Genomic DNA, 66,057 nt, shown 5'->3' with positions numbered 1-66,057 from the left:
AAAATCCAATTCATCTCACAAAATTATAGGATTCCCTGATTGAAAACTTAGATCAGGTGAGATGACTAAGGATCAAAATGAAATTCAAATCAAATTAATTAAAATTAAAATTCAAATTAAATTAAAACTTCGAATTAAAATTCAAATTAAATTTCGAATTAAATAAATTTCAAATTAAGTTAATTAAATTAAATTTCAAATTAAATTAAATTTCAAATTAAATTAATCAAATTAAATTTTAAACTGAATTAGTTAAGTTAAATTTTGAACTAATCAAATTTCGAATTAAATAACTAAAATGAATTACGATTAATTTTTTAAAACCAAATTAACCTCAAAAACTATTTTAAAAAATTTATTTTTAAAACTTTAAAAAACTATTTTAAAAATTATTTTAAAACCAAATTAACCTGAAAAACTATTTTTAAGACTAACCTTAATCCTACTCATTGTAGGAAACCAAGTAGATTTTGGACAGTGGTTGCTCCAAACACATGACTGGAGATCACACCAAGTTCACTCAACTCACCTACAAAAGCTTAGGAACAGTTGCCTTTGGAAACAACGGCAAACTCAAGGTGATCGGAATAGGTAATATTGAACTAAAAATAGATTTTATAATTACAAATGTTCTACTTGTCAAGAATTTTAAATACAATCTCCTGAGTATAAGTCAATTGTGCGATACTAGGTATAAGGTTAAATTTCTATCCGCAGAGTGTTTAATCAAACATCTAGATAATCCTACTATAAGCCTAAAAGGTTTTAGAAAAGACAACATCTATGCTATCAACTTAACCACCTCTTCAATTAAGTGTTATTTAACACAAAAAGAAGAGACTTGGTTATGGCATAGGAGAATGTCTCACACCAACTTTAGAAATATAAGCAAATTAAATGGACTAGTGAGAGGCTTACCGAAATTACCCAACCTAGATTCAACCATATGTAATGCTTGTCAACAAGGTAAACAAACAAAATCCACTCACAAACCAATCAATCAACCACAAACCTACTCGATATTAGAACTTCTACATTTAGACCTTTTTGACTCCCATGGGGTCAAATCCATAAATGGAAACTTATACTGCTTAGTAATAATAGATGACTATTCTAGGTTTATTTGGGTTAAATTCTTAAAACATAAAGACGAAACTTTTGAAATTTTTGCAAACTTTTGCAAACAAATTGAAAACGAAAAAGAGATTAAAATTAAAAGAATTAGGAGTGACAATGGGGGAGAATTTAAAAATCATAATTTCAACAAGTTCTGTCCTGAGAATGGCTACCATCACGAATTTTTGTGTCCTAAAACCCCCCAACAAAATGGAATTGTAGAAAGAAAAAATAGAACTTTACTAGAAGCCTCTAGAACTATGTTAAATGAATATAACCTACCTAAATATTTTTGGACAGAAGCTGTAAGTACAACCTGCTATGTGCAAAATAGAACAATACTAAATAAAAGGCACAATAAAACTTTCTTTGAAATATTTTATAACAAACAACCCAACATAAAATATTTTAAAGTATTTGGGTGTCCAGCCTACATCTTAAATACTAGAGAACACTTAGGAAAATTTACCTCTAAAGTAGAAAATGGAATTTTTGTAGGATATTCTCTAAACAGTAGGGGTTACAGAATATATAATAAAATTACACTAAAAATTGAGGAAACCACAAATGTAAAATTTGAAGAAACCCAAGAACAAACTCAACTTCAACTTGTTGAAAATAATTCTGAAGAAACCAATCAATCCCTAGATCATGAAGAAGATGAACCCACTCAAGCAAATCAACCTCCTAGAACTATAAGAATCAACCCTAACCATCCAACTGATCAAATAATTGGTGACCCAGACCTAAGGGTTCAGACCAGATCATCCTTTAGGAACCTAAGTCAAATTTCCCTGATTTCAAAAATTGAACCCAAAACTATAGCTGAATCCCTACTTGATCCAGATTGGATCATCGCTATGCAAGAGGAACTAGCTCAATTTGAGCGTAATGAAGTTTGGGATTTGGTACCACCACCTAAAGATAAGAAAATAATAGAAACAAAATGGGTATTTAGAAACAAATTAAGTGAATCTGGGGAAATTACTAGGAATAAAGCTAGGCTAGTTGCCAAAGGGTTCAGTCAAGTTGAAGGACTTGACTATGATGAAACCTATGCCCCAGTAGCCAGATTAGAATCCATTAGAATGTTACTAAGTTATGCAGCCCATAAGGGATTCAAACTATATCAAATGGATGTTAAATCAGCCTTTCTCAATTGACTAATAAAAGAAGAAGTTTATGTAGGTCAGCCTCCTGGATTTGAAAATCTAGAACATCCTGATTATGTTTTTAAATTAAAGAAAGCATTATATGGACTTAAACAAGCACCTAGGGCATGATATGAAAGCCTGACATCTTACTTAACATCCAAAGGATTCAACCAAGGTCAAATTGACCCAACCTTGTTTGTTAAATTATTAAAAAATGACATATTTATAGCACAAATATATGTAGATGATATAATATTTGGTTCAACTAACTCAGACTTTTTAGAAGAATTTATCAACCTAATGGAACAAGAATTTGAAATGAGTTTAGTAGGAAAATTGACATATTTTCTAGGATTACAAGTTAAACAAACAAATGAAGGAAATTACATTTATCAACATAAATACACTAAAGAATTACTTAAAAAATTCGGAATGGAAAATACAAAAGAAATAAAAACACCCATGGCAGTAAACACAATCTTAGACAATGACCCAAATGGAAAACCAATAGATCTAAAATATTATAGAAGTGCAATAGGCAGTCTACTCTACTTAACTGCAAGCCAACCTGATATCTTATTTGCAGTTAGTATGTGTGCAAGATACCAAACTTGTGCTAAAGAATCCCATTTGACTCAAGTCAAAAGGATTTTTAGATATCTTAAGGGAACAACAAACGTAGGAATTTGGTATCCTAGGACTAGTGACTTTGAATTAATAGGATATTCTGATTCAGATTATGCTGGATGCAAATTAGACCGCAAAAGCACAAGTGGTGGATGTCAACTACTAGGCCCATCACTTGTTAGCTGGTTTAGTAGAAAGCAGCATTGTGTTGCACTATCTACAACTGAGTCAGAATATATAGCCATAGGAGAATGTGTAGCCCAATTATTATGGATGATGCACACCTTAAAAGATTTCAATTTAAAAATCACAAATGTAAAAGTTTTAATTGACAATATTAGCTCAATAAATTTAACAAAAAATCCAGTGCATCATTCAAGAACTAAACACATTGAAATCAGGCACCACTTTATCAGGGATCATGTTACTAAGGGTGACATTGAGCTCAAATACGTTGAGTCCAAGTCAAACTTAGCTGACATATTCACTAAACCACTCCCTGAAAATGAATTTAGCCATTTACGTAGAAAACTAGGAATGTGCTTAATAGACTAGGAGTTTCAAATTTCAAAAATATTTTCAAAAATGGTTATTCTCAAACTATAGGTTAAAACATATTCTGTTTTCAAAACTTTCCTATTTTTAGATTTTTAAATAAATTTTTAGCCTTAGACTAGTTTAAAATCCGTAGAGCACATGTACCCATAGGACTAGTTTTGAGCATCTCACCAAAACCCTAGGCTTACCTTGTTTGTGTTTGACGAACATAGAAAGGGGTGAGATGCATAGGCCACTTGCCTAAGACTTAAGATGCTTATTTCAGTGCATCGATATAAGTCTGGGCGTTAAATACAAAATATACATTAATCAAATTAAGGTTGAACTTAACTTGACTAACCAAGTGAAAGCTGCTATCTTATGATAAGTCAGTCAGTAACAAACTGGTTAGACATTTGATTTAATGTCAGATTCAGGGGGAGATATAAGACTACTTCAGTTTTTCAAATTGAGTTTTAAACTTATTTTTTCATCAAAAGTTTAAACTCAACTTATTTTTGAAAATTTCTGAAAAAGAATTTTACAAAATTATTTTGAAAACTCCTTTGTTTTAAAAAATTATTCTACTTTGAATATTTTTAGCAAATACTTTTTATGTTCGTATTGAAAAATGTTTTCTTAAAAAAATTTTTTTAAACCTATTTTTGAAGACTAACTCTTATAAAACTAAGTTGTTTCTAAGAATTGGATTTTACTTTTTATTGAAAATTGATTTTGAAAATTAGATTTAACTTAGTTTTGAAAAGTGAATTTAAAAATCTAGTTCTTAAAATTTGATTTTACTTAATTTTGACAATTTGATTTAAATTAGTTGTAAAAATTGCTTTGATATTGAAAATTGTGAAAATTAGATTTTTTTTAAAACTTAAGTTTACAAAATCACTTTTCCTTAATTTTGAAAATTGAATCTTTTTGTTGAAAAATAAATTTCAAAGTTTTAAAACTGATTGTTTCCTTAAATCTAAAACTTAGTTTTAGAATTTTGAATTTGTAAACTTATGTTTGAAAAAGCGTTTCAAAGTTAAAACTTGTTTTGAAAATTTAAACTTGATATTGAAATTTAGAACTTATACAATTATGTTTGAATATCAGACTATCTAAAATTAGCTATTTTTCTAAACAGCTAATGCTTTAAACAAGTTTTCAAAAGTTTAACACCCCCAGATTAACTTGACATTATTTCTTACTTTGTCTGAAGTCTATGTTGATACTTACTTAATCCATACTTATTTTTTTGATGAATGCCAAAGGAGGAGGGTTAGGTGGTTAAGTTAGCTAAACCAATTTGACCAACTTGAAAATACAAACTAACTTTAAAACCACATAAATGCATGTTGTTTCTTGCATATATTTTCACTAACTTAACCAGGTTGTCATTCCATCAAAAAGGGAGAGATTGTTGGTGCGGTTAGCACTAACGATTTAACCCAGGTTTTGATGAATGACAAATCATGTTAAGTTAGTCTGTTGTTGTCTAAACACTCTGATCGAGTGTGCAGGAGAAGTCCAGCTAGGTCGACGGGCTGACCGGATAGCTGGCGAGAAGTCCAAACGGGTCGACGGGCTGACCGGACTCTTGGCGAGAAGTCTAGCTAGGTCGACGGGCTGACCGGATAGCTGGCGAGAAGTCCAGACGGGTCGACGGGCTGACCGGACGTCTGACAGGTAAGTGAGGTAAGTCACTGGAAGGGAGTGACTGTGAGGACGCGTTCCCGGGAAGGGAACATTAGGCGTCGATCCGGCTTAGATCCATTTCGGATATCTAAGTCGAGATCGGTCTCGGAAAGATGGAATCTAAGTCATACTTCTTATACTGAACTCATAAACTGTGCTAACACTTTATTTTGCAGGATCTATTTGTCTCGGACTAACCTTGTTTTGCAGGAAAGCTGTTCGCTGGAAAAAGGTGGTCCGGGCGCCCGAGAGGCACCCGGGCGCCCTGGAGGCAAAAATTATCCTGATCGCGCGTCGCCACTTGGAGCTCGCTAGTTGGACTTGCCACATCTCACCAGGGCGCCCGGAAGGGATCCAGGGCGCCCCGAGCTTCATATAAAAGATGGGGCAAAGGCAGAGCTGAAGACACAACTATCAACTGAGAATCTACTGCTTGCTCTGCTGCTCTACGCTCCTACGACGCCGCGAGGCTATTCCGACAATGCGCTTTCTTAAGTCTAATTCTTCTCCTCTTGTCGGTATTTTAATTCTGTCAATTCTTGTACTTAATTATTTTATAATTATCATTCGAATTGATAGTGATTGTCCAACGAAAGTACTCACGGAGTACGGGCCTTCGAGTAGGAGTCGTCACAGGCTCCGAACGAAGTAAAAATTACTGTGTCTGTTCTTTTAAATTCCGCTGCGCTTAACTCTTTTCAACGTTGTTTTTCGAATCGATATTCACCCCCCCTCTATCGACGTTTCACGATCCAACAGAAAGTCCTGGTGAGGAGTCAGGTAATTGGAAAGTCCAAGTGTGATATTGGCAAAGGATGTAAGTCCAAGCATGTGGTCTTGGCAAGATAAGTCCTAGTGTAACTTGGCAAGGAGAATCCGACAACTAGGATGAGGCAGAAGGAAGCTCCTTAAGGTAAGGCGTGAAGGATGGGGAGATATCCGAGAGACGCGAGGCTGATGGAGGAGGCTAGAAGACTAGTTCGAGGTTGGTCGAGTGTGGCTAAATACTAGGCATGGAGACCAAACAGGTCACGGTTGACCGGGAGCTGGGTTGGAGACTTTGGACTTTAGATTGAGTCAAGTCCAGGATGGTCAATTGATTGGGAAATCGATTGAACCAGGGTCCAATCGATCAGCCGATCGATTGGAGTGTGTTGCGAAGGAAGAAATGACCCAATCGATTGGTCGATCGATTGGGAGCATGAGTCGCGAGCACAGAGGCCTTCCCAATCGATCGGGCAATCGATTGGGAATCTCCAATTGATCGGTCGATTGATTGGAGCTGGGAGTTCTCGCGCGATCGTGAGAACACAGAAAGCATCTGAATCGATCGACCGATCAATTTAGACTGTCCCAATCGATTGCCCAATTGATTGGGATTCGACCGTTGTGCAGAATGCAGGTGATGGACGGCTGCGATGGAGCAGTGCTGACATAGCAATCGATTGAGGTTGATTTCAATCGATTGGAGGCACTGTATATAGCCTGGGCAGAGCGTTTTCTTCGCAAGATCTTTGCGATTTCTTCCTACGAGCTTATAGCGATCTTCATAGCGATTTCTTCAGCACTCACGCCAGTTCTTGAAGGCACTTGGGGAGCATCTCCAAGGTTCAAGAGGCAACAACAAGTAGCAAGAAGAAAGGTGTATTCACTTGTATTCTTAGAGTTTTCCTTATATTTGTGTTTGTGTTGTGTGTGAGTTTGTACGAGGCTTCTCTGCCTCCGGCTGCGACTGAGAAGCAGGTTTTCATAGTGGAGGAGCGTGTCGTGTGTGGATCCTTGGATTAGTCACCTCTTCTTGAGGTGGATACCAAGTAAATCTATTTGTTAGCGTTGTGTGAGTCTTGTATTTAATTTCTGCTGCATATCATCATCAAGACGCAACCGACAAACGCGCGATGAGACACTATTCACCCCCCCTCTAGCGGGCACTTCGGTCCCAACATGGCCGACCTCCAACAACTACTCTATCTCCGCCTAGATGATCAAATTTTACTACGCGCTGAAGTTCCTCTTTCTTTGCTTCACGACCGAGCGTCCGGTCGGACATGAAGCTCATGTTGAGCCACACTTGGGGAGATACCGAGAAGCTCGTGTATCAACTAGGTGAACACATTATGATTACTTCTGAAACATGCAACCAGCTCTGCCTTCTTCCTGTCCTCCAGGTTGGCAGCAATAAAGGTGATTGCTTCCGTCCGGCTTGGGTGGATTTGAACCTTCTCCTTTTCCTCGTATACCAGTGTTGGAGGTTTTTTAATGATTGCATTCACCTCCAGGCGTGGATTCTTCTGAGTGCTTCTCACTTCGAACTTGACCATCTCGACGTAGCATCACCAGCGCCCAGTTGATCGCCTTTGACTTTGTTCGCTCAGTCATCCACCGGGAACTTGATCTTTTGCCAGTATGTAGACACCATCGTCCAGAATTCGTTGAGGGTCGGTCGACCTAAGATGACATTGTAGGCCGACGATGCGTCCACCATGATAAAGTTTGTGGTCCTGGTTCTCCTCAGTGGCTCTTCCCCGAGCGAGATACCTAGTCGGCCTTGTCCGAGTGGTAGTACTTCGTTGCTCGTGAAACCATAAAGAGAGGTCGTCATGGGAAGCAACTCATTTCGATCGATTTGTAATTGATCGAACGCCTTTTTGAAGATGTTGTTTACCGAACTCCCTGTATCAACAAAAGTTCGATGAATAGTGTAATTTGCAATTATCGCCTGGATGTTCAGCGCGTTGTCGTGAGGGATCTCTACTCCCTCCAAATCGCTGGGGCCGAAATTGATCTCAGGCCCTTCTGCCTTCTCCCTGCTACATCCCACGACGTGGATCTCCAGTCGCCGAGTGTACGACTTCCTGGCTCTGTTGGAGTCGTCGCTGATCAGCCCACCGACGATCATGCCTATTTCTCTTCAGGCGACGTTGCTTCTATTTTCTTCTTCCCGAGCGGAGGGTCTATTTTGCTCAGCTGGGGCTAGGGAGGGATCAACGTTATCCCTCATCTGGTGCTGATGGTGCCGCTCGGGCACCCTTCTTTCGTCCTTTCGTCACCCGGTAGATCGTTGTCTATGTCGCCAATCGGGAGTTGGAGATTGGCGGCGGTATCGTCTCGACGTCGATCGACTATCAATCGGAGTCAGATCATAGTAGTCACGTGTGTTGTGCGTCGCCGATTGGTGAAAGAAGCAGAACATTGACGTCTATACCTTGACTCTTGTCATCTTCTGCTGACTGGAGGCCACATGCTGCACGGCTTGTGCCCTGACCTCCTGGTGTGGCCGCGCCTCACTCCGCTCTTGGCCCTTTGGGCGGTTAGTGGTTGCTTGATGGTCACAGCTCAAGCTCCGGAGTGGGCTCGACTGACGTCTCCTTCTTCCTCGTTGCATGGAGTTCTTCCACATTTATGTATTCATTGGCCTTCCTGAGTAGGTGGTCGAAGTTCCTGGGCGGCTTCCTAATGAGCGACCGGAAGAATTCTCCTTCGACGAGCCCTTGAGTGAAGGCGTTCATCATTGTCTCAGATGAGACCGAGGGGATATTCATGGCTACTTGGTTAAAGCGTCCGATGTACACTCGGAGCGCTTCCTTAGACCTCTGCTTTAGGGTAAAGAGGCTGACGTTTGTCTTCTGATAGTGTCGACTGCTGGCAAAATAGTGTTGGATGTAGCTCGGAAGTCCTTGAAGCTGCGTATGGATCCATTCGACAGTCTTCGGAACCAGCACTGCGCCGAGCTGAAGAGAGTAGTGAGAAAGACTCATCACTTCACCCCATCTGTGTACTGGTACAGCGTTGTCGCGTCATCAAACTTATCCAGATGATCATCTGGATCGGTCGTTCCATTGTATTCCCCGATCGCCAGTGGGGCATAGTGCTTGGGTAGAGGGTCACACAAGATCACTTGAGAGAACTGCAGATTGATCTGCTCGGGCGAAGCGTGACTTCTAGACACCTTTCCTTTTTGCGCATCCCAAACGGGACTGTCATCCAAAGATGACCCCCTTTCCTGGTTCGCCTGAACTATTTCTGAGGGGGTTTGGAACAAAGCGCGATGAAAGGGGATGGGCACGGGCGGGGCTTTCCCCTGTGTGTCGGTTGGAATTCTATTCTGCCCCATAGGGAAACTGGTTCCAGTTGACCTTCCAATCCCGCTCGTCCTCCTGCTGCCGACATCGTCGGATGTTGTACTAACCGATCGACTAGTGCCTGTCGTTGTTGCTGCTCGAACATCTTCGCCGCTCGGGCTTGCACGAGCATGTCGAGCTCCTCTTTGGTGAGCGTCACGGTGGCGAGTCGTCCAGCGTCCTCCATCTTCTCAACTCGGATGCAGGTTAAGTTCCCACAGACGACGCTAAATATGATCCCATCCGAAAGTCGATGAGATGAGAAACTGGGGATGTGGCTCTCTTGCTGACCGCTTGTAGACTCCGCTCCGACTTGCAATACAAATGACGTCAGTGCCGAGCCAGGGAAGGGGTCCCGGCGTTGGTCCTCCGACGCTCAAGTCAGTCACCGACGATGAAGTAGAAGGCGGAGCAACAACAAGAATGAACAGTGTAGTTAGAACAGTGTCTATCGCGTATTACATACCTCCGCTGATACTTAGACCTCCCTTTATATAGAGTTACTATAGCGCGCGTGCACACTCCCCAAGGCAAGCACGCTTTCTAAAGTCTCCCCTGAAAAGACTTGTCAATAAAGTGTCATTGACATAGTAACTTAACAGGCCGAGTATATCTCTGAAGTGACAGTGGAAGCTTCTGCCGTACGATCTTATGGTTGACCATGCCGGTGTCAGCGGCACTAACTCCCAAAAGGATGTCGATGGATAACACAAGGGGTTTGCTGTTAGGTAGAGCGGAATAGTCGCTCGGTCGGGACTTCGTTGTTCCTGTGTACTACCCGCTCAGCTAGGACTTCGTTGCGTGTGTCGCGTCCGCTCAGCCGGAACTCCACTATGCTTGTGTCATGCCCGCTCGGGTGGAATGCCACTATGCCTGTGTCACATCCGTTCGGTCGGAGTCCCGCTCTGCCAATGTCGAGTCCTGCTGTCTGCTTGAGCAGGGTAGCTGCTCGACCCGACTTCTGTACATCGTCTCCTCCTCCGTCTAGCGTCCAATACTCCATTGAACGTCGGTCAGTTGACACCTCCCCATGTCAAAGGTGGGATCGGACCGGAACCCTCCCCCCTCGGTCGGGGCATGATCGCCAGATCGGCCGAAGATATCTGAGCGTTGACTTGATCACCTGACCACCCGATGATATCTCAGTGTTAACCACCTTTACTTTGATCTTCACCATGACAACTATCCTCCACGGGATGAAACCCTTTTTTATCACCGCATCAAATATGGATACCATTTTTTATTTATTCGACATGCTTTTTCCTAGCCGAGGCTTCTTTAATTACTTCTTTTCAAAGATAATACTAAATTTTATTAGCAATTATCTCTTTTGTTGCAATAACCTATTTATTTTATAGGTGAAAAACATAAAAAGACATTCGTTTTTATTGAAATCCTTAAAAGAAGCTGTTTTTTTTTATTCTCATCCTCTCTCAATTTTTTTTTTCAAAATATTCTTATTTTTTTATGATATTAGAGCTTATGAGATTATAATTACTATTCTATTACAATTACATGGTTACAACTGTTATTGTTTTATAATTGGTATAATATAATATGAATTGATAAAAACAAATTGTGGAGCCGCTATGATTTATAGTTATTATAATATAATATATAATTGTATAACAATTATGGGATGCTACATTATAATATTGGATAGTATTGATTAAAATAAATTATCTATATTATAGGAGTTATCAGAGTGCTCATGTAATAACAATTATGAATGGTTATAATATAGTATTATTAATATTGATAGAATTAAAACACTGTCGGCGTTATTTTGAATTAAAATACTGTCGACGTTATTTTGATAATAAATAAAAAAGATATTTTTAACTATTCAAATAAAAAGGTTATTAGCAACCAAATAATATATTTTAAAGTTATGGAATTCTCAAAATACGTATTATTTTTTATTTTAACTCTCCTGCCAATCATCATGTGCTGCATTAAAATAAATAAATAAAATCACTGTAGTGTTGATTTCAAAAAATAACATTACTTTAATGTTAAATTTCAAAAATCAACATCTATGATGTTGATTTTAGATTTTATATAGTATTTTTAATTTGTAACATTACAATGATATTATTCTTTGAAATTTAGTACCATAATAATAATATTATTTGAATTTAATATCATAATAGTGGGTGGTAAGGATAAAATAATAAATAAATGTAATCTCTGAGAAATCTAAAATTTAAATATTAAAAATTTCACAACTTTGAATAGGTCATTTGGTCAGGATAATTAAAAGAAAACTCCTTTTCATTCAAATCATTAAAAACACTTATTTATTTATTTATTATCGAAACAAGGCTATAATATAGATATTTAAATTCTATCAATAAGCCCAATATCCTATAATTTCATGTCTATTTAGAAGATAAATCTCAAGATCGAACCATTGCAGTTTAATTTTTACCCTAATTTTATGATTAAAAAAAACAGCTTTGCAATAACTTAGGAAATATTAAGGTTTTTGTAAATTAATAAAGAAAAAAAATTAAAACTTAAAAATACATGGCAGAGTTTATGTGAAATGAGCTCTTAATCGACTTTATATATTTATATATATTATTGATTTACAAAGAACAGCAATCGAATATATCAACATTTCAATTTATTAAACCAGGAACAGGAAGGAGGCAAGAGAAAGACCACGCCCAAAAACGCGACCTTTTTTTTTCCCTTCAAGACGTGATCGCTTCTTCCTTCATCCATCTCTTGTGAATCGAAGGTGAAACACCAGTAGAAGGGGATTGACAGAGCAAAGCAGATCAAAGGGGCACCTATCTACTGTAAAGCTTCGTTTTTTGGGGGTCTTGGTTGTCCATGGAGACCGGATCTCCGCTTCCTGATCCATTCGATGAATTCTTCACCCAAATCCAGGGCCGCGACTCCGACACTTACGATTACGGCGACGACGAGCCGGTCTCTCCCGCCGCCTCTAACTACTCCTCCTGTGAAGATGAAGGCTCCGAGCTCGACCGCTACTGCAGCGCCAATTCGGCCCTCGGCAGCGCCAGTCTCTGTAGCTCTGTCGGAAACTATGGCGATCTTCTCGATTTCGTGGAGGTCGATCGGTCGTTGGATAAAGGAGGCACTGCGTCGCCGAGAGAAAGGGGATCGTCCCAGTTAAATCATCCATTACCCTTGGCTGATCGAATGGAATCGTTTTCTAGAAACAGAAACCCGTCTCGGTTCCATACCCAGAATGTGGAAGTTGAGGGCCATCAAGAAGCAGTGTCGAGGAGCGAGAAAGTGGTGGACTTTTTAGCTCAGGACGCTATCTCCCTGAGGTACGGTGATGGATGTTCTGATCAAAGTTCTTTGCTTTGTATGACAGCCAGCACCGAAGAGGTGGGTTTGCTGGGAAATCTGGGATCTTCCTCTCATGTTGAAGACAAGATCATGGCAGATGCAGATGAGGGGTTCTCTTTTAGATATGCAAACTCCGATGATGAGGAATCAATGCTTGAATATGGTACAGATTTTGACAACACAACTGGTCGGCGTGAAAAGAGGATCACACAGTGCGTTGGCGAGATGCAATATCACCACACAAGTCCACTCCTTATGAATCCATCTGTGGCTTTTGGTTCCAATGATTTGGATGAGTTTCTGCATGAAAATGGTGGGCTCGGCCAAGATTGTTTCTTGATTAACCGAGATAAAATGGTTGGTCAGCAACTCGTGCTTCCAAAAAGTGAGAAAAATGTTCCATCACTGGCCATCAAACATGTGATCGAATCAATTGATATCATGGAGGAGACTGGTCAAGGTGTATCAGATGTCAACCTTAATTTTCGAGACTCTGATCAACTTAACAAGAATGGGAGAATTTGTCCCATCAACAACCCTCTAAATGAATATGAAGCTTCACAGAAAGGAAAACCTGTACAACTAGAATATGTTGTAGAAGATCAAGTCAATTCTTGTTACAAAGGTGTGAGAGATATCTGTTCCATGAATGACGGAAGCATTGCAGATATTGATGTTGGTGATCCTGCAAAAGAGCATATATCTTCTAAGTCAGCTCCTTCTAACCATATTACTGCCATGGATATTTGTTCATTTACAGCTGACCCATCTCAAAGCAAACAGTGTGTAGCTCAAGAACATGATAATGCAAAGTTTTCCAAACCAATTCCTCTTAATGACCAGAATTCAATTTTCCAGATAGAGTTAAATAGCACTTCCAAAATTGTGGATAGGAAAGAAGAGGATATCATAACAAATGAGGTCAGAAAATGTTTTTTTATATAAATTATTCAAATGAACAAAATCATTCTCCATTTGAGTTAACTTTGTCATTGTATTGCACTCTGTATTAGGTTACCTGGATGCTTTCTTTTAAAAATGCATATTTATGGTTTTTAGTATTTATTGAACCATAGTTAAATTTAATTATTCTAGAATGAGTAAAATGTGTATACAATGTTTACTTGGTCAGTTTGATCCTAAATGTGATCTACCCTTAGAAGATCACTATGGACTTACTGTACCTCTGGAGCTCAGTGATGTTTTACCATATTTTATCCTTTATCCAACTTCTCTAGGCTGTCAAAGCATCTAAATAATTTGATTCTGCCTTTTCCACTGCTCTTTTATCCAACCATCTTTAACTTCTCATTAGTGCCTGTTACTCTTCTTATATGTTGTTTCCAGATCATAGAACATTCTGAACTGAAGTTCCTAGTTTCACACTCTTTTATTGCATTTGCATATAGTGCCAATCTTTCAGTTATAAATTTCACTTGGTGTAGGCCTCAAAACTAGTGGTTGCAAGATTTGACAAATATTATATTACTTATGAGGGTTCTCAGAAAATATTATAGGCTGTTCTGGGTTGGTTTCTGGCTTTCTGCACAAGCAGTTTATAATTCTCCCTAGCTGTTGTTTTATGTCCACTTGTTCAGGATATTGCATTTTAGTCTCGGTTGTTTGTTCAAATATTTAAAGTAATAGCTGCAGGAACCGTACCTTGATTGACAACGATATACTACTAACAAATCTTGTTGATGTTGATAGCATGGTTGTAGTAATACAGTAGTAAGTATACTATGACCAAGAAATCCAATGGAACAACTTTCAGTCATTGGGAAAATTTATAATTCATGTTCTTTAACATTTTTTTTTCTAGAAAAATGTGAAAAGTTTCATTTCCTCCCTGGAGTGTACCACTGTTGCAAAATATCCCCATACAACTTTCATTTCTCGAAACTTTGTGTTTGTAGAGAGGGGGAGGGGGGTCAGTGGGTTGGGTTTGGATATTTGAACTGCTAAAGCTATCAGAAAATACGTATACTCAGCACTTAAACAAAGACTCAAAGAGTTGTACGTAAATTCTTAGTCAGCCAATGTTCTAGTTTTCCTTGAAACTTATATTGCAATAATTAGCGAGGAAGGCAACCTACTTTCTCCATTTAACAAATATCTGTCAAGTTTGCTATTATTAGTATATTATGCTTACAACACTTACTCTAATTAACTAGTAAGGTCAACATTATTTCAGTACTTAATAGTACTAATTAGTGTATCCTCCAAAACAAGCAAAACTCCATCTTTTTTAGTTAGATTTGTTTTTAAACATTGGGCCTCTAATTAACAATCAAACTGATTGGGATTTATATCTAACCCAAAATTAGATTGCATTTAAATCAACTTAAATTCTAAAGTAGTTTGCAATCCTAGAATTCCACTGAAAGGCAGTCCCTTTTGCATTAAACCACATGGTTAACAGAAAATGCCTGCTTAGTATTATTATTATTTAGTTTATGTTGGGATATAGATAGGTTCTGATCATTATCAATCAGTACATACCATCCAATTTTGATCAGTCAGGAAAATTGTTCTCTAGTTTGTCTATATTGTTGATCCAACTTCTTGATGTTATTTAAAATATGATCATTTCCCTAGTGATTTGACTTCTTTTAACAATAGGAAAAGTTTTGTGGCTTAAGCCTTGAGAGTATTACTTAATGGAACTTGAACTTTTACCAAATTTAAATATGCAATTCAGTTGTTTACATGATTAATAAATAATAATCTTCTGAAACATTAATTATTATTATACTTTGTCCCATTTTTTATAATGAAAAACAGGTTGCTAGTGATGTATATGATGAAATGGTTCTGGAAATGGAGGAAATTTTACTAGATACTGGGAAATCCAGTGGAACTAGGTCTATGGCCAGTGATGGGTATGCTTGCTATCAATCCCATCATATAAGGGACGGTAGTTCCACAGCATCTACCTCTGGAACAGATGACGTTTATCCATCTTCACAACGCACACTTAATTGGGTCGCAGTCATTGGAGCAAAACAGAGAAAAGGTGATGTTTCTTTTGGTGAAAGATTGGTTGGAGTCAAGGAGTATACTGTGTATATTTTGAAAGTATGGAGTGCTAATGATCAATGGGAGGTTGAAAGACGCTACCGTGACTTCTTTGCACTTTACCAGCAGTTAAGGGTGCTTTTTTCTGACCATGGTTTGAGTCTTCCTACTCAATGGACATTTGTTGAGAGAGAATCAATGAAAATATTTGGAAATGCTTCACCAATTGTTGTCAGCAAGAGAAGTGATCTTATTCAGGACTGTTTGCGCTCCATTCTTAGTTCTGCATACCCTTTTGGATTTCCCAACCCTTTGTTCTACTTTTTATCCCCAGGCAAGCTAACTCACAAGACTAGCTCGCTAAAATCTATAGTTCCACGGTCCCTACAAAAACTTGGGGAGGATTGGAATTCCAAGTCTTCAACTTATGATGATTCTCCAGAGGATATTACTGAATTAGGGAAGACAATACGCCTTGTGGTAGACTTAAAGCCTCAAAAGTCTATGCAACAGCTGTTGGAATTACAACATTATACTTGTGCAGGATGCCACAAACATTTGGATTATGGAAGAACATTGTTGAGGGAACTTGTTCAAACACTAGGATGGAACAAACCAAGATTTTGTGAATACACTGGCCAGTTATTTTGTGCTTCATGCCATGCAAATGATACTTCAGTTTTGCCTGCAAAAGTCTTGCATCGCTGGGATTTTTCTCTTTACCCAGTTTCTCAGTTAGCAAAAGCCTATTTGGAATCCATTTATGACAAGGTAATGTGTGAACTTATGGATGTATGTATATCAGGTTGCAAATGACTGATGTTTGTAACATATGCTTTTTATAGCATGTAGATAAGTTCCTTTGTTCTCAAAATTTACCCTCGTTCACCATATTTTGATAGTTTATCTAGGAATGTTCCTTTCTATGTTAGTTCCTGTAACACGTATAAAGGTAGTCATATTATCTACTTGAACTTGAGTATGCTTTGAGTACAAATGCATTAAATGTTAGTAATTGTCATTTTTGTTCACTATGTATATAGGTATATGTGTATATATATATCTGTGTCATGTGAATAATCCACAAGTGGTATGTAGTTGGAAAAGGATCATGAGCATCTTAGAAAGCACATGTACTATTATTATACTAGAACCAAATTTGAGAGCAAGTAAACCAAAAATGTTAATATTCAGTTATTTTGGTGATATCCCATGTTATCCTAAAGATTGAGTTGAAAAAAGTGAGACATTGATATTTTAAATAAGACACACTTTTTACAGTAAATTTGAAAACTGTTTGAGTTTAAGTGCAACCAAATTTTAGTTATCATCTGTTTTTGATGCTTAAATCTGTTCTTTATGTTGGTGATATATAGTTCAAAGAGTGATAATGAACATTTTAGATGCATTGATGGAGTACATTTTCATGTAGATCTACTTCATATTTGTATTCACATCTTTGTGCATTATATTGAGTGCTTATATTGGGGCACAGATTCTTAACAATGGGGTGCTCTTGGTATTCTGAAAATACGGGAATCTTTATATATTTTGATTACTAGGTGAAGTTCTGGCTAAATTGTTTTTAAGCTCTGTAGTGTATAGAAGCTTATGCATAGTCTAGTAACTCTAGTTTCCCTAAAGTTATACACTAGCAGTGTTTAGTATTTTGAAGCCATTGTGTTTAATCAATTGTCGTGATTTCCAGAAAAGATTCTTAGTGATGCAGATTTTAATTTCTAATACATGTTACATTTTCCCCCAGCCCATGCTGTGTGTGAGTGCGATGAACCCCTTTCTATTTTCCAAGGTGCCAGCTTTACTTCATGTTATGGGTATCAGGAAGAAAATAGCTGCAATGTTTCCTTATATCCGCTGCCCTTTCCGAATCTCCATCCACAGAGGCCTTGGTTCTCGTAGACATCTTCTTGAAAGCAATGATTTTTTTGCACTTCGTGATCTTGTTGATCTATCCAAAGGGGCATTTGCAGGCAAGTCGTTTATGAATTTATATTCATCTGAAATGAATTTTTTCATGTATATTGAAAGCAATGCCTGTGTATAGACAATTATCATGATGCCTCATGCATAGTGCCCAGAATGGTGAGCCATCTTAGGATATGGAAGAATTTTTCCAAAAACATTGAATGTTTAAGTGTGTCTTGTAAGAATTGTGATACATCAATAATGAACTAAAGGATGCATCGACAATAGAATCTAGCTATCATCAATCTCTGAAGTAATAATGAAACCGAAACAATAGCTAACGAAGAGCTGACTTGAATCCATCGTAAGGCTATTGCTTCTTTACTTGTCACCGGAAATCCTACAAGCACAGAATAATCTTCTACAGGAGTGGGTGGTGGCAATCCGTATATCCTTCTCAATGGGAAAGAAAGGAGGTCAACGAAAAAGCTCAAGAACATACCTTAATCCATGAGCATCTTCCCTTTTATGCCAAACTCATCCTATAGGGATTATTCACCTTAAAGTTAATCCATCATTAACAACCCATTAATGTTTATGAACTGAGTTATTGGATCTACATATTGAATCCACATCCATTTAATCCAAATCCCCTTTATATGCAAGTAAGCATTAGATAACTTAATTGGGGTTTAGTTTCCTTAATGACAATTAGGTGTGTGTGTTAATCTAGTGCAAGTCCACCTTATGGAGATTAAGCCCACCCATGTGGACTTAATTGAATTTAGTCCATCCATGTGGAATTAATCCTATAATCTCCCACTCAGGCTATACCTAATTCCTTATACACCACACAACCCCTTAGTTGAGTTCAACATGCAAAACTTTATGTGTTAAATACCCCTTTAATCAATTTGGTCCATTAAATCAATTAGTATAGACTAAAGAAGTCATAGCTACTGTAACTGTAACAAGACCCAACAGTACTAATATCATTAATGACATATATCAAATGTGGATGTGTAAGTACAAGCATGACACGAAATGTGATCTATAGGTGTTCATTAGTCCTCTTTATAACCCAAACCGGGTTCAAATTATATTTACCAAAACTTTATGCTAAACCGCAGTGGTAAATCATGATTCAACTTAATGACTCACATCATATTTATAACAATCAAATGCAAAACCGCAACAGTAAATATGATATCCATATGTAAAGTTAAAGTCATGGACACATATAGAAAATCTGCAATATATACATTGAGCCGAAATATGTGTTCATGAATATAGAGCATTATACAAAATACATATTTCTACATAATTGGTACTTCATCGAAAGGAAGAATCTCCATGTTCAACACATGCTGATGAAACACCTTGGGTGACAAACCCTTGGTGAGTGGATCCGCTAACATGGAATTTATCCTTATATGCTCTATCATTATTTGACCATTCTGAACTATTTCTTTAATCGTCTGAAACTTTATGTCGATATGTTTAGCCTTTGACGAACTGCGGTCGTTCTTGGAATACAATTCTGCACTTTTATTATTGCAGTTTTATTATTGCAGCTTTATTATCACAGTTAATCCTCAATGACCTGTCAATACTCCCCTAATGATTTGTAAACCTGTAACAAGGTTCCGCATCCATGTCCTGTGATTGGAAGCTTTATATCATGCTATAAACTTTGCCTTCATAGTGGAAGTGGCTATGAGTGTCTGTTTGATACTTTTCCATGATACAACCCCTCACACCATTGTGAAGACATAACCTGAGGTGGATCTCCTGCTATCTAAGCATCCGGTAAAATCGGAGTCTAAATATCTAATGATCTTCAGATGACCTGATCTTCGATATGTGAGCATGTAATCCTTCGTTCTTTGCAAATATCACATAACTCTCTTTACAACTTTCCAACACTCTGGTCTAGGATTACTCAGATATCTCCCCAACATCCCTACAATGTACGCAAGATCCGGACACGTACATACTTGAGCATACATCAAACTCCCTACTGCAGATACATAGGGGAATTGCTGCATTTCCTTAATCTCAAGTTCATGACGTGGATATTGTTTCAAGCTAAGTCTATCACCATTTGGCACTAAAGTGCCGTCGGAAGCACAATTCTTCATGCCATATTAAATGAGTACCTTTTCTATATAGGCCTTTTGTATAGTCCAAGTGTGTATCTTAAACGATCACGTACAATCTGTATGCCTTAGACAAAGGATACATCACCAAGATCCTTTATTTCAAATTCAGCGGATAGAAGTGACTTGGTTTCTAGCAGCAGACTCTTATCATTGCTTGCAAACAATATATCATCCACATAGAGAACAAGTATGATAAACGTGCTCCCACTGAATTTGATATATAAACATCGATCAATTGGATTCTCCTTAAAAATCGTATGAAGAAACCACTTGATCAAACTTCTGGTACCATTGACTAGATGCCTGCTTTAAACCATAAATAGACTTAGTTTACATACTAGGTGCTTTGAATCTCTCGACTCAAAGTTCTTCGGTTGCACCATGTATATAGTTTCCTCAATGTTTCCATTGAGAAAAGCAGTCTTAATGTTCATTTGGTGTATCTCTAGATCATAATGAACTACAAGTGTTATGATTACCTTAAGGGAGTCTTTCGTGTAAACCCACAAAAAAAGCCTCCTTGTAATCAATGCCCTTTTTTTGAGTGAATCCCTTGGCGACCAAGCGTGCCTTATATTTTTCGACATTGTCACGTGAATCCTGTTTGATTTTAAATATCTATTTACAACCAATAAGTTTCACACCTTTATGCAATTCAATAAGTTTCCATACGTCGTTGTCCGCCATAGACTTCATTTCTTCCTTCATGACTTCGATCCATTTTTCTGGATGAGAGCATTGTTTGACTTCTTGGAAGGATGTGAGATAATCTTCCAACCCAATGTCAAATTCATGCTTTTAGAGATATACATAATCACGAGACATTGTGGATCTCCTTTCTCTAATGGATCTCCTTAGTGACACTTGATCTTGAGGTGATTGGGAGTCATTCTCAGTTATAAGAGGAAATACCTCAATTTGAGATGACATACCTTCCAATTGAATTGGAGGTGACATGGGAATATCGTTGTCAACTACCCCTTTCGATTATATAGTTTCAACTGTATGTGGAATGATAATCATTTCACTATTAGCTACATCAGTAGTTACCATATTAGGATCATCAATGTTCTACTCAAATGATATTTCCCTAATTTTATCACTCCTACCATTCTCAATAAATTTGACATTTCCCGTCTTGAAAAAGGATATACTCAAGAGGTTGAAAAACTTGAAACTTCTTGAGTTTTCAAAGTATCATTTGAGTCCAATTTCCTTTTATTAGGCCTATAAGACCTAGCTTCAATTGGACAACCCCAGACATGTAGATGTCTACGACTAGGCACTCTACCTATTTACAACTCGTATGGGGTTTTTGTTATCGCCTTAATAGAAACTCTATTGAGTAGGTAAACCGCAGTCTTGAGTGTCTTACCCCACAAGGATTCTGGTAGAGAAGAAAATGCAATCATACTTCTCACATATCCTTAAGGGTCCAGTTTCATTACTCTGCTACACCATTTATTTGAGGTGCCCCAGGCATGCTCTATTGCGCCACGATACCACACTCAGCAATGTAATTCGCAAATGGTGTAGGATGTTCATCTGATGCGTCAGATCTACCATAGTATTCACTACCACAGTATGAACTTACGACCTTATCTTCTTAATAATTTGATTTTCAATTTCGGCTTTGAAGGTTTTGAACATGTACATGGATTGCGACTTCTTATGAATAAGATACAAGTATCCATATCGGGAATAGTCATCTATAAAGCTATAGAGTATGTTTGACTATTCCAAGAAGCCTTAGGGAACAATCCACATATATCCGTATGTATAAGCTCTAAGACACCATTACTCCGCCTTGAACCCTTATTACTTTTGTTAGGCATTTTCCCTTTGATACACTCAATGCAAATTCCAAAATTTGACATATCGAGGGAATTAAGAATTTCTAATGACATTAACCTTTCTAGGTGTTGTTTAGAGATATGCCTTAAACGCCTATGCCACAACATGGATGAATTCTCATTTGTGACACCACGCTTCACACCTATACTGTGCATCACAATATTATCTGTATAGGTTATAGTGTCTAATCTGTATAGTTTGTTAATCAAGAACTCGTACCAAACAAGATAGAATTTCGAAAAATACTAAACTTTCCATTTCTAAATGAACAAGTGTATTCAGATTTGTCCAAACATGAAATAGAAATCAAGTTCCGCTTAAAGGACGACACTACAAATGTATTTTTCAAATTCAAAAGTACATTTTTCCCCAAACAAACTTTAAAGACACCTATTGCCTCTACTTTTTCCTTCTTGCCAGTTCTCGTATATATGAATATTTCAGCATCAATTGACATTCGGCTCCTGAGGCAACCCTGCATAGTTATACTTATGTAAGTAGTTGCACCAATATCTATCCACCAAGTGTTAGTAGGTACAATAGCCAGGTTAACTTCTCAACTGACAAAGTTGAGAAGTATACCTTTCTTGATACGTCAGTTGACGTATATGGGCAATCCTTCTTCAAATGACCTTTCTTTTTACAAAAGAAATAAGTTAGGTCCAGATCTTGTTGCTTTTGCACCTTATGTCGAAGCCCTGTGAAAGTTGTTTACCCTTACTCTTACCATTACCCTTTTTCTTCTAGTTTGAATATTGAGATGAGGATGCATAGTGAGCACTATGAGATGTGTCACCCCTCAATTTCTCTTCTTCTTATACACGCTGAGCTATGATCTCATTTAGTGTATATTTCTCCTTTTGAGTATTATAGATAATCTTAAAAGGAGTGAACTGTATTAGGATAAGGTTCACAAGGGCACTTTCAGATATGTACAGCTTTATTGTTTTAGGCCTTGTAACCAAGTTGGACATCTCCATGATGTACTCCCTAATGTTATCCTTCCCGTTGTATCGCATGGACACTAACTTCGTAAGAAGTGTAGTAGTCTCGATCTTTTCGTTTGAGGTGAATTAGTCCGCTAATTCCTTAAGGAAGGTTTTGGCATCCTCATTCTCAATTATTGAACCCCTAAGTGATTCTGGAATAGACATCCTCATGATCATCAGACTTATGCGATTTGATCGCTATCACTTGTCAAAGATTATCTTTTTATCCGCAGTGGAATCATTAGTTAAAGGTGTAGGGCGATCATGCCTAAATACAAAGTCTAGATCCATGCAGCTTAATAAAATTGTAATATGCTCTTTCCATTATTGTGCTAGTAAGCACAGGGATATTGTTCAGATTAGGGATGTTGTTCAGATTAGCAGACATTGAGAGTACCACATAAACAAAAGAAAGAACATAGTTCAATTTAACAAACAAGGCATGTATCTTTATAGTTGTGCAATAACAAAATGCAACAAACAAAACATGCAATTATATAAGCATTAATAGAGATACCTAGTACAACATTACATTAAGTCTTTGGACTTAATTGTAATTTGCTATTGGTACTCTCCAAATAACTCATAATTACCTTCATCTGCCACATAACTCGCCTTCCTTTGGACCGATACATTATGTGCACGATATTTTATTTATAAGCTTCCTTAGTTAGCTTACATTTTAAATCATCACTCACAATGCTTCTAATCGGCCATAGTGCCCCTTTCTTTGGGTTGACACACTATGTGCATGACTTAAAAATTTAACTTAATTTGTGAGCTTCCTTAAACATATATCAGACTTAAAAATGACTTTCCTTTTGGTCAATCACCCTTAGCATGGACATACATCCCCTTATACTAATACTCCTAGCCTCCCCAATAGTTATCGCTTTGGTGATAGTACAAGTTTGACTAAGTAGCAAAAGAAAAGAAGAATCCATGAAAAATCTGTTGAAAACTGAGCTAAATTCAGTTATCAATCGATTGGTATCAGATACCAATTAATTGACACCCTTCATAATCGGTTAAGAATAGATGATAATCGATTCACATGCGTGCTAATCGATTACAAACATTGGCAATCGATTGATCATCTATTCCTAAGGTCACTGTTTGCAGTTCATTGACTCTAATCGATTGGTGGAACGTCAATCGATTCGTTGATCGATTCAAAAACCTTATATGGATAACCCAAATAATCGTAATCGATTGGTTGATCAATTTAAAAACTCTCTGTGACAACCCAAATAACTATAATCGATTGGTGAAAACCAATCGATCAACCGCTCGATTTGGAAACTCTTTGTGGGTGTCCTCAAATTCTGTAATCGATTGGCTTCTTATGGTAATCAATTGATGAACGTCAATCGATCACCCAAATGATTTGGAAATTCTCTGTTCGCAAATCAGGTTCAAGTAATCAATTGGCCCAATCAATTAGTGAACACCAATCGATTGGTAACTAAAAAACTTGATTTCTGATCGCGATTTTTCAACCCAACGAACTCTAAAACCGCGCTGCCAATCTTGTTCTTCGCGGATAATTCGAAAACCTCGATTCATGGGTTAAATCCTAACCTATCCATGCTACATTCAACGATTATACTTCAGTTTTGCTCATCTATATGGAATCAAATATAAAAATTGATGTATATGTGCCAAATCGTTGAAAAATAATCCTTATGCAAGAAAAATTGACAATAAGCTAATCCTTAGCTTTGATACCAATTGTAAGAATTGTGATACATCAATAATAAACTAAAGGATGCATCTACAATAGGATCTAACTATCATCAATCTCTGAAGCAATAATGAAACCGTAACAATAACTAACGAAGAGCCAACCTGAATCCATTTCAAGGCTATTGCTTCTTACTTGTCATCGGAGATTTTGCGCGGAATAATCTTATACAGCAGTGGGCGGCGACAATCTGTATATCCTTCTCAATGGGGAAGAGAGGAGGTCGATGAAGAAGCTCAAGAACATACCCTAATCCATGAGCATCTTCCCTTATATACCAAGCCCATCCTACAGGGACTATCCACCTTAAAGCCCATCCATTATTAACAACCCATTAATGTTAATGAACTAGGTTATTGGATCTACACATTAATCAACATCCATTTAATCCAAACCCCTTTTATATGCAATTAAACATTAGATCACTTAATTGGAGTTTAGTTTCCTTAATGGCAATTAGTTGTGTGTTAATCAAGTGTAAGCCCACTTTATGGAGATTAAGCCCACCCATGTGGACTTAATTGGATTTAGTCCACTCATGTGGACATAATCCTACATGTCTGCAATAAAGCTCCAACTGTTTTCATATGAACCTAGCAAAGGTTTGCATACTATTTCTGAGAGACATTATAATCTTTGTTAGCTTCTACCAAACCCTAGTTTATTTCTCTCTATTTTGTGATGTTACATATTGAACAGTGTTCTCTATTTTAAGTACTGTAAAATGTAAAGAACTTTGTGGCAATTATTTCAAATTGCCTTGATCATATTTTACTCTTTTAATTCATTGCACAATTTTGTAAATGGTTGTGGGTTCGTGACTTGCAAAGAGATGCTCTGGGTTGACCTTGCCTTCAGTGCACTTGTTCATTCCCATGGCAGGACACAATGCTCTCCCCTCACTTCTGGTCCATCTGGTGAAATATCTTCAACTTTAGAGATCTGAGAGGTCTTCTCGCCTGATTTAGGGAAGGATACTGACTTTTGGAGATGCATTTGGATTTGATCCTCCCTCTTTCAGAATTGTTTTCCAATCTCTTCTCAACTTTGTTGGACCCTGTTGTTTTATCTGTCACCTATGTTCCATGGTTTGAGTGGAATGTTGACTTCTCACACTTTTTTTCTGATGCCTAAATTCTAAAACGATACTTGACCTGGTTTACTCAAACAACTAAAATGACTGGCCAGATTCCAACACTTGGTACTTGTTGCAGCTGGCAGATTCTCCTCCTCTATTGCTTTCCTTCTTCTGGTATTCATTGCAACTTGCCCTTGATTTAAAGATCTGATAGCCCTTGCTTACATGCTTGCTTACATGTTTCCTCAGTGCAAGAGGACTAACATTCTTGTTAATTTCACCTTCTGGCACCACCTCAAGCATTGGTATTCTTGTTTGCTCCTGGAAGATGTTCTACAGTTGGTAGTTATCTCTCTCTTGTTGCCTCTCATGCTCTGCCCTTTCTTGTCATATCCTCATCCTCCTGACCTATCTCCTCACTGTTGGATTTCTTGTCTCGCCTTCTTGACCAAACTATTGCTTGGTGTTGGTGGTGTTGGAATGAGAATGTTTCTAGGAATGTTTTGGGTCTTCCTCGATAAACTTCGGCTGTATCTATACACATTATCATGTTATAATTTCGATGCCCTTGTTTTTACTCTTTTGGATCTGGCTGAAGTTAGTGCCCATCTTTTGGCCATGTTTTCTACCTCACTATGTTGTAATTTTTTTTTTTTTTGGATTTTTGTTTTCCTTTCGTCCCTTGCAATGTCTGGAATGAATTACTGGAGATGACCTCCTCCCTGTTTGCTCAAAAATATTTCTCTTTCGATTCAAAATTATACACTATATATAAAAAAAGAACACCAAAAAACAAGTACACAAGATTATTCATGCAACTTCCAACTTTATTAATGCAATTACAGCTACAGCTTACAACTACTAAGTTTTTGCAACGATCTGTTCGTGAGCTTCAGAATTGTGTATCTGTATCTGTTTTTTCTCTTTCTTTGCAGCACTTCCCATCATGCTAGAGACTTTATCAAACAAAATCCTCGAGCACATTGCACAACAGTGCCTTGTGTGCTATGACACCGGCGTTCCCTGTGCTGCACGACAAGTCTGTGACGATCCATTGTCTCTCATATTTCCCTTTCAGGTTAGTCTTTCTTAACTCGACAAAAGCTAGTTGGACCATTCTAGAACTGATACACTTTCTTTTTCTTCAATTCTCACTTAAAATCAATGTGGCTATACAATCATCATTCTATTTAATTCTAGTTCAGGTTTGCAACCTTTACCTTCAAGTCGATATGTTACAGTTTGGTATTCGACTCATCATTGATATGTTACAATTTTGTATTCCATTCGTCACGTCAACTTTATCCGATATCATGGTTGTTATTGGCTTTGCAGGAAGCTGAAGCTGCAAAGTGTAAATCATGTGGGTCTATCTTCCACAAACCTTGCTTCATCAAGATTGTTATCTGCCCTTGCAGTAAACCGAGCGATACAAGCAGGAACCTGAGCATCCAAGGTCATGGAAATACCGAAAAGCTATCCGATGTCTCAGTTGAACCTTCATATTCTAGTTCAGCTTCCAATCTGCTACCTAATATTATACTGAAAGCAGCATCTGACAAGATATGGAAGCCTAGAAACAAAAGCCCTGTGATTCTCATGGACTCGCTACCAAACACTTCTTTGTAACTTCAGAAACATTACTGCCTCTCGCTTGAAGTAGATGATCTAAAGAGTGGAATCAATACCACAAGGCTTTGAAAGATTGGAAAATGGCCTTTCTGTAGATTTTCAAAGGCGGTGTGCATTCAAGTGCATCAGCTTTGAAGGTTTCACTTTTCATTTCTTTGCTGGTCTTGTCGTACAGTTTGGATAGCCGAGATGCGATGTTTCAAGTGTTGTTAGTCTTGATTTTTTGGCTTATTGAAGCATGTAAATGACTGCTATATTGAAACCTTGCGTGAGATCCAAATATCAAAAGAAATTTGTTTAAGCAATCTAAAATAATATAAATGCTGGTATATATATATATATATATATATATATATATATATATAGTTTGGTTTCATTTGATCTTGGCCATCAATTCTATTTATTTTATTGATAAACATGTGTTTGGCTTAGGGTCAAACTTATTAAATTAAATTGAATAAATCAATTTTTTTTTATAAATATTTTTTTTTTAAACACCTATCCAACAACATTTATAATATAACAGTTGATTCACCCATGATAATCGATTTTTAAAATTTTAAATCTAAATCAAAATAATTAAGATTTAAAAAATATCGAATCAAACTTTCAAATTCAGTTCGTTAGGTTAATTCGATTGAATGGAACTTTAATTTGGATATTCACTCTCTCTATTTCAATAATTTTTAAATTTTTACTCAATATTTGAAAGAAAAAACTACCTCTACAAAATTAACTAAACTAATTTTTATTCAAAAATTTATTATTATTATTATTATTTAAAATAGTTATTTTAATTTATTCGATTAGTGTTGATTTTAAAAATCAATTAAATCAATTTAATCGGTATTACTCTACTGTTGTTATAAATTGATATTTTTGATAGTATTTAAAAAAAGTTTTTGTTTAAAAGTATTTTTTTTATTGATTCCGTTGGTTCGATTTCGAGATAAAATTCAGTCGGTCGGTTAATCTCACCCCTACTTACTATGCGCTGTTTTATAGTAATCCGGTCTAAACCGAAGTCCGGTTCAATTACATCGCCGTCGATCGGGTCGGATTGCACACCACCGCCTCATTCTCTTCTTCCATTTCCCAACCCGTTCACCCGAAGACTAATTAATTCTCAGAAAGAGGAGGAAGAACAAGTGCTCTTCGTCGCCGTCTCGCCAACGTCTCGCCGACGTCCTTCCGAGATCTCGATCCTTATCTCTACATTCTTAGCGTGCCGATACAATTTTTTTCTCTGTTTAGTTCACCTCTCAATCTTGTTTCCTTGTTCGATCGCTTCTCCCTTGTTCGACAGCGGAAATCTGGCGGGAATGGGTAGCGACGCCAAGGCTGGATCCTCGCCCCCACCTCAGATCCGATTCTGATCCGAGAGGACCTCGCGTCACGGGGCCGATTCAATGGCGGGCGCCGTCTCGGCGCTGTTCCTCCTCGACATCAAGGGCCGCGTCCTCATCTGGCGGGACTACCAGGGGGACGTCTCTGCAGCACAGGCCGAGCGCTTCTTCACCAAGCTCATCGAGAAGGAGGTGACTTGAGATCCGTTTCAAAACGCCGAAGTTGGCTTGTCCTGTTCATTTTTTGGCGGAAAGGTGGAATCTTGAGCTACCGCGTTTTGGTGACAGGTCGATCCGGAGTCGCACTCGCCGGTGGAGATCGACGATGGGATCAGTTATATGTTCATCCAGCACAATAATGTCTTCCTGATGACGGCTGCGAGGCAGAATTGCAATGCGGCCAGCATCCTCCTTTTTCTGCATCGCGTCGTTGATGTGAGCATTCCTTCGCGCTGATATTATTTTCTGCTCCCGGAATGACTTTGTCACTAACTGTCTTAGAGTGCTTCGATCTAGGTATTCAAACACTATTTCGAGGAGCTGGAGGAAGAGTCCCTGAGAGATAATTTTGTCGTTGTGGTGAGTGGAAAATCTATTTATTTTCCACTGCATGGTGTTTGGCGTGCCTACGCCATCTAAATCAGATCAAATCTTGTGTTTTTTTTCCTTGCTCTTTGGTGTCATATTCTACGGTCTTGAAATTGAACCATTGGCTAATATGGGCAGTACGAATTACTTGATGAGATGATGGACTTTGGGTATCCTCAATACACAGAAGCTAAGATTCTTAGTGAGTTCATTAAGACAGATGCATATAGGATGGAAGTTGCACAGAGACCACCAATGGCCGTGACAAATGCGGTGTCATGGCGTAGTGAAGGGATACGTTATAAGAAAAATGAAGTAGGTTATGTCTTCCATCATTGCAGACTCTTATCAATCACTGATTATCTAATTATCCTCTGAAAAAATGTGGTCACTTTTTTTTTTTCTCACAGGTGTTCTTGGATGTGATTGAAAGTGTAAATATACTTGTCAACAGCAATGGACAGATTATTCGTTCTGATGTTGTTGGGGCATTGAAAATGAGAACATACTTGAGGTGGATTTCTTACTCATATTTCTTTCATTTCATTTAGAATATGCTTTATGTATACTTCATTTATTTTGGGATTTGTCAGTTCGTCCTCTCCTTTTAAGTCATCTTTAAGCTTATCCTAACTTGAATTTGTTTGATTTTTTTCTTCCATATTTATCAATTGAATTTTATGCTATTGTTTATAGATATGTTATTTCAAGACATATCATCTAAGAATAAAAACCATAATGATACTTGTTATGTTTAACAGTGCAAGGCACCATCATTCACTAACTTGTATTCGGTGAACAGTTTTATAGATAATAGCTTATATGACCTAAGCAGAAAAGTACTCTACGTGATTTCTATTGAACCTTTTCTTATTTTTCTTGAAAAAGTTGCTGGCATCTGAGTGTTGGGTTTATGTGCGCATGAGAATTATTTTAAATACCCTAAGGACCTTACGTCGTACACCCCGTGCACATCTAAAATTTTTTTTCAGTTTGATTTTTTTTTTTTTTTGCATTTAGAAGTTATCATGCATAGCCTTGGTTATGTGTAACCAAGGTTACAGTGAATAAAATATAACCTAATATTGTTTGATTTAATCCTAGGTAATACTATAATCTAATTTTACATTTATTATTATATTACCCTTGGTTCAGTCCTAGATACTTTTCCAACTAAATAAATTTAATATTTGATTAATTTTTTTAGAATACATAAAATAAAATAAAATTAATAATAATAATCAACTCCATACACCCCGTGCACACCTAAAACTTTTTTTCGGTTTGATTTTCTTTTTGTTGGCTTAATGCTATAACCCAACCCCTAAACCCTAAGAGTGCATTTGGAAGTTATCATGCATAACCTTGGTTATGTGTAACCAAGGTTGCAGTGAATAAAATATAACCTAATATTGTTTGATTTAATCCTAGGTAATACTATAACCTAATTTTACATTTATTATTATATTACCCTTGGTTCAATCCTAGATACTTTTCCAACTAAATAAATTTAATATTTGATTAATTTTTTTTAGAATAAATAAAATAAAATAAAAATAAAAAAAATAATAATCAACTTGTTTACTAGAAGTAAACAAAATTATTTGATAGAACATAAAAAAAAACCTAAAGAAAATTCTGAAGAATGCATACCTCAATGCCTTCCCTCTCCCCTTCATCTCCGGCTTCTTTCTTTGTCCTCAAGAATGAAGGAGGAATCAGTCAATGGGATTCTGGTGAGAACAGAAAAAAAAAACAAAAATAAAGTGTGAAGTACAATGAAACACTAGCGGTGGAGATCAGAAACTAAGATATTTTTTTCAAATGGTTCACGCGATGTTGAGGGAACGTTTAGGAGGAAGGAGACCTTAATGTTGAAAAATGCATACCTCATTGTCTTCCCTCTCCCTTCAGTTTAGTCTTGGTTTCTTTGTCCCCAAGAACAAAGGAAGAATCGATCGATGGGATTCTAGTGAGAATGAAAAAACATAGTGAGAATTGGACAAAGAAATGTTAGCAGAGGAGAACAGAAACCAAGATCTTTCATCGTTCGCGCGAGGTTGAGGGAAAATTTAGGATGAAGGAGACCTCAATGTTGAAAAGTGCAACCCTTATAGTCTTCTTGCTCCCCTTCTTCTTTGTTTTGCTTAGTTTGTGTAAGTACCCCGTAATGGTTTTGATATGATCAATCAAGTCAAGTTAGGTCTTGTTGTTATTTTGATACCTTGTGTCTAAGTGTGCATGAACTAAGGAGCACAGTAAGTCGAGTGAAAGACGCAACTAGCGAGAAGGATGACATGGGAAAGAGCCGATGGGCTCGGTGTGTTTGAGGGACGAGGCGCTGCGGAAGAGTACGTTGGCGGACGAGAAGGAGGCGCGCAATATTTCCGAGGGACGAGAAGTCGGAGCAGAAGACTGTTCGAAGGCCGGAAAATGAGTTCGGGTGAGCTCTATTCCGGATCGTCAAAATCACCCAAGTAAGCGAAGCCGGAGCGGAAGACCTGAACCAATGCGAGCGGAATAGGAGCGGAAAATTGGGACCGAAAGTCAACATTTTGTTGACTTTTTGGTCCGGCCGCTCGGACGTAAAATCTCAGCCAAATGCAACGTGGCGCGTTTCATTGCGACAAGGATAAAGTTTTATCCCACAAAGGCTTTAAATCCTAGTAAGTCAGAACAACACTTGTAAATGATTCCTCTTTAATTTTGTTCTGTAATTAATTACTTCAATTGCTGTAAGAGGTTTCTCCTCCGGAAGGAGATTGTTTAGTCAGCTTCAATTTCCTTGGATTAGCAATCCCCTGATTGCAAACCAAGTAACCCTTTTGCGCCTCTTCTTTTAATCAGTCTCTTATTTCTTTTATGCAAGTGTCTATTCTAATCGAGCTTTAAGATCGAGAAAGGGGACTTTGTTTATTTTTATTGTGTAGGCTATTCACCCCCCTCTAGCCGGTCGCCAAGGGACCAATAGTTTGTCCCTGAGAACGCAGGAGGAGGAATTGGTCGGTGGGATTTTGGTGAAAGGTGCAAGGGCATCGAGATAAGGCAATTTTAACATTCCATTGGAGCATTTTACGCATTGGCGGTAGGGGCCAGTGATGGCGGGAGGGGGTCGATAATGACATTCTTGGAGAGGTCGAGATTCTGGAGGTGGGAGACATCGCATGCAGCAGCAGGGAATGCAACGGAGAGGAGGTTATCGTAGAGTAAGACCGGGGAGGTTGATTTTGGGAATATTTTTCTGTTAACCCCGAAATTGTCAAAAACCACCCATTTTGGCGGTTTCCCAGTTTTGATGACGTTTGCTGACGTGGTGGAAGTAATGGATTACTCAGGAATCGTTTATCACCTAAACCAAATAGGGTATAACCTTGGTTTGATAACCAAAGTTATTAACGATTATCCCAACCAAATACACCCTAAAGGTAAAATCTTATTAGCATAACCGCGAGCTTAAAAAAAATAAACAAAAAAATCCAAAAAAAGAAAGAAAAAAACGTTGCTTTGAGAGGCGCGAACGACATCTATAGGGTTTGGTCCTCAACATAGTGTATATATATATATATATATATATATAGTCGTGTTATGCTACACAACGCATGTGGGCACCTCTCATGTGGGGAGGCACCTCCGCGTGTGAGAGGCGTTCACACGCATTGTGCAAGGTATCAACGGCGTGTGTGCGTGTCCAGATGCCTGAATTTAATTTTTTTTTAATCAACATTTCCTTAAAGAAACAATATACCCGGTAAGTATTTAAAATTTTTAATTTTCCACACTATAACTCAAGAGGGAAGCATGAACCCTAGAGGGAAAATCTTATTAGCTTAAACCCATTATAACTCAACCCCTAAATCCTAAAATCTTAAACCCTAAATACATATAATATACCCAGTGACTATCTAAAATTTTTAATTTTGAATACTATAACCCAAGAGGGAAGCCTAAACTCTAGAGGAAAAATTTTATTGACTCATACTCATTATAACCCAGCTTTTAAATCCTAAAATTTTGAACCCTAGATACATATTATATACCCTAAAAAATAAACAAAAAATAAAGATTAACATCGTGATATCACAGTTTATCCTTGTAACAACCTTTATCTATGAAGGCGAGTAGCAATCCCCAGAAAATGTGTTAGACAAGATTAGGAGTTGTACTACAGAAGTAATTTGGATGATGAAGTAATTTGTAGTGGCTTTATCAAATGATTGTTGAACAATGGATCGCAGATGTGCTTTTATTCATACTACTGCCTCAGATGTTGTAATTTCTTCAATTTCTTACCATGAGTAAGGGTTATTTGATTATTTCTGCTAGAAATTGATATATTATTATTGTTTCTCTTTCACAAAAGGTAGTGAACTGGAAGGTATGTATCATTTGATAAGTCAATGTAAACGTAGTTCATGTGGTGAGCGAAACATAGAATATCACTCAGACTAAAATCGCATATTTGTGAAATTGGACTCTAAATAACAGTTCATGCCTAATGTATGCAGTGGAATGCCTGAATGTAAACTAGGGCTCAATGATCGGGTACTTTTGGAAGCTCAAGGGCGGACAGCTAAAGGAAAAGCTATCGATTTAGATGATATAAAGTTTCACCAGTAAGCTGGTCTTTTCATTCTCTTATATGCTTTTTCTTCAACCTTTTTTTTTCTATCAAGGGAACCTTTTGACTCTTCAGCTGAATGTCAAGGCAATATTTGTTAAGTATTGACATTTTCATACTATCATTTAAGGTGTGTCCGCTTGGCACGGTTTGAAAATGACAGGACAATATCATTCATACCACCAGATGGGTCCTTTGATCTAATGACATACAGACTTAGCACTCAGGTTAACATTATTCTTTTGCTGTATGGAAATAAATGTGAATGTTTAGGCATTCTTTATCTTATTCATAACTTGTCATCCTGATTATTCAGGTGAAGCCTCCAATTTGGGTGGAAGCTCAAGTCGAGAGGCACTCACGAAGTCGTATAGAGATAACAGTTAAGGCAAGAAGTCAGTTCAAGGAAAGAAGGTACTAGCTGAGTTCATGGACCAAGATAACTACTATTTCACTTGTATCGAAACATCTTTTTCTGAAGAGCATTTTATCATCATTTCCTTACCCTATTAGCACTGCAACAAATGTGGAAATTGAGCTGCCTGCACCTTCAGATGCCACCAATCCTAACATCCGGGCATCCATGGGTTCTGCTTCATACGCTCCTGAAAATGATTCACTGGTCTGGAAAATAAAATCATTTCCAGGCGGCAAGGTACGATGCAATTATTTTCGACCGGCCAAATGATCCCAGATCTGACTTTCTGTCTAGTTCATATATACACATATTGACATCAGTGTTTTTTACGAGGACTTAGGAATACATGTGTAGGGCAGAATTCAGTCTTCCCAGTATAACTGCAGAAGATGCTACTGCAGAGAAAAAGGCTCCTATTCGTGTGAAGTTTGAGATCCCTTATTTCACTGTCTCCGGAATTCAGGTACTTTTCTTCTTCACAACTTCTTACTAGGGTTTATAAATCATTAGATAACGATCATGGCATCAATTGCTCAGGTTCGATATCTGAAAATTATTGAAAAGAGTGGATACCAAGCCCTTCCTTGGGTGAGATACATAACGAAGGCCGGTGAATATGAACTTAGACTCATCTAAAAACACTCATCTGCTGTTGGACTTTCGGAAACAATATAAGACTTGAAGATTTCAGGATTCTATTGCATGGATTCACCTCGAGTTTGTAGATTTATCAATCAAATGTTTGATGTGTGCATAGGGTGGTCAATCAGCAAGTTGTTGGTTAAATGATTTTTTTATTTTTTAATTTTGGAATGATTGATCTTCTTCTTCCTTGAGAGAATGTATCCATAGCTTACATACACTTGTTCCTTATTCTTCTGATATATGCAAGTAACAGAAAATGTTTTGGGATATAATTGTCTCAAGCCTAATAAATAATTTTATACTATATTTTATCGAATGATGTTCGACGGCTCTTTCATAATTTGTTTTTATTTATTCTAGTGGTCGGTCCAGATCAATGACCTTAGATGAGTCGAATCAGATGGTGGAATACCGAGAAAATTACGTTTTTAATTTTGTAATTTATATTTTTTTTTAATTTTAGTTCTGTTATAGTTAATTTATATTTTTAGTCCTTTAACTTATAATATTTTTTAATTTCAGTCATTTTTCTTCTAAAATTGAAATTTTTCAATGAAAAATGATGAGTTGTAAATTAAATTTAGGGATTTTAATTTTTTATGACCTATGTGCTTTTTATATTCCAACCACAAATTAATATTTTTTATTCAAAAATTTTAATTTTGGAGGAAAAAGAATTAAAATTGAAAAATATTATAAGTTACAGGACTAAGAACGTAAATTAACTCATAACAGAATTAAAATTGAAAAAGATGTAAGTTATATGACTGAAAATGTAATTTTCTTGTGAAATATCGGATGTTAATTAAGATAAAATAATACAAAAGCCAAGGCTATGATTGCTATTTTTAAAATTTCAGGGCCTAATTTGGGCAGAATATTATTTTTAAAATTTGTTTTTCAAAAAAATCTCCGGCTTTATTTGTTTCGTTCAGCTCGTAGACGCTGTGCGGGTCTCAAAGTTCGCCTATGCCCTTATGCCGCCGTCTCTTTCGAACCTTCAAGAGGCGGCTCGACGGCGGCCGCTCCCTCACCTCCCCCAAGATCTTTAAGTCCTACGTCGAGACCTTCGCTTCCGTCCTCCGCCAATGCGCTCTCGACAGCCGCCTCGCCGCCCTCGGGCTGGCCCTCCACGGCCATGCGCTCCGCGCTGGCATCTCCGCCGACCCCTCCGTCTCCTCCAAGATCCTAGCTTTGTATGCCCTCTCCGGCCGCCCGTCCGACCGCGACCTCCTCCTCGCCGAGTCCCGCCGCACTCCCGGCCTCTTCTCCTTCAATCTCGCAATCGCCGAGAGTGTCCGCTCGGGCGACCTCGTCTCCGCGCGCCAGGTGTTCGACGGAATGACCGAGCGGAATGCCGTCACGTGGACGCTCATGGTCGACGGCCATATGAAGCGCGGCGACGTCGCCGACGCCGTTGCCTACTTCGAGAGCAGCCCCTGCAAGACCGTCGTCTCCTTTACGGCCTTCATTAGCGGGTTCGCCCTCAACGGGCTTCACCACGACGCCCTGACGAACTTTCTCCGCATGTTTGCGTCCGGCCTCATGCCGAACGAGGTGACTTTCACATGTATCCTCAAAGCTTGCGTGCTTGCTGGTGAGTTCGATCTGGCGATGTGCATCGTTGCTCTAATTGTGAAGACAAACTTCGATAGGCATCTCTCAGTGCGCAACTCCTTGATCAGTTTTTACCTCCGAGTGGGTGAATTGGAGAAGGCAAGGGCTGTGTTCAACGAGACGGAGGAAAGAGACGTTGTATCGTGGACGATCCTACTTGATGTGTATGCGCAGATGGGAGACTTGAAGCAAGCGCGTCAGCTGTTCGATGAAATGCCGGAGAGAAATGAGGTCTCTTGGAGCACCATGATTGCAAGGTATGGTCAGAGTGGGGAGTCTGTGGAAGCCATGAATCTTTTCTGCCTCATGCTTCGCGATGGGTGTGAGCCTAATGGCTCCTGTCTTGCTAGTGCTATCAGCAGCTCAGCTGCCTGCGGGAATTCTCTCTTTGGGAGCTCTGTACATTGCTACACATTGAAGGTTGGTTTTGAGAGCTATATTTTTGTTTCTAGTTCTCTGATCGATATGTATTGCAAGTCTAAAGCCCCAAATGACGGGCGCCGTGTTTTTGACTTGATACTTGAGAAGAACACTGTATGCTGGAACTCAATGGTAGCAGGTTATAGCTGTAATGATCTGATAGAGGAAGCTGAAGAACTTTTCAAAGTGATGCCTGAAAGGAATGTTGCATCTTGGAACGCATTGATCTCTGGTTATGCAGAAAATGGGCATTTCGCGAAGGCGCTAGAGACTTTCGATAAAATGCTAGTCTCAGAACAAATGCCAAACCAGATGACATTTTCCAGTGTGCTACTTGCTTGTGCAAATCTTTGTTCAATTGACCGAGGGAAGAACCTTCATGGTAGGATTGTAAAACTTGGCATTCAAAATGAGGTTTTTCTTGGAACGGCACTCATCAATATGTATGCAAAATCTGGAGACATTGAGAGTGCCATGAGAATGTTTTCCGAGATGCCTGAAAAAAACCTAGTTTGTTGGTCCGCAATGATCCAAGGGCTTGCAGATAATGGGTATGCAGATGAGTCCATAACCACGTTCGATGAAATGATAAGTGCTGGGGTAACTCCGAACGATGCTCCATTCTTGGCTGTTCTGTTTGCTTGCTCGCATCGTGGTTTAGTTGATAGAGGATTGCAGTACTTCAACTCAATGGAAAAGGTTTATGGCATCGTGCCCAAGGCAAAACACTACACCTGCATCATCGATTTGCTAGCTCGAGCCGGTCATCTCTGGGAAGCAGAGGAACTGATTGGCACAATGCCTATCAAACCAGAAGCTAATGCATTGGTAGCTCTGCTGAGTGCTGCTTCTTTAAGGGATGAGGATATGAGCCAGAGAGTAGCAAACAGATTGTGGGAATTAGAAAGACATAATTCAGCCGGGCATGTCTTGCTATCGAATACATATGCTTCTTGTGGCAGATGGAGAGATGTCGCGAAGGTGAGAACTGAAATGAAACTCTTAGGAATGAAGAAGAATGTAGGGTGCAGCTCAATTCAGACAAGAAATCAACTTCATACTTTCTTCAGTTGGGGTATGAAGCACCCAGACTCCTTGAAGGTTTATGAAATGTTGGATCTTGTGATGTCAGAAATGACAGGTTATAAGTTACCTCTTACCTCTGCATTACTGACATTGTGAAGAAAATGAGCAGAAGGTGGTTTCATAATCTGAAGGAGCGCAAGACAGATGGCAGGAGCTGCTATCTATGAGGCAGTTTGAGTTTACTATCAGGTCAGTCATACTACTTTGAAATTCAATCAGTTAATTCATTCTTTGTGCTAAGTTTATAGTTTGCCCTTCTGTTGAAGTAATATAGAATGAATTGGGACTATGTTGCTGGTTGTTCGTGATCAGATTCCTATATTTCAATGATCAGATAACTTATTGGAAAGTTTAGATATTTTGTTGTATGAGTTAATCGCCCCATTACAAGTACATTAAAGATAGATATGGCAACAAATTTTTTCTAACAAAAGAGATTTCGTCGACTAAAAACTAACATTCATTAAATCATCACAAAGTAAAAGTGACCCAAAATGGAGACTAATCTTCAATTATGAGGAAGAAAGGCTTGTCAGGGGTGGGCCAGTTCAAGACGTACGGGTTAAGCAGACATTCCATGAGCCCCTGAGCGCATCAAACAATCTTATGATCTCGACCTTATGCACTGAATAATATTTTTTTTAAAATTTCTTTAACTTTAATATTATAATCTAAATCTTATTAAACCCTAAATTCTAAACTCTAAAATAAAGGAAAAAAATATATTGGGTGCTTACAAGGTTAACACAAGAGGGTAAGATTATAGATATATATAGAGAGTCTCTACTTCGTAGTATTTTTTTTTTTTTATTTTTCTACTATAGTAATGCCAAGTCAGAATTAGTAGATTTATCGTTGTAGCAACTACGGAATCGTAGCCGTTATAATGTTCTAGTTTGTGGTCCTACCACGTTATAACAGTTACGATTTCGTATATGCTACATACGAAATTGTAGCTGCTATAATATTCTGGTCTAATCATGTTGTAGCAACTGCGAAATCGTAGCTGCTAGAACGTTCTGGTTTGTGGTCTAACCATGTTGTAGCATCTATGATTTCGTAGTTGCTACAATGTGGTAGGACTAGCACGTTGTAGCAGCTACGAAATCGTAGTTGCTATGATGTGACGCTGCTATAGTAAAAAAATAGTTTAGGATTTTTTTAATTCAGATGGGGTGCTGTTACAATAGAAAAATAAAAAAATTCTGACAGATAACTACTATAGCGAAAATCGTGGATAGTTGCGCTGTGAGAATCGGGGAATATATTAGCGCTCTCTCTCTATATAGCAGTGTTCTAAAATGCACCCTAGGCGGCCGCCTAGGCGCTTGGTAGACGACAACTGCACCGAAAAGGTACTGGGCTGCTGGGCTAGGCGGCACTGGGCGGCGCGAATATTTCGGATTTCTTTTTTCCCCATTTAAAATCCTAAATCGTTGCCGGTTCGACAACCTAACCTCCTCCGCCTCTCGCCTCATTCGGAAAATTTTGCTCAACACGATCGGTAAGTTTTTTTAATTTTGTAATAATTTTTTCCCCTCCCGTGACGCTTTCAGGTTATGGGACTCATCCGCTGTCGCCGGACGCGTTCCTAGACGTGTCCGCCGTGGCCGAACGCCTCCGCTATAGCTGGACTCGCTGGATGCCTCATTCGGGAAATTCTGCTCAACACGATCAGTAAGTTTTTATTTTTGTAATAAATTTTTTCCCCTCCCGTGACGCTTTCAGGTCATGGGATGCATCTGCTGTCACCAGATGCGTTCCTAGACGCCTCCGCTGTCGCCGGACGCCTCCGCCGTCGCAGGACGCCTCCGTCGTCGCCGGATGCCTCCGCCGTCGCCGGACGCCTCCGCCGTCGCCGGACGCCTCCGCCGTCGTCGGACGCCTCCGCCGTCGTCGGACGCCTTCGCCGTTAGACCTGTCACCGGAAGCTTTCGGTGACAGGTCTGGCGACGGCGAACACGTCCTACGTGAGTCGTTCAATGCTTGTGATTTTTCTTTTTTCTTTTAATTAATTAATTATTTATTTAATTAAATAATTCCTCAGTTAAATAGATTAATTTTAATAGACTTTTATACTCCTTAATTAAATTATCCCAATAAAATATATTTAAAATTATTTTTTTTTATAAATTTATTTATATTCTAATAATATTATATTTAAAATGTAAGAATTCTGATAACTATTATTAATTAATTAATTTATATTTTGATATTTTATATTTAAAATTAAAAAATTCTAATAAAATTTATTAATCTATATAAACCATATTTATATTCGTAATTTTATATATATATTTTTTAAAAATCATAATAAATTTTACTAACTTATTTATATTCTAATAATATTATATTTAAAATTTGAAAAGTCTTATAACTATTATTAATTAATTTATATTTTGATATTTTATATTTTATATTTATAGTTAAATTTTTTTTAATAAGTCTTAGTAATTCATATAAATCATATTTATATTCATAATTTTATATTTAAAATTTAAAAAAAATCCTAATAAATTTTATTAATTTATTTATATTCTAATAATATTATATTTAAAATTTAAAAAGTCTGATAACTATTTTTAATTAATTTATATTTTGATATTTTATATTTAAAAATAAAAAAATCTAACCAATTGTATTAATCCATATAAATCATATTTATATTCCTAATTTTATATTTATTTTTTAAAAAATTCCTATTAAATTTTATTAATTTATTTATTTTCTAATGATATTATATTTAAAATTTAAAAATTCTGATAACTACTATTAACGATAAACTATAGAAAAATTCCTATTCATAAATATTTTTTTTTATGTTTGCTCCCCCTATAAAAAAAAACTTATTTTACACTCCCCAAAATTTTCTTTTTACTCCCTCATACATCAATTTATAACCTTTTCCTCTCCCTCATTTCTTTCCCAGTCACATCCATCGGACATAACTATGAAAGAAAAACCCTAACCCTAACCAAGCACGTCAATCCTCAGCTCTCCCCAATTTCTTTCCCAGCCACATCCATCAGTCCATCCCTACGAAGGAAAATCTCTATCCTTAACCAAACAAAGTCATTTGTCCGCCAATCCCCACCAATGACAATGTAAAGCTCTAACCGTCAAGATCCACCGACCGACCGACCAAACCCATCGACAAGGAGACTGAAGCAAATGACGAAAGAAACAGAGTCGAAGTCAGCTAGTCATCTCAAAAAATAGTAAGTTTCTTCGTTATTTGCAGTTTTTGATCGATTAATCTCATTTTGTTTGATTTTCATATTACATTATTCGTTTGTTGTTGGTTATTGTTTGAATTTTTTGGCTTCTCAATTTTCAGCAAATCATTGTGCGATTTATGTAATATTTTGTGTTATTTGGTGGTGATTTTTACATTTTAGTATCATTTTTATAGATAAATGAAGTGTCTAACTATTATGAACCTATAAATTCTTCTACTAAATCATAAATGTTTTAAGAGAAATTAGTCTAGATTAATGTGAGAAATCGGTTCCATTAGTATAGTGTCAACCGTCAAGAAGTGGGGGAGTTAAAGTTCTTCAATTAGTAAATTGTTCAAGTTTAGTGATGATATTCAATTTTTTCTATTAAATTGAATGCTTATTTTTTTGTAACTATGCAAATGTTTGCTTTATGATCTGAATGATAAATTTGTGTTGGATATTTGTTTTATGTTTTTGGTGCAAAAATGGTATAAAAATTTAAGAAATTTAAGAAATGATATTTTGAGATTGGAAAGAAGGTTAAGGGTTGTAAAGAATTAAAGATGGTTAAGATTAGCAAAGAAGCAAAGGAGGTTAAAAGTAGCAAAGAAGTTAAGGAGGTTAAAAGCACCAAAAAACTCTATTGCGTTGTTCGCCGACTTTTTTCAGAGCTGTAATGGCTGAAGTCGACCCAAAAATGAGTGCTAAGCAAAAAAAGAGTAATGAAAATACCCTACTTGGTCCATGGCTAAAGATGCCCAATTGCCCATCAGTAGTTGTAGAGTAGTTGTAGAGTTGATCTAATTTTAAAAAGATTCCAGTTGCAATCTTGTTCATTTGTGTTTGGTGAAAATATTGTTGTTCCCTTTACATCGCCAGAGTTTTCCATATTCTTGGATTGCGTTATTTAGGGCAACTAGTTGATCTAGATGTCAATCTGGAATCTAAATTTGTAGCTCGACATTTCTCAGGAAAAGTTGGCAATATTAGCAGAAGTGTGATCTATGAGAGACTTGTTGGAGCAATCTGGGTACCCTAGATTTTAATGTTTGGGCAAAGATTTAAGTTAAGTTTATTGTTGTATTTGATATGCATTATCAGTGTGTAGGATACAGGTACAACAAGGAAAGTCCAAGGGTGATCTTGACAAAGGAGGAAAGTCCAAGGATGAGTTTTGGCGGTGTAAGTCCAAGCATGTAGTCTTGGCAACGTAAGTCCAAGTGTAACTTGGCAATGGATGAAGTCCCGGAGGCGCGACCTCTTGGTAAAGGAAGATCCGACAATAATGACAAGGCCGATGGAAGCTCCAGAAGGCAAGACGTGAAGGATGGGGAAACATCCGAGAGACGCAAGGCTGATGGAGGAGGCTAGAAGGCTAGGTCTAGATTGATCGGGCGAGGACGAGTGCTGAGTGAATGTACTCGGGGGTTAAATCCTAGGATTAGGGTTTTATTGTAGCGCACTGTAGCAGTACTGTAGCGTTACTATAGCAGTACTGTAGCACTCGACTGATGTTTTCATCAGTTGATTGGTGCGGTCGACTGAGCAGCCGACTGGGAGCGAATAGAATGCTTCTGTTCGTTCGGTTAGTATGGAGCAATCGACTGATGGAAGTATCAGTCGACTAGTATCGAATCGTTGGGTTGTAACGGTCGAATCTCCACAGAGGGCAATCGACTGATGGTTTTAACAGTCGACTGGTAGGCGTAGTTTTCTAACTCGTGGCCTATATAACCAAGTATTGGAAGCTTGGTTAAGGTTGACGAAATAGAGGTGGTTAACCCCTATTAGTAGTCTTCCAAAGCCTCCAAGCTTTTCTTGTGATCTAAGAGTGTTTAGATCAAGGTTGTGGTGAGGTTTCTCCACCGAGAAGGAAGTTTGAGCTAGCCAGAGATTTCCGGAGAGTCATCCACCAACGGATTGGGATCGTCCACCTTACGGACAACCATGGAGTAGGAGCCCTAATCTCCGAACTACGTAAACGCCTTGTGTTACAGTTTGTTTTGGTTTATTATTTTTCCTTATTGTTTATAGAGTTTAGCTTTCTTCTTGTTAGTTTGTATTTTGTTTTCCGCTGCATACTAACAAGTGTAGGAAGTGACGATTTGGGTGAGATATTATTCGCCTCCTCTAGCGGACGTTAAGGTATCAACAAGTGGTATCAGAGTTAGGTGAGTTCTTGTTAGACTAATCATCAAGAGAGCAGCTAGAGGAAGAAGATGGAGTCGGAGGGACCTCTCGGATGGGACATCCGAATCCCACCTCCATACGAGCATGAGGACTTCGACTATTGGAGGAAGCGCATGGAGATGTTGTTCCAAATGAATTGGAACCAATGAATTGCGTTGGAGGAACCTTTTAAAGCTCCAACAGACAAGAAGGGAAAACATCTCCGACCTCGATATTAGATCGAGGAGCAAAGGGAGCAATCGGAGACGGACAAGTAGGTAACTAGAATTTTAATTAATTTATTACCTCCTAATGCGATATTAAATGTAGGTGAATACGAGAACGCAAGTGACCTTTGGAAAAAGGTAATTGCGCTTCATGAGAGTCTTACACAAATCCAAGAAGAGAAGGAGTCCAAGGAGAAGGGCTCATTGATCCAAGAAGAGAAAAACCAATCGGTTGTTGGCACGGGTTCAACATCCGAGGAGGAGAAGGAAGTTGAGGAGGTATCATCCACATCATCAAGGGAGGAAGAAGTGGAATCGTCCACATCTTCAAGTGAAGAGGAAGAAGAGCAATCCAAGAAAGAGGAGATCTTGGAAGCTCAACCCTCTACCTCAACTACCAAGAAGAGCACAAAGGATCACATCAAATGCTTTGAGTGTGGTAAGATGGGGCACTACAAGAGTAGGTGTCATTCGCTCAAGAAGGTAAAGGAGGTAAACCCTAAACTCACTAAAGTTAATTTAGAAACTAATGTGAGTTGTAGGAAGAAGAAGAAGAAGAAGAAGAAGCACATTAGGTGTTTCACATGTGGTGAGTGGGGATACTATCACACAAAGTGCCCAAGGAGAGGAGAGCTCAAGAAATTGGCGCACTTGAAGAAGTGAGAGAAGAAGAGAGCTTCAATGGTAAGGGAGGTAAACCCTAACATGAATTTAAGTTCAAATTTAAATTCTTCCTTGCATTATGAAAATAATTTTTATTATTTGCCCAAACATAATCATGGATTTAGATATAATGATAGGAAAATGGTTAATGTAGGAGATAACCTTAGGAGACTTATTCATGCTAAATCTAGTAAGAGTAGACCTAATAAGATTCAAACCACATTGCCAAAGGAAAGGAAAGTAGGTGAAAATCTAAGCATTAATCCCAAGAAAGGGAGACATATGCCTAGGAAGGTGGGTAGGTCTAGGGATGTCCAAGGTGGACATGTGACTTTAGGGTTAGAACCCTAGGGTTGGAAAATCAAGTCTTGAAGGCTAAGCTTGAGGAAATGGAGAAAGTCCTAGAGAAGTTCATTATTGGACCTAAAAGACTTGAGATGTATTTTGGAGGTCAAAGACCTAAAAATGTAAAATTAGGTCCCTCCAAGATCAAAAGGAGGTCAAGTGTTAAGGTAGCACATGACATTGGTAAGGGAGGTGTGATCAAGGACAAGGGAGAGTCATCTAAGGCCAATAAGAAGGAATATGCTAGGGTGACATATAATTATGGCAAGGATGAGATGTTCAAAGTGAAAGACAAGAAGAAACTAATCAAAGACAAGATGTCTAATGTTAAGAATGTGAGTTTTGTAGGTCAAGTGTCACCTATGGTACACCATGTGGGTGTAGTCATAGTGGATGAGTCACCAAGGGCGGTGACTAAGGTTAAGATTCTTAAGATTAGGAAGAGACTTTGGGACCCATGGTAGATGGGTTATCAAATGTGTCAAGTGGTTAGGAGACAGACTTAAGTCTCTATCTAGTGGGTTGGTACAATTATGATATGTTTCATACATGGAAATATGAATTGAGTTCATATTGCATGAAAATTATTTTTTGATGTATAGATGTCATATAAACTAATGCTAGGGATGCATTATGGTTTAGTATGATCAGATACATCAAGAGGAAGTCAAAATTAGGACTTTAGGTCAAAGTTCAATTGAACCATTTAGCTAGTTTTGAATTTTGTGTCAATCTTGGGATCTGTGATAAATATATTTTTATATATATTTTTCCCAAGTAGACATGGATAAAATAGATCTCTCCATAAAATTTGAGATTTTTTGGAGGTCTGTGGAATTTCTAGTGCATTTTTGAAGTTGGGTAAAAAAGATTGATTTTTGTTGAAATAGTGTACTAGTCGACTGGTAACAATGTTTTTTTAGCATAGAAGGTCTCTGTGAGCTCATTTTGACGAGGGCAGTCGACTGGGGTTTATACCAGTCGACTGGTAACACTGTTTATGAGCACAGAATGTCTCTGTAAGTTCATTTTGACAATAACAATCAACTGAAACTTATAGCAGTCGACTGATACGGTCTGAAAATATTTTTCAGTATTAGAAAATAACCAAAAGAGTGGTGAACATGTATGTAATCTTATGGGGGGGTTAATACATGATGTTTATGGTCATCAGAGGTCAAAGAGTCCAATAATTAGGATATTGTTGGAGCTCTTTTTGATGTATGTCAAAGGGAGAGAAGTTTAGGTTTAAATGGGAAGCCTACACACCTTTGTAAAAAATTCTAGCTCAAGGGGGAGCTTAGGTGAAGGGGGAGCGATTGCTCATTTATTAGCAAAGGGCGAGAAGTTTATCTTTGCAAGAAATCTTAGCTCAAGGGGGAGCTTAGGTAAAGGGGGAGACTAGGGATTTAGGTTCCATTCTTTATGCATGAGTTGATTTGCATATTTATTTGCATGTGTATTGCTATATTATTTCCCTAACTTAAACGAGTTTCCAAACATCAAAAAGGGGAGATTGTTGGAGCAATCTGGGTACTCTAGATTTTGATGTTTGGGCAAAGGTTTAAGTTAGATTTATTGTTGTATTTAATATGCATTGTGAGTGTGTAGGATACAGGTACAATAAGGAAAGTCCAAGGGTGATCTTGGCAAAGGAGGAAAGTCAAGGATGAGTCTTGGCGGTGTAAGTCCAAGCATGTAGTCTTGGCAACGTAAGTCCAAGTGTTACTTGGCAATGGATGAATTCCCGGAGGCACGACCTCTTGGCAAAGGAAGACCCGACAATAATGACAAAGTCGATGGAAGCTCCAGAAGGCAAGACGTGAAGGATGGAGAGGCATCCGAGGGACGCAAGGCTGATGGATGAGGCTAGAAGGCTAGGTCTAGGTTGGTCGGGCGAGAACGAGTGCTGAGTGAATGTACTCGGGGGTTAAATCATAGGATTAGAGTTTTACTGTAGTGCACTGTAGCAGTACAGCAACACTATTGTAGTGTTACTGTAGCATTATCGTAGTGTTACTGTAGCAGTACTGTAGCAGTCGACTGGTGCGGTCGATCGGGCAGTCGACTGGGAGCGAACTGAATGTTTCTGTTCGTTCGGTTAGTATGGAGCAGTCGACTGATGGAAGTATCAGTCGATTGGTATCGAGTCGTTGGGTTGTAACGGTCGAATCTCTACAGAGGGCAGTCGACTGACGGTTTTGACAGTCGACTGGTAGACGGGGTTTTTCAACTCGTGACCTATATAACCAAACATTGGAAGCTTGGTTAAAGTTGGCAAAATAGAGGTGGTTAACCTCTATTAGTAGTCTTCCAAAGCCTCCAAGCTCTTCTTGTGATTTAAGAGTGTTTAGATCAAGTTTGTGGTGAGGTTTCTCCACCGAGAAGGAGGTTTGAGCTAGCCGGAGGTTTTCGGGGAGTCATCCACTTACGAATTGGGATCGTCCACCTTACGGACAGCCGTGGAGTAGGAGCCCTAATTTCCGAACCACATAAACGCCTTGTGTTACGGTTTGTTTTGGTTTATTGTCTTTCCTTATTGTTTATAGAGTTTAGCTTTCTTCTTGTTAGTTTGTCTTTTATTTTTTGCTGTGTATTAACAAGTGTAGGAAGTGATGATTTGGGTGAGACATTATTCACCCCTCCTCTAGCGGACGTCAAGGTCCCAACAAGACTTTCCTCCTTAGCTAGATAAGAGAATAACTCCGATATTGATGATTTTGTTAGGATGTTTATTTATTTTGTGTTTAATTGTATCATTTTTCTTGTTGGCTACTACTCAACACCTTGATTCATTATGTCATACATTGATGACTTGACAACCTTCTTTAATTATTCGTGGGGAGATGCGGCATATAGATTTTTAAACTACCAAATTTCAAAATATATTGGAAAGGGAGAAGGAAATGTTCCAAGAAAGAAGTGTTTAGATGGTTCAATCGTTGGTTTGATGGTGAGTTTTTTAAGTATGCTTTTATTACGTTTTGTATTGTTATATTAATATATTTATTTATTTAGGCATGACTATATGAAAAAATTCCTTGTCTTGAAGTTATGCATTCTCTACGTACTTTTTCTCGATTGTTCCGTTGATGTGAAAATAAGATACCTAAAAAAGTTGATTCGGTTGAGAAGTTATTGAAATGCATTGACTATACTAAAGTAAGCTCATATTTTTTTAATAGGTATATTCAAATATGATCAGTTGTAGTGACAATTTATTTTTAATTGTGAAACGTGTTGTTCATGGTACCATTTTCAGATAAACTTTTTCATCAAAAGCGAGGATGTTTTTCGGTAATATTATGAATAATTAAATATTTTGCTAAATGGAATTAACAAAACATTTATTTACTATATGAATCAAATTTTTTAGATCCCAGAATGTGCAAAGTGTGGCGAAATCATTGATGGTACAAGTTGGTGGAATAGTGGACCGATAACAAAATACATTGATGGTGAACCACAACACGAGCCAGAGATTGAATGTGAAAGTAATACGGATGAGTATAAAACCAAAGAGAAAGATGAATCTAGTGAAGGTATTAGTAGGAAAACAGAGAACAAGATATTGGAAGTCAAAGTTGATGTTGAAGGTGATATTGATCAGTTTCTTGAAGTGCCTGTGGAAAAGAATATTATATCAGCAGAGCATTTTGTGAAGGGGACTAATGATGAAAGTGATTCATGGAAAATTATTGGTAGTTCTCTAGCCATGGGCATGACCAGTCATTTCCTGTCGTCCATTGCAATGACCGTAATGACAAGGGCATATCGTGTTTAGAAAAAAAAAAGGTTGAAATGTTTGTTACGCCGTTGAGAACAACACCAAAACGTAGAAGAAAGGCGGGCAAAGAGGTTTTAGCATCGCTCATTGACATTGTAATGTGGAATCGGTAAAATAGAGTTAATTTTATTTGTTTGTTGCTAACCATGTTTGTGTTTTTTTTCTTATGTTCCTAAATCTATCTCCCACTTAGGAAGACACCATCACACGTAAAATACGAAGGAATGCTGTCGAGGGTGATGAATGAATTTAGAGGAAAAGCAGATTTTTGTGGACATGAAAAAGCAATGGATGAAGAGCGAAATATGTTAACAGAGTATCTTTCTCAAGATAAGTTGGAATATGTTAATCTTGTATGTGGTTCCTTTTTGAAATATTATTTATTTCTAGTGTAATATAAAATAAATTTTCGTATTTTGTAGTGTTGTCATGTGGGAGGAAGATAATGTGGTACTTGGTGGGCTCGAATTCTGTGATTTTTTATTTCGTAATCCAGTTAGAGGGGAAATTATTGAATATTACATGAGAATAATGAAAAAGTAAAGTCACAAGAAATGATTTGAAATTTTCTGCATGGACATGGGTGTTCAGGTTTTTGTTATCCTTTGACCTTACAATTGATTTATTTAATTTTTAAGAATTATGACTCTATTTCTACATGTAGAGAGAAGTGCTCGATAAATTGGAATGACACAGGAACAATCGAACGCTATGAAATGGGGAGTATGAGGATTTTGTTGGAAAATTGACTTCTGTAACAAGAAACCAACTGTAAGATCTGAATGAAAATTTATTTAAAAGATGCAAATATATTATTTTTCCCTTGAACTATGGATGACATTGGTTTCTGTTAATCTATTCAGTTACAGAAGGTCAATTCAAGGTGATGAACCCAAAGCCTCATCCATCTTCTTTTAGGACAGCAAAAATTTATGTGAGTTTCATCATTTGTATTTCAATAACCGATAAAATTAAATTTTAAATCATAACCAATATTTGCAGGCACGATTTTTAGCTGGATACATGATGCATTTCTTGAGTTCAACATTGGTGTTGTCACGATAACTAAGAAAAAGTGTCGTCATCAAGGTTAGATCGCGACTGTGGTGTTTACATTTGTTTGTGGATTGAGTATCTGGCGCATGACGATGATAAAATGTGGAATTATGAAAGAGAAGTGAAATGGACACTTATCGGGCACACATGGCAACCATCATTTTATCATATGAAAATGGAATTATGAAAAAGTAGTCTTTGCTAATTTATCCCATGTGATTATGGTTGTTGGTGGAAAACATATTTAGGTTGTGAGTTGGTGTGTCTGTAGATATTTTGACTTTGATAAACTTTGTTTACTATTAAGTGTGTATGCTTAATATTTTGGAAAGTGGATGTTTTTGTGTTGAAATCTAGAAAATAGGTAATGTTGGTTATATATGATATGTAGTCATGAGTGGTTTTGAATTATTTTGAGTTAATTTAGTTTGAAACCTAGGGAAATACTGATATAAAATATAATTTATTTTTCATAATAGAAATAGTGCATAACTTACACAGGTTGTATTTAAAATGAAACATTTTATGGTGCATACATGCATTATCAAATGAATATATAAGTATACGGAGACTTGTAGCCAAGTTATTCACAAATAATCCAATCTTGAGTATAATTTTTGATAAATTGAGCATCTAGTACATAATAGGTTGTGTATGAACTTATGAAGCAACCACACATTTAGTTAGTAAGTAGGTAGGAAAATAAGTTGCTATTATATTTCACTACCAAGGAAATGTCAAGAGCAAGTATATTATTGGTACAAAATAATAAAATTTTAGTATACATTGTAAAATTTTAAATATGAATTTTTTAGATTGAATATTATTTTAAGAAAATTTAAGTATAAAGATCCGGTGGCACCTCCTTCATGACCTTGATGTATATTTACATGTAATTAGTAACTAAGTAGGAAAACAAGTTGCTACCATTACTATTTCATACTAAGGAAATGTCAAGAACAAGTAGATTATTAGTACAAAATAGTAAATTTCAGTATACATTGTGAAAATTTAAGTATGAATTATTTTATATTGAGTATTATTTTAAGACTTTTAAGTATAAAGTTTAATTGACACCTCCTTTATGATCTTGATGCAAAGCTCACATGTAATTAGTAACTAAGTAGAAAATAAGTTGCTACCATTATTATCTCACTACTAAGGAAATGCCAAGAAAAAGAAGATTATTAGTACAAAATAGTAAAATTTCGATATACATTGTGAAAATTTAAGTATGAATTGTTTCAGATTGAATATTATTTTAAAAAAATGAGAGTATAAAGTTCAAGTGGTACCTCCTTCATGATTTTAATGCAAACTCACATGTAATTAGTAACTAAGTAGGAAAACAAGTTGCCATCATTATTTTCTCACTACCAAGATAATGCCAAGAGCAAGCGGATTATTAGTACAAAATAGTAAAATTTCAGTATACATTGTAAATAAATTTAAGTATGAATTACCTTAGATTAAATATTATTTTAAGAAATTTGAGTATAAAGTTTCGGTGGCACCTCCTTCATGATCTTAATGCAAACTTACATGTAATCGAGCAACCAAGTAGGAAAAACAAGTTGTTACCATTACTTTTTCACTAATAAGAAAATGCCAAGAGCAAGTGGATTATTTGTACAAAATAGTAAAATTTCAGTATATATTGTGAAAATTTACGTATGAATTGTTTTAGATTATGTATTATCCTTAGAAATTTGAGTATAAAGTAACGGTGGCACCTCCTTCATGATCTTGATGCAAACTTACATGTAATTTAGCAACCAAGTAAGAAAATAAGTTGTTACCATTACTATTTCACTACTATGGAAATGCCAAGAGCAAGCAGATTATTAGTATAAAATAGTATCGTTTCAGTATATATGGTGAAAATTTAAGTATGTATTGTTTTATATTGAGTATTATTTTAAAAAACTTTGAGTATAAAGTTCAATATGAGTATACCATTATTATCTCACTACCAAGGAAATACCAAGAGCAAACAAATTATTAGTACAAAATAATAAAATTTTAGTATACATTGTAAAAATTTAAGTATGAATTACTTTAGATTAAATATTATTTTAAAATATTTGAGTATAAAGTTTCGGTGGCACTTCCTTCATGATCTTAATGCAAACTCATATGTAATCGAGCAAACAAGTAGAAAAATAAGTTGCTACCATTACTTTTTCACTATCAAGAAAATTCCAAAAGTAAGTAGATTATTGGTACAAAATAGTATTATTTCAGTATACATTGTGAAAATTTCAGTATGAATTGCTTTAGATTAAGTATTATTTTAAAAAATTTGAGTATAAAGTTTCGGTGGCACATCCTTCATGATCTTGATGCAAACTCACATGTAATTTAGCAACCAAGTAGGAAAGCAAGTTGCTACCATTTATATTCCACTACTATGGAAATATCAAGAGCAAGCAGATTATTAGTATAAAATAGTAACATTTTATTATACATTGTGAAAATTTAAGTAAGAATTGTTTTAAATTGAGTATTATTTTAAGAAATTTGTGTATAAAGGTCAATTGACACCTCCTTCAAATGTAATTAGTAAGTAGGAAAACAAGTTGCTACTATTATTATCTCATTACCAAGGAAATCCCAACAGAAAGTGGATTATTAGTACAAAATAGTAAAATTTCAGTATACATTGTAAAAATTTAAATATGAATTATTTTAGATTAAGTATTATTTTAAAAAATTTGAGTATAAAGTTCCGGTGGCATCTCCTTCATGATCTTAATGCAAACTCACATGTAATCGAGCAACCAAGTAGGAAAATCAGTTGTTGCCATTACTATTTCACTACTAGGAAAATGCCAAGAGCAAGCAGATTATTGGTACAAAATAATATTATTTTAGTATACATTGTGAAAATTTAATTATCAATTGTTTTAGACTGAATATTATTTTAAGAAATTTGAGTATAATGTTCCGGTGGCGTCTCCTTCATCTTGTCAACTCAACCTCACATGTAATTAGCAACCAAGTAGGAAAATAAATTGCTACCATTACTAATTCACTACTATGGAAATACCAAGAGTAAGCGGATTATTAGTATAAAATAGTAATATTTCAGTATATATTGTGAAAATTTAAGCATGAATTGTTTTAGATTGAGTATTATTTTTTAAAAAAATTTAGTATAAAGTTCAATTGACACCTTCTTCATGATCTTGATGAAAACTCACATGTAATTAGTAACTAAGTAGGAAATCAAGTTGCTATCATTATTATCTCACTACTAAGGAAATGCTAAGAGTAAGCGGATTATTAGTACAAAATAGTAAAATTTCAGTATACATTGTAAAAATTTAAGTATGAATTATTTAAGTATTATTTTAAGAAATTTGAGTATAAAGTTCCGGTGGCACCTCCTTCATGATCTTAATAAAAACTCACATGTAATCGAGCAACTAAGTAGGAAAATAAGTTGCTACCATTACTATTTCACTACCAAGAAAATGCCAAGAGCAAGCGGATTATTAAAACCAAAAAAGTATAATTTTAGTATACATTGTGTAAATTTAAGCATTAATTGTTTAAGATTGAGTATTATTTTAAGAAATTTAAGCATAATGTTCCGGTGGCGTCTCCTTCATCATCTATTTTAGATTGAGTATTATTTTAAGAAATTTGAGTATAAAGTTCTCGTGGCACCTCGTTCATGATCTTTATGCAAACTCACATGTAATTTAGCAACCAAATAGAAAAACAAGTTGCTACCATTACTATTCCACTACTATAGAAATGTCAAGAGCAAGCGAATTATTAGTATAAAATAGTAAAATTTCAGTATACAATGTGAAAATATAAGTATGAATTGTTTTAAGAAATTTGAGTATAAAGTTTCGGTGACGTTTTCATCATCATCTCGAGTCAACCTCACATGTAATTTAGCAACTAAGTAGGAAACAAGTTGCTACCATTACTATTTCACTACCAAGAAATTGTCAGGAGCAAGTGGATTATCGGTACAAAATAGTAAAATTTCAGTATACATTGTGACCATTTAAGTATGAATTATTTTGGCTTGTGTATTATTTTAAGAAATTTGAGTATAATGTTCTAGAGGCGTCTCCTTCATCATCTGGTGGCAACCTCACATGTAATTAGTAACTAAGTAGGAAAACAAGTTGTTACCATTATTATGTCAAGGGCAAGTGAATTATTGGTACAGAATAGTAAATTTTTAGTATACATTGTGAAAATTTGAGTATGAATTGTTTTAGATTGTGTATTATTTTAAGAAATTTAAGTATAAAGTTCTAGTGGTACCTCTATCATGATCTTGATGCAACCTCACATATAATTAGTAACTAAGTAGCAAAACAAGTTGCTACCATTATTATTTCACTATCATTATTTTTTGATGAAATTTTGATAAGATCCTATTACACATGTTACTATATCTATAAATGACATGGAAATAAAGAGTATACTAAACATTCAATTTCATTACTAAACTAGAAAATACACTGACACAACAACAACAAATACAAGTTACTTACTAAAAGTATGAAATATTGATATCACACCATTCTCAAACATCAACTACTAATAAGCTCACATTTCATAAACAGTACATAGAAGTCACTGATTTAACAGAATACAATAACAAAAAAGGACCATCAATGCAACAACATGCCATGAATACTGTCGCTAGATCGATTACACCTTCTTGTCGATGCATCCTCGCTTCTTCTTTGTTCTATCATCCCCCTTTTCCTGTATATTGGAAAATGTATTAGTTGTTTTTAGAACAATCATAATCTTTAGTTCAAATATATGAGTACATGCTCATTAAAAGAATTTTCAGTGATTGACTTCTAAATCAAATGGTTTCACACTGTTTCACAAAACAAAAGCAAAGTTAGTTAAGGGCTTCTTTGCAACTGCATCGGTTATGGCCTCACCCATGACACAAACCACACTTTGTCACACATTTTTCGACTTGTGAAGGTATCCTTTGAGTTCTTCTTGTGCCTGGTTGGCTTCAAACATCAGCAGCATTGATTACAAATGGGTGCTTGGGATTGGACACATACATGTGACATGTAGGGATGGATTTAAGATTCCTATGTAACTTTCATGATACAACTCTATCTTAAAGTATTTGTCACAGAAATCATATAATGACTTTGACTCTATTGTTGCACATGCATGTTTGCATGGAAACCTATTAACCTGCCATGCTCTGCAGAACAAGTCATAGCAGACAAATCAACAGCAAATGATTTATCCCCATCCACAACCTTAAAACTCCAACCACATGCCTTGCGCACTTTCAAACTGCAAGATCCAGCATAGTTTTTGCAAGAGCATTTTCCTTTGATATACTCAATCTTTTAACCATTCCCATTGTTGCTTCACGTCGTCTGTGCATCATGTCCATAATTTGAATGCGCATATGGTCCGCCATGGGCACAATAGGAAGAAATCGTGTTGTTTTAACCCAATTATTCTAAAATTCGGCTATGTTATTATTCATGACACCCCACCGATTTCCTATAAAACATGCATTTGCCTAACTTTCTGGACACGAAGATACTATGAAGTCTTTAGCAAGTGGCATTGACCATATTATATTGTTAACATGTTCTTGAAACTCATGTCTCGATAGGGCATATGCAACTTTCTTGAAAATAGATGACCAATATTTTTTGTTATGAAGTTGGTAGCTTCGCATGACCAACATTCAAATAACAAAAAAAAGAATATAAACTAGTATACACAAAGTAATATTTAAAAAGTAATGTTTCCTAACACAAGTATACCATTAGACAAACCTGTTTCACGAAATTATCTATCAAATGCCTCAAATAGTAGGCATGATGGCTGCCTGGGAATACTAACTGAATAGTCTGGATTATCCCAGGATGTCTGTCAGAGAAAAAGGAAAACTCATGGAACCCAATAAAGAGATGTGAAAGCAGAGCACTTTGAAGTTGTAAACAAAACTATCCCCAATTATCATCATTTTCAGCATCTACAACTGAGTATGCTAATGTGAAAAGATTATATTAGCATCCTTTGCCACAACAACCAAAATATATCCCTTGTATTTATTCTTTATGTGAGTGTCATCCAAGAAAACGAAGGGCCTACATCCATTAATAAAACAGTTGCACATGTGTTGAAACAGATGAACAATCATTTAAAGTTATTACTACAATGATTAATTTCACCCTCGACAAAACTTTCAGGATTAGTTTCTTTGATAGCACTACAATACCATCTTAATCTATCATACGCCCCCTCCTCTACACCATGAATATCATGCATTGCCACTTCCTTCCCTTTCCAAACCTTGTTGTAATTAAGCTCGACTCGATAATCTCTATGAATATCTTTCAGCATCATGCATGGTCGATATGAGGGCTCTCCCCTCAATCTGTCCATCACAATATTAGAAACCTAGGCACCATCAGCTTTAGGATGTCCTTGACTACGAAGATTGTCATCTCCACAAGTATGAACTAGATTGCATTTTCTAATGCCAAAAAGTTTGTTAGCTTTATGACTTGAAGCATATATTCTCCAAGAATAGTTGTTTGTGCTACGGACAATAATAACCTTATTATTATTAATTTTTTATACAAAAATGATTGTTTCATGGCAACTACATGATTTTTAGCACATTTTCAAAATTCTACCGCATCCTTGAATATTTGGCCCTCTCCACGAATGTAACGACTCCAAACGTCTATGGAATTTCTTACTAAACCCACTTCAAGATGGGCATCATTATTAGTCTGTGTCTCTTCTTCAGTTTCAAACCTTATCAATTTAACAGTGAGTAGAATATCATTGAAAGCATAAAATAATTTTAGTTAACCTACTATCTATACACCAAAACACACACCATTCAATTCTTAAATAATTATCAAAGAATTATTAACGAAACTGAAATATGTACAATACAAAATGTTGATGCGTATGAAATCTAAACAACAGGACATCATTTTTAACTATTTTAGGTAGTGCAATATTTTGTTGATCTCCCATTTTTTTACCTTTTAATAAATTATTAATGCAACATAAATGGAATATAGTCATGTTCTATTTAATAGTTCAAATAATCCAATGTCTTCAAAACTAAGACTTACACATGATCAAGATTCACAAGAAGCACACCCATAACATATCTCCATGAAACATATGATAAAAAATGATAAATAACTAAACAAAATATCATCAACAATTGCAATCTACAAATGAAATATCAAGCAAAACAAAAAAAAAATCATCATCATCAATATCAACCAAATTCCTATGGGAAAAAAATCAAGGTAGAAATTTTTTACTTTTCGAGATTATGGGAACCCATTTCATCTTTTTTCACTGCTCTCATATTAATTATTGTCAATCTAAAAGACGTGTAAAGATGTGTCATAATACAAACGTCATCATCTTCATTCAATGTCACATACATATTCTGATGTGGAGCTAGATATTGCAAGATCATATTTTGTGGAGCAATCTCCTCACATTTTCTTCCAAGATTAAGAAACAACTCCATTAGACTGAAGTCATTAAAAATTGAAATCATATAGACGTCTTCTTTATACTTGCAACTACCCAGAAATGAAAAATTCGAAGATCCTGATCCAGATTCCATTTCTCCAAGAAATTGAACAAAAACCTGCGTCACCTAAGTGGTTGAGAAATTGCATTGGAAAATATTATACAATTTCATAATCAAATCATAACATAATATCAATTACAAAATAAATTGAGAAATGATATACAATTTTATAACACATCATAAATGAGGAACAATATACTCATTCAAATATTATTGACCTTTATTCTTATATAACATTAGAAAATTATCTTTAGGGAGTGGAACGCACAATATAATTTCTCAAATTCTATAACCCTCTATTAGTTGGTTCTATATGTTTGCTCTCTCTAAAATAAAAATATCCAACACATTGTGTTCCATATTTTGGACAAAGAATCCATTTAATATATTAAATATCAGTGATATAAGTGAGATTTTTTTAAAAAAAAATTATTTGTTGAATAAGTAAGTGTGATCTATTACAATGGACTATAATAATATGATAAAAGAAATACCACAATATCCATGTAAAATTTAAAATGACATCTAATACTCACCATTTGGTTATAATCAAGGAATTCTTAAATTAAAACCTTACAAAAGAAGGAAAATAGTCCATAGGTTTCAAAACACAAAATAAATAATTCAGTTTTCTTGCTTAAATCTAAAATAATATATTTTATTTTAAACTCCTAAAATACTCATATATTTTTTCTTCATATCTTTCACTAAATTATATTGAAGATATTCTCAATTATTTGCAAGGTTTAAATCGCAGTTGATTCTTTTATTGTTATTAGTTTGATTTGAGCCAAATTCCATCTAATTACCATGAAATCACCTTACATTTTCTAGTTCATCATTAACTCTTAGTATTATCAAAACATAATCAATCATCTAATTCATCTTCTCATCTCAATCTATTGACTCAAATAAAACTATACCCATCGTAGTATCACATTCTTACTGAGTATCCCTTTGCCCAACCTCCCAAAGTAGTTATCCTCATGCAAATTCCTTCTAGCAAGAAAGCACTGAACAATGATTAAAAAATATAATAAATCAAAGTGATTTGCAGAGATTCTTAATCTAAGACATGTCATCATCAATTTAGTGGACACCAAAATATAATAAATATCACCAATAACACAAAATTTTGCACAAATCGCATAATGACCAGTTAAAAATTGAGAAGCCAACAAATTCGAACAATAACTAACATCAAACAAATAATGAACTATAGAAATCAAACAAAATGCGACTAATCGATCAAAAAATTATAAAAAGTGAAGAAACTTACTATTTTTTGAGATGACTGGTTGGAAGCAACGGGATCAGACTAATAAGAGGCTTAATGTAAGGTGAAGAAACTTCAACTATCTCTTTCGTCGCCTGCTTCAGTTTCCTCGTCGGAGGGTTTGGTCAGTCGGTGAATCTCAGTGTTTAGGATTTTACATGGTCGTCGGTGGGGATTGGTCAATTGATTTGTTTGGTTTGAAGAAGAAATAGGGGAGAGGTAAAGTAATTAATGGGGTTAAATTTGTAAATTGATATATTAGGGAGTGAAAAAGAAATTTTAGGGAGTGTAAAATAAGAATTGCTCGTATGGGGAGCGGACATAAAAACATGCATGCAGTTGGGAATTTTTCACTAAGTCTCCCTATTATTAATTGATTTATATTTTGATATTTTATATTTAAAATTAAAAAATTATAATAAATCTTATTAATCCATATAAATCATATTTATATTCATAATTTTATATTTAAAATTTTAAAAAAAATCCTAATAAATTTTATTAATTTATATAAATTACATTTATATTCTAATAATATTTTTTTATAGATTTATATTATTTTTTTATTGATATATATATAAATTTATTATTAAAGCACTTTTGAGGTTATCCCAATTACAATAACAAGCAATCCATCTTCGACAGCATCCGTCACTCAACCCGAATTCAGAGTTCTTAGAAAAAGTCAAATGACATTAGATGAGAGTATAAAATATTGATTGATTCTACTAACTTTGACAACATTAAATGCAAGCTGTCTGAAAAAATGATATCGAGGGGAGTGTATAGGATCAAGGAGCATTTTGAAATATATCTAATTGTCGAAAAGCATCTCAAGAAGATAAAAATGAGTACAAACAAACTATTTTAGAATGGAGGAAAAGAAAGAAGAACAAATTAATAGAGAACAAAGTAGAGCATAAGTGACTTTCTCTAGCTAAAGAAGAAGGTCCTGAAAAATGAAAGAATGGATGGAATTAAAAATCCTCTTTTACTTGTCCCCATGGATAGATATGCATCATTAATTGCTTCAAAAAATTTAGATTCCAGTGGGAGTAAAGTGCTTCGGCAAAAAAATATAAATGAAATTCTTTTCAAAGAGAGAATTCAACAAATTCAATAATATGTTGAGAGATGAGTTTTTGAAAATGGAACCCCCATTCAATTCTATTGACAATGATAGCTTCAAGCAAATAATTGAGGTAGTGGGTCAATTTGGACCAAGATTCAAGCCTCCAACTCAATATCATCTTAGGGAGCCACTGTTAAAGTTGAAAAAACAAAACAACTGCTGAAGAAACATGAAGAAAAATGGGTAAAGAATGAGTGCTCGATCATGATAAATGCATGGAATGATAGAAAAAGAAGAAGCATTTTAAATTTTTGTGTTAATTGCAAGCTGGGTACTATATTTTTATAGTCTAAGAAGTCTTCAAACGAGATACATACAGCTGAACTTATTTTTGAGTATGTTGACAAGTGTGTTAAACAAGTAGAAGTTCATAATATTATTCAGATTATAACAGACAATGTCATCAACAATATAACTACAGAGAGAAGAGACTTGGGATCTTTTGGAGTTCATGTGCAACTCACACTATTAATCTCATGCTTGAAAGTATTGACAAGTTTCCATGATATAAATGTTGGTGCAATATTCCCTAGGTCAAGGTTGACATGGTTGACTGAGCTTGAATTGGGTCAAGCTCGAGTCTTGATGTTTGAGTTTCGATGTTTGACAATACATGTAGACAACACATGGAGATTACAAGTGTCATTGTTCATGTGAGGAGATTGTGAAGGAGAGTCAAGTAGGTCAAGGTTGATTGAATACTTCATTGGAAAATCCTGGTGAGTGAAGCCAGGCAGATGGGAAGTCCTAGTGAGTGAAGCTAGCAGAAGGAAAGTCCTGGTGAGTGAAGCCAGACAGATGAGAAGTCCTAGTGAGTGAAGCTAGGCAGGTGGAAAGTCCTAGTGAGTGAAGCTAGGCAGAAGGAAAGTCCTGGTGAGTGAAGCTAGGCAGATGAGAAGTCCTAGTGAGTGAAGCTAGGCAGAAGAGAAGTCCTGGTGAGTGAAGCCAGGCAGGGGAAATCCAGGTGGATCAAGGGTGATCGGCCACCTGGTATTGATAAGTCCAAGTGGGTCAAGGATGACCGGACACTTGGCACGAGGAGAAAAATCCAAGTAGGTCAAAGGGATTAACCGAACACTTGGCACGAGGAGAAAAGTCCAAGTAGGTCAAAGGGATTAACTGAATACTTGGCACGATGAAATCCAGATGGATCAAGGTTGATCGGACATCTGGTGCTGGGAAGTTCAAGTAGGTCAAAGGAATTGACCGGATACTTGGCACGAGGAAATCCAGATGGGTCAAGGTTGACCAGACATCTGGTGGAAGTCCAAATGGGTCAAAAGAATTGACCGGACACTTGGTAAGGGAGTCCTAGCAGGTCAAGGGTGACCAGATGTCAGGCATGATGTACCAATAGGTCATGCTTGACCGGATGTTGGATTAGGGGATTTTGGACTTGGTTTTGGGCAAAAACAAGGAGCTGGATCAATCAGTCGATCGATTGGCTCATGCCCAATCGATCGGCTGATCGATTGGGTGAGTCCCCGCATGAACTCTCTTCCCAATCGATCAGTGGACCGATTGGAGAGAAGTGTCGCTCAAACAGAAAGCCTCCCAATCGATCAGCCGATCGATTGGGAGCCTCCAATATCGATCGACCGATCGATTGGGAACTGCGATTTTGCGCGATAAGCCCTGGATCGATCAACCGATCGATCCAGGCAATTCCCAGGAGCACAAAGGCGCTCTAGATCGATCGGCCGATCGATCCAAAGCCTCCCCAATCAATTGGGATTCGACCGTTGGCGTTGTATTTAGCTGTTGGCGAGCGTTTCTCTCGTCAAAACTCTCGGCTTTCATCTCTGATCTTCACAGTGATTTCACAGCTTCTCCACAGAATTCTCACCGTCAGATCTTGAAGGTTCTTGGAGACATTTCCAAGTCAAGAGGCGGATCTACAGCAAGAAGAAGAAGCTAGGGTTAGGGTTTCTTGTGTAAACCGTGTAAGCTTTCCCTTGTATTTGCTTCTCTTTGTTTCTTGTTGTATTGTAGGGCTTCTCCGCCTTCGGTAGTTACCGTAAATGAGCGTTTTCATAGTGGAGGGTGCGTGAGTGTGTGGATCTTTGGATTAGTCACCTCTTCTTGAGTTGGATACCAAGTAAATCCCTTGTGTTAGTGTTGTGTGTTTGTTTTCTTGTATTTCCGCTGCATATCATCGAAGAAGCAAGCAACGACGAGCACGAGATCGCGCCGAGCTATTCCCCCCCCCCCCCCCCCCCGCTAGCTACATTTCGGTCCCAAAAAGTGGTATCAGAGCAAGGTTGCTCTTCACCGGAATCATCGCCGGAAGGGGCAAAAAGCTAGAGGGTGAAGAAGTTGAAGCAAATTCATCAAAGTCAAAGAATTCAAGAAGTTCAACTTCAAGATGGAATTCCAAGATGGACTTGGATTCGATACGAGGGTGCCTCCACCATTCACAATGATGAGCTTCGATCTTTGGAGATCAAGGATCGAAAATTTCTTGATGGTGGAGATAGAGCAATGGTTTGCTCTAATGGAAGGCTTCGAAGCTCCAACAAATTCAAAGGGCAAAATTCTCAAGAGAAGTAAATGGAGCCAAGAACAAATTCAAAGGAGCGAGGCCAATGATAAAGTGACCAAGGTTTTGGTCAATCTATTGTCTAGCCATATTTTGGAGTAAATTGGAGAATTTAAGGATGCCAAGGAGCTTTGGAGCAAATTGGCAACGATTCATGAGATCTCCTCCACTGTACCAGATCAAGAAGAATCCAAAGAGAGTGACTCATTAGATCAAAATCAAGAGGACTCCGAAGTTGAGAGATGCTCAACTTCCCAAGAAGAAGTCCAAGAAGCTTCATCTTTAAAGGGATGCAACGAAAAGGACAAAGAGGGAGCATATTCTTTGTTCCATGTACAAGATAAAGATGAAGAAGTCTCCACCTCTAGGATTGAGGGGGAGCGACCTTTGTTGACATCGGATCAAGAAGAATGAGAATCTTCTACATCCGGGTCAAATGGAGAAGAAGACATTACATCCTCCAAAGATCAAGAAACATTAAATGGAGGATCAAGTGTCATCCCTACATGTAAAGGTAAAAATATTTCCATTAAAAATAAAAATCACATCATATGTTTTGAATGTAGGGAACATGGGCACTACAAGAGCAAGTGTCCTAAATTGACCAAGATGAAGGGCCAAGTGACACCAAAGGGCAAGGAGAAGCCCAAGGAGACCGCTCCCGGAATAAAGAAGAGCAAGGAGCACATTGTGTGCTTCTCTTACAATCAAAAAGGAAATTATAGAAGTCAATGTCCTAAGGGGAAGAAGGCGGTGAAGCCTAAGGGAGGAAGCATGAGTAAAGGGGGAGCCTCCAAGGTAAAACGAAAGGTATCATTTATTGAGTCTACCCCTTTAAATAAGGGTAAAAAGCATGCAAACTCAAGTTTTTATCATTTTAATGCTATTTATCATAAAAATAGGAAGCATGATAGCATTAAAGAAAAATATATGGCTCTCCATGCTAAGACTACCACACCTAGGGTTAGGAAGGTAGGTAAAAGTTTAGGCAATAACACTGAGGATCATAGTTATAAGCCTAGAAATAAAAATGCTTAAGGATTTAATGAAAAATCAAAATCTAGGGATTTATGGGAAGAAAATCAAGTCTTGAGGATAAGACTTAATAAAATGGAAAAGACCCTAAAAAGGATGGAAAGTATCCTAAAAGGGCAAAGTGAGCAAAACCTAGGTTTAGCACAACAAGGATCATCCAAGGGTCATAGGGGTTTAGGATACAAACCTAAAACCAAAAAGGATGTGCCTTTTTACCATATGGTTCCATGTAATTATGAAACCAACCCTAGGTCAAATGGTCAAGTCAAAAATACAAGGAAAGTTATCCCTAGAAGTATTTTTACAACAACAAATGTGACTAAGACTTCTAAGAAGTCTAAGAAAGTCACTAGGAAGATCACAAGGGAAGAAATCCCTAGAGTTGATCTAGAAAAAGTGACCAAGGCTTCTAAGAAGCCTAACAAGGTCACTAAGAAGGTATCTAGGGAAGTTATCCCTAGTGAGTACCTAGAGCATCCAAGGAGCTCCAATAGGTTTTGGGTTCCTAGGAGCATTTTCTCTACCCCTTAGATGAGATAGAGAGTGTCAACTCTGATTAGAAGGGTAGTTAACCCAACTTTGATGAAGTTGACACTTGGAGAGCATTTTCAAGGTTATTATTAACCTTTGAAAATGAAAAGGATTATTGGTTTACTCTTGGAAAGAGTAAGATGTGCCATAATGTGAGAAGTTTGATTTAAAATAGAATTGGCACATTTGGGAAAATCATAAGAACTACCAAGTTGGGATTTTGACATTTTATTGAGAAGTTAAAGATAAATCTAAACCTTATTTTAATTTGTTACTCTTTAAAAGAGTAATTTGTGCCAAAAGTTGAGGAATATGCTTAATTTAAATTGACACAATGTAGGAAAAGCAAAGGAAATGTCAAAATTAGGTTTTGACATTTTCTTGGGAAATAGTGGGCAATCTAGGTTTTAAATTTTAATTTAGTTAAGGGTTAAGGATATTTAGATAGATAATCTAGGTATTTCATTTATGCTAATTTACCATGTTTTGTTTGCCCATCATATGACATGACATCATATTTTGCATTCATGTTTTATTATGATAAACACAAAAATACCATGTCATGTCATACATACATCATGTAGTCATAGAAAATTTTCTTTTGAAAATTATTTATCTTTAATGTATGTCATAACACATCATGCATTATTTTTAATTCCTTGCAAACTAAGGACAAATGACATTCATTAACAAGTAACATCCTTTGTGGATGTTCCTAACCTCAAAATGCCTAGATAGATATGCATGATCCCTAGATTAGGGCAAAATCAAAGTTTACATCTCACTAAAGAACTATAAGGTGACTTGTATGTGGTTTCGTACACATTAAATACAAGTGAAATGTTAGGATGATGAACAAAACTCAAGATGTTGATTTAGTGCATTCTTTTAAGTTTTAAATTCATCAAAACACATAGTTATGTGTTTTCCAATCATTGGGAAAGCTAATGTACAAGTCATGTGCATTGAGCCCAAAGAACATGGTTGGATATTGGTATTGAAAATGATTTTAAAATGCTTTTAGAAAACCTTGATGAAGACTATCTTTTGATAGTAATTATCATTGAAAAGTTAGACACAAACTAGAAGAAAACACTAAAGTTTTTATAAGTTTTCAAGTTTGTGTCAATATTTGAAAATAGAAAGTATTTTCATAGAAAACTATTTTTTTTCTTGATAATACATATCCTAAATAATGTTTACATGAATTTTCATGATTTTTAAAATTTTGTAGAATTTTCTAGGGGTTTCTGAAGTTGACTGAAATGAAATTTCAGCAACTTTAGACCTTCAATCGATCACCCGATCGATTGAAGGGTCTCAATCGATCAGGCGATCGATTGAGAGTGAGCTTCTCGCGAACAGAAGCTCACTGGATCGATCCACCGATCGATCCACACTAGCTGAATCGATCAGTGGATCGATTCAAGCAGGCTCAATCGATTGAGACCCAACTCCAATCGATTGGGAATGCTGATTTTGGCTGGGAATGCTTGATTTCAGCATTTTTAACCACCTTTAGTCTAGATAATCATTCCTTACCCCTCAACACACATTTGTATATATTTAGGGGGAGTTTTCATGATGAAAACAAGGACGGATTGGTTAAGGGATACTAAGTAGAGGTTTAGGTTAAGCTTTGGTTTCAATATTGATTTTTTTTAACCTCAAAACTTCTAAATTTGGGTTTCCTAAAGGTTTAGGAATTCCAAGTCATTGTTGGTGCAATGACAGAAGTTACGTGCATGTCTTTAGGGGGAGCTACTCTTTAAGGACATGAAAATCTATTTTTCATACACCTTGGAAGGTGGTTATCCTTCTTTAGTAAAAAAGCTCAAGGTTGGGCATTTGAATATAATAGAGAGTGGATATCTTCATTATTCAAGTGGTGTATGCTCATGGATGGGCATTTGATGACAATGAAGGGTATGAGACCTTCATTTGAATCGTGTGTGAATATACCAAGTGGTGTATGCTCAAGGATGAGTGTTAAGAATAATGAGGGGTATGGAAACTTCGTTATTGTGTTGTGAACAACGAGTGAAATTGTAAACAACGTTTGAGTAACTCTTCATGGGGAGAGTTTTGATGTGTGCCAATAGGGGGAGAATGTGTGGTTAAGTTAGGCCATCATTACCTGAAGAGTGAGAGTGCCCTCTGGGAAAGGGGAAGAATGAAGGAAACCATCATTCATATATTGACATGAAGGGAGTTGAGGCTATGAGATTAGCCTAACTTAAAGGTGGTATTGTCAAACATCAAAAAGGGGGAAATTGTTGGTGTAATATTCCCTAGGTCAAGGTTGACCTGGTTGACTAAGCTTGAATTGGGTCAAGCTCGAGTCTTGATGTTTGAGTTTCGATGTTTGACAATACATGTAAACAACACATGGAGATTACAGGTGCCATTGTTCATGTGGGGAGATTGTGAAGGAGAGTCAAGTAGGTCAAGGTTGACTGGATACTTGACTGGAAAATCCTAGTGAGTGAAGCCAGACAGATGGGAATTCCTAGTGAGTGAAGCTAGGCAGAAGGAAAGTCCTGGTGAGTGAAGCTAGGCAGATGAGAAGTCCTAGTGAGTGAAGCTAGGCAGAAGGGAAGTCCTGGTGAGTGAAGCCAGGCAGGGGAAATATAGGTGGATCAAGGGTGATCGGACACCTGATATTGATAAGTCCAAGTGGGTCAAGGATGACCGGACACTTGGCACGAGGAGAAAAGTCCAAGTAGGTCAAAGGGATTGACCGGATACTTGGCAC

At 36.7% G+C, this 66,057-nt stretch overlaps 3 protein-coding genes across 5 annotated transcripts; all 3 read left to right on the top strand.

The window, feature by feature from the left end:
* The first annotated feature begins 11,865 nt into the window (after positions 1 to 11,865).
* On the top strand, positions 11,866 to 27,288 carry LOC121975901. The gene is made up of 5 exons (XM_042527829.1): positions 11,866 to 13,501; positions 15,365 to 16,369; positions 17,364 to 17,589; positions 26,287 to 26,429; positions 26,687 to 27,288. The coding sequence occupies exons 1-5, from the start codon at positions 12,092 to 12,094 to the stop codon at positions 26,978 to 26,980; spliced, it is 3,078 nt and encodes a 1,025-aa protein (XP_042383763.1). The 5' UTR covers positions 11,866 to 12,091; the 3' UTR covers positions 26,981 to 27,288.
* A 783-nt stretch (positions 27,289 to 28,071) lies between these two features.
* LOC121975900 (AP-1 complex subunit mu-2-like) lies at positions 28,072 to 34,870 on the top strand. The gene is made up of 11 exons (XM_042527828.1): positions 28,072 to 28,521; positions 28,618 to 28,764; positions 28,846 to 28,908; positions 29,056 to 29,232; positions 29,328 to 29,431; positions 33,423 to 33,530; positions 33,666 to 33,762; positions 33,852 to 33,949; positions 34,049 to 34,190; positions 34,294 to 34,416; positions 34,491 to 34,870. The coding sequence occupies exons 1-11, from the start codon at positions 28,393 to 28,395 to the stop codon at positions 34,587 to 34,589; spliced, it is 1,287 nt and encodes a 428-aa protein (XP_042383762.1). The 5' UTR covers positions 28,072 to 28,392; the 3' UTR covers positions 34,590 to 34,870.
* A 666-nt stretch (positions 34,871 to 35,536) lies between these two features.
* Positions 35,537 to 49,514, top strand: LOC121975899 (pentatricopeptide repeat-containing protein At5g42450, mitochondrial-like). 3 transcript variants are annotated; one of them, XM_042527826.1, is made up of 6 exons: positions 35,537 to 37,910; positions 39,278 to 39,398; positions 40,651 to 40,939; positions 48,798 to 48,904; positions 48,997 to 49,067; positions 49,136 to 49,514. In XM_042527826.1, exon 1 carries the CDS (start codon positions 35,568 to 35,570, stop codon positions 37,815 to 37,817), a length of 2,250 nt encoding a protein of 749 aa, XP_042383760.1. In that variant the 5' UTR covers positions 35,537 to 35,567; the 3' UTR covers positions 37,818 to 37,910; positions 39,278 to 39,398; positions 40,651 to 40,939; positions 48,798 to 48,904; positions 48,997 to 49,067; positions 49,136 to 49,514. The 3 variants fall into 3 exon arrangements, with proteins under 3 accessions (XP_042383760.1, XP_042383761.1, XP_042383759.1); XM_042527827.1 differs by lacking the exons at positions 39,278 to 39,398; positions 40,651 to 40,939 and adding an exon at positions 48,327 to 48,724; XM_042527825.1 differs by lacking the exons at positions 39,278 to 39,398; positions 40,651 to 40,939 and having other exon boundaries at positions 49,136 to 49,510.
* Positions 49,515 to 66,057: the final 16,543 nt, after the last annotated feature.

This window comes from Zingiber officinale, chromosome 4B, assembly GCF_018446385.1.
Source record: "Zingiber officinale cultivar Zhangliang chromosome 4B, Zo_v1.1, whole genome shotgun sequence".
Lineage (NCBI taxonomy): Eukaryota > Viridiplantae > Streptophyta > Magnoliopsida > Zingiberales > Zingiberaceae > Zingiber > Zingiber officinale.
This window is presented reverse-complemented; position numbering and strand designations above follow the sequence as displayed.

Coding starts and splice junctions, on each gene's coding strand:
- LOC121975901 (XM_042527829.1), top strand. CDS start 12,092: ATGGAGACCGGATCTCCGCTTCCTGATCCATTCGATGAATTCTTCACC. Junction 17,590..26,286: donor ATCCAAAGGGGCATTTGCAG/GCAAGTCGTTTA, acceptor CTTTCTTTGCAG/CACTTCCCATCATGCTAGAG. Junction 26,430..26,686: donor CTCTCATATTTCCCTTTCAG/GTTAGTCTTTCT, acceptor TTGGCTTTGCAG/GAAGCTGAAGCTGCAAAGTG.
- LOC121975900 (XM_042527828.1), top strand. CDS start 28,393: ATGGCGGGCGCCGTCTCGGCGCTGTTCCTCCTCGACATCAAGGGCCGC. Junction 28,765..28,845: donor TTCTGCATCGCGTCGTTGAT/GTGAGCATTCCT, acceptor GCTTCGATCTAG/GTATTCAAACACTATTTCGA. Junction 34,417..34,490: donor TCACTGTCTCCGGAATTCAG/GTACTTTTCTTC, acceptor TCAATTGCTCAG/GTTCGATATCTGAAAATTAT.
- LOC121975899 (XM_042527827.1), top strand. CDS start 35,568: ATGCCCTTATGCCGCCGTCTCTTTCGAACCTTCAAGAGGCGGCTCGAC.